This window comes from Capricornis sumatraensis, chromosome 4 (assembly GCF_032405125.1).
Source record: "Capricornis sumatraensis isolate serow.1 chromosome 4, serow.2, whole genome shotgun sequence".
Lineage (NCBI taxonomy): Eukaryota > Metazoa > Chordata > Mammalia > Artiodactyla > Bovidae > Capricornis > Capricornis sumatraensis.
In genome coordinates, this window is record NC_091072.1 from 45670704 (window position 1) to 45742792 (window position 72089).

The following is a 72089-nucleotide window of genomic DNA, read 5'->3' on the forward strand; positions in this document are numbered from 1 at the left end:
TGAGGCACTCTGTACTCCAGGGAATCTGGTGGGACAGGTCTTTAGATGGTTGGATGTTTTTAGGAACAGATTTTATGATCTCAACCCTTGCATCTCCTCATATCTAGAGAAGCACTAAATCCCTTCATGGTGATATTAGATCCTCATGACTGACAAAAAGCCTTTGTAAAAGGAGTGCTTCATGCTATTGAACTCCCCCTTCACCAAAACCTTATATATTGTCTTTCCCCCACTACCAATTTGGAGCAGTCTCTCAGAGCTATCTGAGATGCTGCCTCCTGGGCTGCAGTCCTCAGTTCAGTTCAGTCGCTCAGGCGTGTCCGACTCTTTGCGACCCCATGAATCGCAGCACGCCAGGCCTCCCTGTCCATCACCAACTCCCAGTCTTTATTGAGACGCATGTCTATCGAGTCAGTGATGCCATCCAGCCAAGTCATTCTCTGTGGTCCCCTTCTTCTCCTGCTCCCAATCCCTCCCAGCATCAAAGTCTTTTCCAGTGAGTCAACTCTTCACATGAGGTGGCCAAAGTACTAGAGTTTCAGCTTTAGCATCATTCCTTCCAAAGAAATCTCAGGGCTGATCTCCTTCAGAACGGACTGGTTGGATCTCCTTGCAATCCAAGGGACTCTCAAGAGTCTTCTCCAACACCACAGTTCAAAAGCATCAATTCTTCGGCGCTCTGCCTTCTTCACAGTCCAACTCTCACATCCATACATGACCACAGGAAAAACCATAGCCTTGACTAGGCGGACCTTTGTTGGCAAAGTAATGTCTCTGCTTTTCAATATACTATCTAGATTGGTCATAATTTTTTTTCCAAGGAGTAAGCATCTTTTAATATCATGGCTGCAGTCACCATCTGCAGTGATTTTGGAGCCCCCCAAAATGAAGTCTGACACTGTTTCCATTATTTCCCCATCTATTTCCCATGAAGTGATGGGACCAGATGTCATGATCTTCGTTTTCTGAATGTTGAGCTTTAAGCCAACTTTTTCACTCTCCACTTTCACTTTCATCAAGAGGCTTTTTAGTTCCTCTTCACTTTCTGCCATAAGGGTGGTGTCATCTGCATATCTGAGGTTATTGATATTTCTCCCGGCAATCTTGATTCCAGCTTGTGCTTCTTCCAGCCCAGCGTTTCTCATGATGTACTGTGCATATAAGTTAAATAAGCATGGTGACAATATACAGACTTGGCGTACTCCTTTTCCTATTTGGAACCAGTCTGTTGTTCCATGTCCAGTTCTAACTATTGCTTCCTGGCCTGCATACAGGTTTCTCAAGAGGCAGGTCAGGTCGTCTGATATTCCCATCTCTTTCAGAATTTTTCACAGTTTCTTGTGATCCACACAGTCAAAGGCTTTGGTATAGTCAATAAAGCAGAAATAGATGTTTTTCTGGAACTCTCTTGCTTTTTCCATGATCCAGCGGATGTTGGCAATTTGATCTCTGGTTCCTCTGCCTTTTCTAAAACCAGCTTGAACATCTGGAAGTTCATGGTTATGTATTGCTGAAGCCTGGCTTGGAGAATTTTGAGCATTACTTTACTAGTATGTGAGACGAGTGCAATTGTGCAGTAGTTTGAGCATTCTTTGGCATTGCCTTTCTTTCGAATTGGAATGAAAACTGACCTTTTCCAGTCCTGTGGCCACTGCTGAGTTTTCCAAATGTTCTGGCATATTGAGTTTAGCACTTTCACAGCATCATCTTTCAGGATTTGAAACAGCTCAACTGGAATTCCATCACCTCCACTAGCTTTGCTCTTAGTGATGCTTTCTAAGGTCCACTTGACTTCACATTCCAGGATGTCTGGCTCTAGATGAGTGATCACACCATCGTGATTATCTTGGTTGTGAAGATCTTTTTTGTACAGTTCTTCTGTGTATTCTTGCCACCTCTTCTTAATATCTTCTGCCTCTGTTAGGTCCAGACCATTTCTGTCCTTTATCGAGCCCATCTTTGCATGAAATGTTCCCTTGGTGTCTCTAATTTTCTTGAAGAGATCTCTAGTCTTTCCCATTCTGTTGTTTCCCTCTATTTCTTTGCATTGATTGCTGAGGAAGGCTTTATTAACTCTTCTTTGCTATTCTTTGGAACGCTGCATTCAGATGCTTGTATCTTTCCTTTTCTCCTTTGCTTTTCGCTTCTCTTATTTTCACAGCTATTTGTAAGGCCTCCCCAGACAGCCATTTTGCTTTTTTGCATTTCTTTTCCATGGGGATGGTCTTGATCCCTGTCTCCTGTACAGTGTCATGAACCTCAGTCCATAGTTCATCAGGCACTCTGTCTATCAGATCTAGGCCCTTAAATCTATTTCTCACTTCCACTGTATAATCATAAGGGATTTGATTTAGGTCATACCTGAATGGTCTAGCGGTCTTCCCTACTTTCTTCAATTTGAGTCTGAATTTGGTAATAAGGAGTTGATGATCTGAGCCACAGTCAGCTCCTGGTCTTGTTTTTGTTAACTGTATAAAGCTTCTCCATCTTTGGCTGCAAAGAATATAATCAATATGATTTCAGTGTTGACCATCTGGTGATGTCCATGTGTAGAGTCTTCTCTTGTATTGTTGGAAGGGGGTGTTTGCTATGACCAGTGCATTTTCTTGGCAAAACTCCATTAGTCTTTGCCCTACTTCATTCCATATTCCAAGGCCAAATTTGCCTGTTATCTAGGTGTTTCTTGACTTCCTACTTTTGCATTCCAGTCCCCTATAATTAAAAGCACATCTTTTTTGGGTGTTAGTTCTAAAAAGTCTTGGAGGTCTTCATAGAACCATTCAACTTCAGCTTTTTCAGCATTACTGGTTGGGGCATAGACTTGGATTACCATGATATTGAATGGTTTGCCTTGGAAATGAACAGAGATCATTCTGTTGTTTTTGAGATTGCATCCAAGGACTGCATTTCAGACTCTTTTGTTGACCATGATGGCTACTCCATTTCTTCTAAGGGATTCCTGCCCACAGTAGTAGATATAATGCTCATCTGAGTTAAATTCACCCATTCCAGTCCATTTTAGTTCGCTGATTTCTAGAATGTCGACGTTCATTCTTGCCCTCTCTTGTTTGACCACTTCCAATTTGCCTTGATTCATGGACCTGACATTCCCAGTTCCTATGCAATATTGCTCTTTACAGCATCGAACCTTGCTTCTATCACCAGTCACATCCACAACTGGGTATTGTTTTTGCTTTGGCTCCAACCCTTCATTCTTTCTGGAGTTATTTCTCCACTGATCTCCAGTAGCATATTGGGCACCTACTGACCTGGGGAGTTCCTCTTTCAGTATCCTATCATTTTGCCTTTTCATATTGTTCATCAGGTTCTCAAGGCAAGGATACTGAAGTGGTTTGCCATTCCCTTCTCCAGTGGACCACATTGTGTCAGTCCTCTCCACCATACCCATCCATCTTGGGTGGCCCCACAGGGCATGGCTTAGTTTCATTGAGTTAGACAAGTCTGTGGTCCTAGTGTGATTAGACTGACTAGTTTTCTGTGATTGTGGTTTCAGTGTGTCTGCTCTCTTGCAACACATACCATCTTACTTGGGTTTCTCTTACCTTGGACATGGGGTATCTCTTACCTTGGACATGGGGTATCTCATCACAGCTGCTCCAACAAAGCTCAGCTGCTGCTCCTTACCTTGGACAGGGGTATCTCCTCACTGCTGCCCCTCCTGACCTTGAATGTGGAATAGCTCCTCTAGGCCCTCTGGTGCCCACGCAGCTACTGCTCCTTGGACATGGGGTCACTCCTCCTGGCCACCGCCCCTGGCCTTGGGCAGGGGTAGCTCCTCTCGGCTGCTCCTGCGCTGTTGCAGCCTGGCACTCTTGGCGTAGCTCCTCTAGGCCGCCACCCCTCGGGCATGGGGTCGTCCCGACTTCTGCCCCTGACCTCGGATGTGGGGTGGCTCCTCTCGTCTGCTCTCTGTGCATCGTCGCAGCCACCCGCGCTCTGCACATCGTCACAGCCTCCTGCGCTTGGCATAGTTTTTGTGTAGCAGAGTTTTATTAAAGTGAAAAGGGGACAGAAAAATTCTGACATAGACATCAGAAGGGGACTGGAAGGTGCTCCTCTCAAGTTGTACATCTTTTTTTAGTCGACATCGTGAAAGCCAGCTTTAGCATGCCCCACAGTGGAGGGTAGTACGAAGGGTGTCTGGTGTGCTGGAGATGCTCTGTGTCTTCATCTGGACAATGCATACTATCCAGGTAGTGAATACTTGAGATTTGTACATTTTATTGTGTGTATACACATGTGCACGCATGCTAAGTCACTTCAGTTGTGTCCAGTTCTTTGAAACCCCATGGACTGCAGCCTACCAGGCTCCTCTGTTCATTGGATTCTCCAGGCAAGCATACTGGAAAGGATTGCCAGGCCTCCTCAAGGAGATCTTCCTGACCCAAGGATCGAACCCACATCTCTCATGTCTCCTGTATTGGCAGGTGGGTTCTTTACCACTAGCAACACTTGAGAAGCCCTTATTGTGTGGATATTATACCTCAATATAAAGTAAAATGCAAAAACGCTCATGAGAATTAAAAAGATAAAAGCACTTATAACTATGTTCCAGAGGAAAATCCACAGACATACCAGCAATTCACTGGCTGGAAAGGAAGCATCTTCTTGTCCTCACAGAGAGAAAAAGAGACCCCATTAGTATACCTTGGCAAGACTGGCAAACTAATGGCAAGACACCACTAGTAAACATAGACAAGATGTGGTGACTTTTCACTAGGCCACTCTCAATCTTCCAACATGAGACTTAATTCAATCTTATCACCAATGGTTGATACATCTCACGAGAGAGTATTACTTCTAAAAAGACTAGTCACACAGCCCTAACTATGGCCCTGTTACTCAGAGATTATTATTCCACTGGATGGCTCCAGATGAATGTTTTAAGCTGTGTTCAGTACCACCTGAACACAATAATCAGACAGGATTGCACCAAAGAAAAGACTATTACTTTTATTTGGGGGAAAAATACACAGTCATATAATTTCCTGTGTCTCTGAAATTTTAAATATGTTCAATATGACAGGAAGATCTCTGTGATCCAGCTAAATGACACATTTTAATAGGAAAGCTGCTCTCACCATGGCACTCATAAAGTAACAACTCCAAAGTAAAACTTTAAAGGGGTTTGACCGATGATGGCTCAACACATCCACAGTTTTATTTCTTCCTCATCTGGCAGTACAGAACAATAGAAAATATCAGACCGAGTACCTAGAAAATAGAATGACAGGAGGAACATGGAATTTAAGGATACACTAGAGATATTATAAATAAAAAGAACATGATTTATGAAAAAATTCTGGCTATTGACAATTCTAATATTATTAATCTAAGTCATCTCTCTTACTGGGAGTCTAACATTGAGAAAGCTTCTGAGTATTTTTTGTCTTAATCAGGGTTTTCAGCTGGCAGTCTGCCTCGATCTGGCCCTATTTGACCGTGCAGTAGCGCTGCCTCTGGAGCAACCCAACCTTCTGAAACACGCACACCCTTCTGTAGGTCATGGCCCTGGAACTCCAGGGAACTCAGGCCTCCGGGGCTAGAGACACAGACTGCTTCTATCATCTGGTTTAGATCATCCACGGAAAAATCAAGGAGTCTAGAATTTCTCTTTCCATATTTTTAGGCATCTCCAAGAAGAATGGGGAAAAAAGTAACTTTTTTTCTTAAAAAGCTTCTAAATCTAAGGGGAATAGCAACATCCAGGAATTTCCTTTAAAGTGAGAATGCACAGCTGGAAATCTGGGGCATAATTTCCATCTCATTAAGTGGTTCCCCCTAGAATAAGGGACCTCAAAACAGTGCCTAATTGTCTCTGAAATTGGTGAGTGGGATACTGTGGTTTTGATGCAGAAATGACAGAGAGGACCTGTGTGTACTGTGGAAGGAAAGTTTTGGCTCCACCAGCCTCCTCCAAGAAGAGGCAGAGAGAGGATGAGACATCATTTATGCCGAGTCATCCCCAGTGCTCCCACTGTACTAAGGTATCCTGCTCACTATTCCGTTCCTGAAAATGCCCTCCAAATGAGAACTTATGCGCAATATTTTTTTTCCTACCAAAATATATATATATATATATATATATATATATATATATATATATATATCTCAACATCAATTCTCTGGGAGGATAATAACTTTCATTTAGAAAGTTCTAAAAGTCATTCTTTTAGAATGACTTGAGAAAATGTTACAACTTAGTCTTTTGCTTTGCTCCCAAGACTTAAATCTGGGAGACCAGTACCAGCAAAGAAAAAAAAAAAAAAAAATGTCCAAAACAGTGGGATGAGGCAACTATTGCTTTTTGCTGTTGCAAACTTGAAATAGAAGCCCACCATGCATCAGCAAACTAGACAGTTAATATCACACTTTCCTGCATTTCACTGCCTCTGAAAAGAAAACGTATCATTGTTCACAAAAATAGGCAATAATTAGGAGATTCATCCTACAGTAATATACGCTAAGACTCAGGATAATCTTGCTAAGTAATGTACACAAGCTCCCATATTCTGAAGCCATCTAAAAAATGTAAGATTACTTTTTTCTCTTATTTAACTGCTCCATTCCTGGAACTTTCTGTTAGTATAACTTTTAGCCTACAAGTGGTGACTATCAGTGTCAATGGATTTTTTCTTTTCTTTTTTCTTTTCTTAATTAAAGTGAAGAGAGAAAGTACTGATCTTTTTTGTGTGTGCTTGTAAGTTGCTATAGTCAAATAAGGAGAGATATCATAGTTTGGCTGTTTAACTCAATGATGAGAATCCCAATGTCTATAGATAAAAAATAAATCATTTGGGGAACTTCCCTGGTGGTCCAGTGGCTAAGCCTTGGGGCTCCCAAAGTAGGTGGCCCAGGTTCAATCCCTGCTCAGGAAACTAGATCACACATGCAGCAACTAAGACCTGCTAAAGTCGAAGAAATTAATTTTAAAAAATACAAAGAAGAGAAACAAAGGAACTTTTACAATGGGCAGAATAGAGAGAAATAGACTTATTGCCCAGCATCATTTGATTTTGGTCATATAGTGGATGTAAAGAAAGACAGCTACATCTACCAACCAAGAATGTTTCATATCTGGATCTATTCATCTGGGCTAGAGGCAAGTCTGGAGGAGGGTATGGCAACTCACTCCAGTATCTTGCCTGGAGAATCCCATGGACAGAGGAGCCTGACAGGACACAGTCCATAGAGTCACAAAGAGTCTTACACAACTGAAGTGACTTAGCGTGCACAAGGAGGTCAGGCTTAACAGCCCAATTTGCTGCTCATAGTTCAACCCTGTCTCTTATGCTTTGGCTGGGAAAGTCCACCAGTAACCTAAATGAAAATCTAGGATACTAAATTGCTTCAATCTCGGCTAAAATTCCTCTCAGACAGTGATGTGGCACAAGAGAGGTAAAAGTTACCAGAAAACCCAAGGAGAACACTGGGCAGCATTTGTGAGAGTGAAGCAGAAGTTACTTCACTGAGCAAACCAGCCTACAGAGGTGTTAACTAGGGAGACGCCTTACACCAGTAGGATTCTTGCCAAGGCCCTGATGTGGGTTGTGAGTGAATTTGACTCATTTGATATCTAAATTAGCAAGATCCAATTATTGATTCCAAAACACTTCCCTGAAACAGTTTTATTTCATCTTTTTGCAAAGAATTTCAGGTCACATTAAAAAAAAAAATTCCTTCAGTTTCTGCAAAAGTCCTACTAGGTGGGCCCATCAGGATAAAAACCTATACAGAATTCTTTTTTTCAAAGTCAATAATCAAATTGATGAGAGCAAATGCAGACATCTCAAGCAAAGCTTCCTCAAAAACTTCTCCAACTGAGTTCATAGTTCTTACAGTGAGAAAATCAAAGTCAACTGTCTAATTTTTAGAACTTGTTAGATTTCTCTATAACAGAATACCAGGAAAATAGCTCTCCACACTTCTGAGCTCGGATATTTTCTGTTTCAAAATCAGGAAGAGAGATTAAAAAATTGCAAAGTTTGTATTTTCATTTTGTTTGCTGCTGTTTCTTCAAATGGAAAAACATTAAATCTGTGCTAGTTTTCAATGAGAAAAGAATAGCTGGGACTAAGAACTGTGTGGAAACTAATTCCATTTTCTCCCTCAGGAGAGAAATCGTTCAGAAATAATAGCTTCAGCCCTGCTGAATTCCTAAGACCATAATCCCCTCCCCAGACCCAAGGACGATAGATGCAGCTGCTGGGCCATAGGCACTTGTACCCAGTGCTTTTCTGGAGCACCTGGTTTGTATCTGGCTCTTCATACATTTGTTAGAAAAATTAATGAGCAAACAAGGGAATAAACAAAGAATGAATAATGCAAGATAATACTGTACCTCAATAGCCTCCAGTCCAAATGCTAGTGCCATAACTATGAAAAGGCGTTTTGAAAACATGTGGCTTATCGAGGCAAAGCTTGACTGTTAAAAACAAAATATAAAAAATTACTGTTTGACAAATTTTGACCTTGTTTTAATATGTACAGATTTTTATTCATTGGGTTGACTTTTTTATGTGACTATCAAGGAATATACTCAACAAAAAGGAATTGGATTATCCCTATTATTCCAGCTCCTTACCCGTGCCCTTCAAAGGTTGTAACTGTTGTGGTTGGTTCATACATTAGGAAGCATTTGAGGAACAAAGTTTTTGCTTCAACTTCCTAATTGCTGAATCTAGGACTATTTAGCTATAAATATTCATTTTACCCTAACTTCTGGTTGTTCATTTTAGAGCTGTTATCACCTTGACTGTGTATCTTTTTGGTTTGTAACCTGCAGCAGAGAGTTCCCTAGTTGAGGTTTCAGCTAATTATAGTATAGATTTTCACTTTTAAAACAAGCTCTTTTTCCAAAATCCCTTAATATGTCTCAGGGTTATTTTTACCTTAAAAAAGGAAAAAAAAAATCATTATATCTACCGTTATATTCTTACCTTAGACAAAAAAACAGAATTTAGAAAATTGTCTCTCTGCCACATTTTTAAACATTTATTCAAAGCAGCATGAAATATCAAGCTCAAATTATTTTAGTATACTTCGAAGTCAGGTTGATTCCTGTAACTCCACTCTTCTTTTTCAAGATTGCTTTGGCTACTCAGGGTCTTTTGTATTTCCATACAAATTGTGAACTTTATGTTCTAGATATGTGAAAAATACCATTGGGAGCTTGATAGGGATTGCATTGTAAAGCAATTATCCTACAGTTAAAAATAAATTCATTAAAAAAATTTTAGGCCAGACCTAAAAATTTCAGCAATTGTAAATTATGTGGATAATTTTTAAATGGAAAAATAATATGCAATATAATAGTGGTATTGTCTGTATTGCCAGAAAATATATTATTTCTATGATAGTCTTTTAAGTGCAAAGGGTTAACAAAATATTGCTGTTTGTTAAATAAAAGTTCTGCAAGTGGTTGAGTAAAACAGTTTTTTCCCCTGCGTTCCTGAATGTAATAGGTTTCTCCATTCTCATCTGATTCAAAACAGTAAACTTTAGAGGAAATTATTATATCATTCAAGATAAACTATGAGATTAATGATATCTACTGAGTCACATTCATTATATTTTAGGTGTTTTCTCCCTCCTTTCCCTCTAGATAATCAGGTTATTCTGGCAAAAAGGAAGGGGAAAAATGTGAATTATGGACATTCCAGATTTCTTATTTTTCCAGACTTCTTTCAAATGACACAAGGCAGACAAAAGTATTTTATGACTTTATGATCTTCCTTTTGGGAAACTGGTGCAACCATAAGCCTATCTTCAGCTGAATTATGTGTGAATTTGGAGGGAATATCTATTATCTTTCAGGATAATACTAGGGCTTTTCAAAATCTATTCTCAGGAAAGATATCTTTGAGTTGAATCTTTAATAGGACACAGATAGCAATTTGCAATATAATTTACTAATTCCCTCAATAACCTAAGAGGAATCTGCATTTGTTAACATCATATTTATTCCCTCTTTTCCTTGTGGAGATTGTGTCACTAAAATTATGTAGAGAGAAGGAGAACAGAGAGGAGTATAAAAATTAATAATAAAGCATTTTAGTCAGATCACTTTGGTAGCTCTGTAATCTGATGGATAATTTCTCCCCCAATATGTTACTTAAATACTTGGAACAGCAATTTCTCTTCAGAACAGTCTCCTTAACTTTGATAAAATTATTGGGTTGGCCAAAAAGTTCATCTGGGTTTTTTCATAACATCTTGCAGATGTTACAGAAGAACTTGAATGAACATTTTGGCCAATCCATTAGTAAAAGGGCTGTGATAGTCAACAGGTGAGATGTTTCCCCTGAGATACTTTTTATTTCCTAATATATAATTAACCTCAGTAGCCAGTACTCAACCAATGCTAGATTGAAAATAAATCTTTAGGTATTATAGAAATTAACCCATTGAAATATAATATGTCTCATGTATCTCTTTCCCAACTAGACTATAGTCTCCTAGAGGGTCTAAAAGCATGTCTAAGTCTAGCAAAGTTCTATCTGACACATGGCGGTGGTGGTTTAGTCACTAAGTCCTGTACGACTCTTGCGACCCCACAGACCATAGCCTGCCAGGCTCCTCTGTCCATGGGATTTTCTAGGCAAGAATACTGGAGTGGGTTGTCATTCCCTTCTCCAGGGGGTCTTCCCAACCCAGGAATTGAACCTGGGTCTCCTGCACTGCAGGCAGATTCTTTACCAACCTAGCTATGAGGGAAGCCTATATGACATATAGTAGGCACCAAATAATAACAAATAAGTGAAACATTAATATCAGCTGTCATTTTTGTACACATCCATCCAAAGTTTCTTCTAGGAAGAAGGAATAAATTATGTAAAACTCTATGGTAAGGGGTAGATATCACGTCTTCCATGAAGCTGTATCTTGAACCCCAAAGACTGAGTTAGATGGGGTTAGATATCTTGTGCCTGTCCCTATCCAAGAAATACAAGTAGTTCATTGAGTTAAAGTTGCCTAATTATTTTTCTCTCTTCCCTATGAGACCATTCATTTCATGAGTGCAGACACTGCAGTATATTCAGGAATGGATATCCAGCTGCTGATAAAAGGCCAGCACGTAGGAAGTGGCCAGGAAATATTTGATGAATTAAGCAATAATAAGGAATATGACATCCACGTGTTAACACCTGCAAGTAACATAAATATGTCGTCTATAATACATGAAAGACAAACCCAAGTTTTCATTGACTTTAAAGGTGTGAAGCAACTTCTCCACTGGAACAATAATCAGACAAACTGGTAGGTACATTTAACAGATCTGAAGAGCTGAAATCTCTAAAGTCCAAGTTATTTTTCTACATTAAATACAATTCCTTGAGAAAGGCAAACTTTGATTAGAAAAAGAAAGCTTTACTTTGAAAATTAAAGTAAAAATATACATTTCTAAAGCATATGTTAAAATAGAAAAAAAAAATAGTGGAGAAAAGATGATTAAAGTCACCAAAGAGAGGACAAAATAAATTTTATCTGTTAGTTTGTACTTTGCCTCCCCTTGCAGCAGAATGATTCTTTGATCTAGTAAGGTTGAGTTTAAATGATGCCAAAGTCATAGAAGAAATAAAATACTTTTATTCTTTTATATCTGCTTTTATCTTTAAAAAAGGATTTATTTTTTATTTACCAGGGAAATTCCTGGGACTTTTATATCAAGATTCCCATTGAAATTGCTGAAATTTAATATTTTGTAGAGACATTGTGAATAAAATAACAGAACCACTTATTGTGTCAAATTTTATTTGTTCTTACCTGTTTGTAAATAGTTTTTCCACTGTACTTTATACAAGAATCTGATTCCCTTGGACATTCACATGTCTTGTAGTAGTGCTGAAAATTACTTCCCCAATCAGAAGCTCCATTGACCAAACCACAACATTTTAACTGTTTGATGAAAAGTAGATGTGAAAAACAGTCACTAGAGAGGATAAAAACACTGTCGATACATTGAATCACATTCTTTTGAAATTACTATAAAGATGCTTCTTATACGAGAATATTATGTGAGTAACCTCACTTACCTCCTTGAATGTAGAAACAAGAATGAAAAAATATTCCATTTTGGACTTCACATCAATGGAGGAAAAATAAAGTTTCAGGCATAAAAGTCTGAAGAATTTGGAATAAATATTAAGCACTCACCTTCTATTTTTTAATAACAAAAGAGAGGCAGAATCATATTTATGTTTCTTATATCTTAGGAAATAAGCTTCTAGAGAGCTCATGAGAAAGTCACAGTTTCTTTAAAGTACCTTTACCTTAAAAAATATGAGAGGTTTATAAGGTGAAATTTCTATCTCATGACCTTTGGTCACTTTTGGAGGAAAGGGAGAGAAGAGTGAGAGGCATCTCAAAACCCAAAGAAGATGCTCAGTTGGCCTTCCATGAGACTGAATTTTACTTAGACATCTGTAAAACAGCAAAAGGGGGAAATGAAGAATGAAATTCTTAGAATAATGTCAAGAAGGTTAAGGCTTAAAATAAACCAAACATTTGATTGTTGTTCAGTCGCTCAGTCATGTTCAACTCTTTGTGACACCATGGGCTACAGCACAACAGGCTTCCCTATTCTTCACCAACTCCTGGAGCTTGCCCAAACTCAAGTCCATTTAGTCAGTGATGCCACCCAACCATCTCATCCTGTCATCCTCTTCTCCTCCTGCCTTCAAACTTTCCAAGAATCAGGGTCTTTTCCAATGAGATAGCCACCTTCATATCAGGTGGCTAAAGTATTGGAGCTTCAGCTTCAGCATCAGTCCTTCCAGTGAATATTCAGTGTTGATTTCCTTTAGGACTGACTGGTTTGATCTCCTTGCAGTCCAATGGACTCTCAAGAGTCTTCTCCAACACCACAGTTCAAAAGCATCAATTCTTCTGCATTCAGCTATTTTTATAGTCCAACTCTCACATCCGTACATGAACACTGGAAAAACCATGGCCTTGCCTAGACAGACATTTGTTGTCAAAGTAATGTCTCTGCTTTTTAATATGCTGTCTTATTTGGTCATGACTTTCCTTCCAAGGAGTAAGCATCCTTTAATTTCATGGCTGCATTCACTATCTGCAGTGATTTTGGATCCCAAAAAAATAGTTTCCCACTGTTTCCATTGTTTCCCCATCTATTTGCCATGAAGTGATGCGACCAGATGCCATCTTTGTTTTTTGAATGTTCTGTTTTAAAACAACTTTTTCACTCTCCTCTTTCACTTTCATCAAAAGGCTCTTTAGTTCCTGTTCACTTCCTGCCATAAGGGTGGTGTCATCTGCATATCTAAGGTTATTGATAACTTTTTCTGGCAATCTTGATTCCAGCTTATGCTTCATCCAACCCAGCATTTCTCATGATGAACTCTGTATCGAGGTTAAATAAGCAGGGTGGCAATATACAGCCTTGATGTACTCCTTTCCCAATTTTGAAACAGTCTGTTGTTCCATGTCCAGTTCTAACTATTGCTTCTTGACCATACAGGTTTCTCTGGAGACAGGAAAGGTGGTCTGGTACTCCCGGCTCTTGAAGAATTTTCCACAGTTTGTTACAGCCTTGATGTACTCCTTTCCCAATTTTGAAACAGTCTGTTGTTCCATGTCCAGTTCTAACTATTGCTTCTTGACCATACAGGTTTCTCTGGAGACAGGAAAGGTGGTCTGGTACTCCCGGCTCTTGAAGAATTTTCCACAGTTTGTTGTGATCCACACAGTCAAAGGCTTTAGCATAGTAAATGAAGCAGAATAAGACGTTTTTCTGGGATTCTCTTGCTTTTTCTATGATCCAACAGATGTTGGCAATTTAATCTCTGGTTCCTCTTCCTTTTCTAAATTCAGCTTGAACATCTGGGAGTTCTTGGTTCATGTACTGTTGAAGCCTAGCTTAGAGAATTTTGAGCGTTACTTTGCCAGCATGTGAAATGAATATAATTGTATGGTAGTTTGGCCATTCTTTGACACTGCCTTTCTTTGGGATTGGAATGAAAACTGACCTTTTCCAGTCCTGTGGCCATTGCTGAGTTTTCCAAATTTGCTGGCATGTTGAGTGCAGCACTTTACCAGCATCATCTTTTAGGATTTGAAATAGTTCAGCTGGAATTCCATCACCTCCACTAGCTTTGTTTGAAGTGTTGCTTTCTATGGCAATTAAACATGGGCAAACACTAAGGGAAGTTGTGGTCATGTTTGGGAAAAGAAAACAAGAAAGCAATAAGCCCAATGACTCAGAGTAATGGGTCATAGTATTATTAGATGAAAGTGAGAGGCAATTCTCTCTCATCTTGTCACATTTGCTCTAAATAGAGACAAAACTTTTCATGCAGAAAAGAAGAAAAAATTGCTTAAGAAAATAGAACCAACACTTGGTGGTTTTCTTAGGCTCAGATGCATTGCCATACAAGGATATTAAGAGGACTTTCACTTACTGAGTGACCTGTTACTCACGTTCCTTAAACCTCTCTACACCACAATTTCTTCATCTGTAAAATACAGATAATGATAGTTTTTCATGATAGTATCATTCCTTCATAGATTTGTTGTAAAGATAAATTAGAAAATCCATGTGAAGATATGAAGTGTTTAGCCCAATGCCTGGGCTAGAAAGTACTCAATATATGTTGTCATCATTGTTGATTCTATTTTGTGGTGGTTGTTGTTATTGTTGTTGTTATTGCTCTCATGTGGACAGGATCTGTTCAACACTAATATGAATATTTTAGATAACATTATGGAAAATGCCTTTTCAACTCTATAGTTGATATAGAGGTGGGAATGATGATTAATACACTTGAATACAAATTGGAGTTCCAAAGGTATTTCACACAGTGGCCTTCAGCAGGTCCAACTGTGGCAGATATAAAGCCTTGTGATTTGGCTCAAAGATTCACTTGCACAAATATATGACTCATTAGATATTTACATGACAAAGAGTTGGAGATTTCAGATGGTTTCAAGGTCAGTCAATATTAGCAAAGAGAGTAATCTTGAAACAACTTCTTTTCTTGCTTCCACAGTAGACACAATCAATTGCTCACTCTTTCTAATTAAATAAACTTGAATGACTGATACAGACACAGCAGATCAAAAAGAATATAAATCCCACTATATACACTCACAGATCAATCCATTTTTGGAATACAGTATCCCTTAGGACAGCATAGAGATACACAGGAGACAGAGCAGGAGGTAGAAAGGCTAAACTTGGTTTGGAATCTAGTCACCAGATCAGGTGTGGGAGCAGCTGGGGAAGAAGTTGGTTGGGATGTATTGAAAGTGTGATAGCATTGGATGAACAAGGCACTTCTCAGTGAATGATACAAATAGTCATTTCCAAGAATCCAAGATGGGCACATTCTACTAGTATATTAGCAGAGAATTTATGTGAGAATTCCCTGAAAACCAAAAAGAAAGTCACTTAGTAACTACAAATTATCTCTGTGTGATGAGACCCCAGGTCACCCAGCCAGAGTTTTCTTTTTCCAAAGAAGCATTAGTTAAAAATAGAAAAGAAAGTCCTGGTGGATATATATTATGAAACAAACAAAAACCAGAATAGACAATTCTGTAAAAAAGAACCATAGTCCTGTGAACCCAAGAAGCTTCAGGCACAGAATTCATGCACGGAAATAAGTCAGAATTGTGCCCCACACAGGGAGCTCAGCTCAGTGCTCTGTGATGACCTAGAGGGCTGGGATGAGGGGTGGGAAGGAGGTGCAGGAGGAGAGGTATGCATACAAATAGCTGATTCACTTCATTGTACAATAGAAACTAATACAGCATTGTAAAGCAATTATTTGTCTTTGCTGTTGTTCAGTCATTAAGTCGTGTCCAACTCTTTGCAAGTCCATGGACTGCAGCACCCCAGGCTTCCCTGTCCTTCACTATCTCCCAAACATGAGTTTGCATAATCTCATGTCCACTGAGTCAGTGATGCCATCCACCCATCTCATCCACTGTTGCCCCTTTCTCCTCCTACCCCCAATCTTTCCAAAGACAGTATCTTTTCCAATGAGTCAGCTCTTCACATCAAGTGGCTGAATTATTGAAGCTTCAGTATTAAAATATCTGACAGTAAGTGTATTGTCTTCAGAAGAAAAGTATAAATGTATATATAATTAAAAAAAAAAAAGAATTGTGGTACAACAAACAGAACATTTAGAATCCTGTGGATGACACTAAGACCTTGGATATCAGGGACAACATGCAGCAAGTGTGACTCAGGACCCACCCAGAGACCCCGAGATTACCTGTAGTATATTTTGTCCTAGATTAACAGGGAAAATCAAGGACGCTTGGCCCCTCCCAGCGGAGAAGCTGAGTTGCCTAAATTTTTCCTGCTTTTAAATCTGGATTAATCTGGACTCTAAAGTGGGAATGATCCAGGAGGAGAGGATCAAGGAATGCAGCTCTGGCTGAGCTAGGAGAAACACAGCACAGAGGAAGTGAAACAGGGACTAATGCATATCAGGTTTCAGCTCCTGGAAATGATGCTTTAAGCAGAATTTTTACAAGCTGGAGTCTATCCAAATAGGAACTGGGTTCTGGGGGAAATGTCATCTGATAAATAGTTCAAAAAACCAAGGATGTTAAGATGTTTTGACTTGAAAATCAAAGCTCTTAGAAGTCATACAAGAAGCCAGTTTCAAAGAAAAAGTTCCAATATGTAGAAGTAGATTTTCTTTTTCCTCCGAAACTCCATAAGGAAGAACTAAAACTAAATTATATAAAGTCAAGGGGAGAAAGATTTTGTTTCAAATTAAGAAAGAACACATTAATCATCAGACTTAGATGCAAAGGGAATGGGATGGGATGGGCAAAATGGGCAAACTGTCGGCTCTTCCATATTTAATTAGAAGGTGGGTGAACATAAACATAAAATACTTCCATTAATGATGTGTGTGCTAAGTCACTTCAGTCATGTGCAACTCATCGCGTCCCTATGGACTGTAGCCCAACAGACTCCTCTGTCCATGGGATTCTCCAGGCAAGAAAACTAGGGTGGGTTGCCATTCCCTTCTCCAGGGGATCTTCCCAACCCAGGGATGAAACTCGCATCTCACACCTACATGCATTGACAGGCAGGTTCTTTACCATCTGGGAAGCCCCAGTTAATGATAAGTCAGGTTAAATGTCCTGTAAAATCCTGCTCTACTCTGAGAGTCTGAGGATTTCTATGGCATACGTGAAATAAATGCTACATGTCATTAATATGATGAAAATTCTGAGTAAATAAACTGTAGAGGGGAGAAGTTTCACAGAGCAATATTTCAGTCAAGTCTCAAAGTACAGGTAGTATTTGTAAAGAAAGAACAGACTTTTGGACTCAGTGGGAAAAGGAGAGGGTGGGATGACTTGAGAGAATAGCACTGAAACATATACATTAACATATGTAAAACAGATAGCCAGTGGGAGTTTGGTGTATGACACAAGGCAGTCAATACCAGTGCTCTATGATATTCTGGAGGGATAGAGGGAAGAGGGGGGTTCCAAAGGGAGGGGACACATGTATGCCTATGGCCAATTCACACTGATGCATGGCAAAAACCATCACAATATTGTAATTATCCTCCAATTAAAAATTTTTTTTAAAAAGAAAGCAAGTCAAAAAAAAGAGAAAAGTAGTAAGTACATTCTAAGGATGAGGAATGATGCAAAGGCAGGAAGGCAGAGTTATTTAACACACCCTGAGTAGACACTGGTTGGACCAGAGTGCTTTCTTCATGGAGTAGACTTTAGTAAAGTTAAAATACGAGGTAGGAGCCAGAGAGTAGAATACCTTCAACCTCTGTCCAAATCTTGACTTTACCCTGAAGACAGTGAAGTAGCCAAAGTAAATAAATACATACATACATACATACCTAGAGGGAGGGGGGCTAGTGTACTGATTAAAAAGAATTAGTGAGTCAGACAGATCTGCATTCAAATTCCAACCCCATCACTTGTTAGCTGTCATGCCTCTCTAAGTTGTAATCCCCTCATCTGTCTATTAAAGATAATGCTGCTGCTGCTGTTGCTAAGTCGCTTCAGTCGTGTCCGACTCTGTGCGACCCCACAGACGGCAGCCCGCCAGGTTCCCCCATCCCTGGGATTCTCCAGGCAAGAACACTGGAGTGGGTTGCCATTTCCTTCTCCAATGCATGAAAGTGAAAAGTGAAAGTGAATGTGCTCAGTCGTGTCTGACTCTTAGCGTCCCCATGGACTACAGCCTACCAGGCTCCTCCCTCCATGGGCTTGTCCAAGCAAGAGTACTGGAGTGGGTTGCCATTGTTTTCTCTGGTTAAAGATAATGAGGGTAATGATATTATCCATCTCATAGACTTGTTGTCAGAATTAAGTGAGCTATTGAATGTAAATCTGATACATACTAAGCAACAATAAACAGTAGCTACAATTATTTTTAAAAGAGAAGTGGGACATGGAGGCAGAGAAAGAGAGAAGGGAAATTCCAAGCATTCAAAACACACTATCCTTCTAAATGGTAAATATTAAAGCAATTATTGATTTGGCTCAATCAAGACTTAATCTATCATAAACATATCCTCTTAATATCTGTCCTAAACTGCCTCAGAACTTCATAAGAAGCTGGGGAAAAAATTAGAAATAGTCCCGGCTTCTTCTTATTGCATAGTGACAGAATAATTGGTCAAAATATGCAAAAGGGAGACATTTTTCCAATTCGTAAGGAACACAGCTGTCAAAAATTAAGTAAAAGTAGAACTATCTCCAACTCTCCAAATAATCCTAAGTTCTAATTACCTCTTCTTGAAGTTCAGAAAAGGCTTTCTGGAATACTCTTTCATTTTCATTTGTTGAACTCAAAAGACGTGCATTCATCAGGAGAGTCTTATTCAGAGCTTGTTCAGTCTGAAAATTGAAAAGTGCTGTTAAATGATTCATGTCAGGAGGTAGCATGTCAATTTTATGCACTTTTCCAAAACTGTCAGGTATAATATGTGTACACACCTTAGATTTCCTAGCAGTTGCTAGGATACCTGCCGCCACCTGCAGGAGTAGGATCATAAGCAGTCCTATGAAAAACTGACAAAAAAGAAAAGGAAAATATATTCAATATTATCCCCAGTACATTCCATAACCACCTGGGGACATTTTGGACATGGCGCTTCTTTCTGCAGTAGGGATCCTAATTACAGTAGTATTAACCATGCTCTTCATTTATTCTACTCTTTGCCTCAAAAATCAAAGTTGGAACCATTACTGCTCAGAAACATTTGCTCCAGAGACTAAGGAAAATGACTAAAACTAAAATCGAATCATAGGATTGTAGGCATCAGTATGATGTTGAATGGAGGGAAGTTCAAAAATTCAAATGAAGTTGTTTGAATATGATTTTTTTCTTCATAAAATACAAACTCAAACTTCAAGACAAATTTCAGAACTGACTTCAAAACAATGTCACTACCACTATGAGAATCACCTGGAGTCTTTTTACAAATGTAGTCCTGAAATCTGCCTCAGATATACTGAATTCTAATTTCAGAGGTTCCCACAAATTAGTTTTCATAAAAACAAGCTCCTCAAGTAATTAAAGTCCCCAAATTGAAAATGAGGCCTTATTAATCAAAACCAACCACCAGGGATGATATTAGAGTTCCATTAAAGCTCTTTCATTGAAAAAGCAAGAGAGTTCCAGAAAAACATCTACTTCTGCTTTATTGACTATACCAAAGCCTTTGACTGTGTGGATCACAACAAACTGTAGAAAATTCTTCAAGATATGGGAATACCAGACCACCTAACCTGCCTCCTGAGAAATCTATATGCGGCTCAAGAAGCAACAGTTAGAACTGGACATGGAACTACAGACTGGTTCCAAATCGGGAAGGAGTACACCAAGACTGTAGATTGTCACCCTGTTTATTTAACTTCTATGTAGAGTACATCATGAGAAATGCCAGGCTGGAAGAAGCACAGCTGGAATCAAGATTGCCAGGAGAAATATCAATAACTTTAGATATGCAGATAACACCACCCTTACAGCAGAAAGTGAGGAAGAACTAAAGAGCCTCTTGATGAAAATGAAAGAAGAGAGTGAAAAAGCTGGTTTAAAACTCAACATTCAGAAAACTAAGATCATGGCATCCGGTCCTGTCACTTGATGGCAAATAGATGGGAAACAATGGAAACGGTGAGAGACTTTATTTTGGTTGGGGTGGGGGGGGGGCTCAAAAATCACTGCAGATAGTGACTGCAGCCATGAAATTAAGAGACACTTGCTCCTTGGAAGAAAAACTATGACCAACTTAGACAGCATATTAAAAAACAGAGACATTACTTTGACAACAAAGGTCCATCTAGTCAAAACTATGGCTTTTCCAGTAATCATGCATAGATGTGGATAGTTGGACCATAAGGAAAACTGTTCACCAAAGAATTGATGCTTTTGAACTGTGGTGTTGGAGAAGATTCTTGAGAGTCCCTTGGACTCAAAGGAGATCCAACCAGTCCATCCTAAAGGAAATCAGTCCTGAATGTTCATTGAAAGGACTGATGTTGAAGCTGAAACTATAATGCTTTGGCCACCTGATCTGAAGAGCTGACTCATTTGAAAAGACCCTGATGCTGGGAAAGATTGAGGTCAGGAGAAGGGGATGACAGAAAATGAGATGGCTGGATGGCATTACTGAATCGACAGACATGAGTTTAAGCAAGCTCCAGGAGTTGGTGACAGACAGGGAGGCCTGGCATGGTACAGTCCATGGGGTCACAAATAGTCTGATATGACTGAGTGACTGAGCTGAACTGAACTGAAAGCTCTTTTACCTTGCCTCATAATAAACCATCAGTTAAAAAATATTTGTTCAGGGACTGACACATGCTTCTTTTATTAGAGAAGAAAAAGTTCAGATGAGCTCTGATAAATTTTTGTCAGTTTTCTATCCAATAAATACTTAAATTAAAAAAAATTTTTTTCTATATCCACTTATTATTTTCTACTGTGTATGTGTTCAAAGTAAATTATCTGTTGGGTATCTCAACCCAAATTATCCTTGAAGATTTCTAAAGGACAAATCTGATTATCTCATGTCCTTACAATTTTCTTAGCATGGACTGTGATTTGACACTAGTCCACACTCAGACCCACCTTCCATCACTTACTGAATATAGTCCTTACACACTCTAGCCATACCCCAAAATTTTCAGTTCCCCAAAGATGCTAGCATTGTACTTCCAGGCCCTCTCCCTGGAAAGCTCATCACACTCTTACCCATACAAACACCTTATCCACTTCTGCTTCCAGCTTGAAAGTTCCCTCCTCCATCATTGCTCTTTTCTTCTTGGACCACCTTTGCTGTAGCTAATTGTCTACTTGTTAGTCTTCCTTATGGGTTCCATGATGTGATGGGAACCATTGCCACGATCTTTGTTTTCTGGATGTTGAGCTTTAAGCCAGCGTTTTTACTCTCCTCTCACTTTCATCAAGAGGCTTTTGAGTTCCTCTTCACTTTCTGCCATAAGGGTGGTGTCATCTGCATATCTGAGGTTATTGATATTTCTCCCCACAATCTTGATTGCAGTTTCTGCTTCTTCAAGCCCAGCGTTTCTCATGATGTACTCTGCATATAAGTTAAATAAGCAGGGTGACAATATACAGCCTTGACGTACTCCTTTTCCTATTTGGAACCAGTCTGTTGTTTCATGTCCAGTTCGAACTGTTGCTTCCTGACCTGCATACAGATTTCTCAAGAGGCAGGTCGGCTGGTCTGGTTTTCCCATCTCTTTCCAAATTCTCCATAGTTTATGATCCATATAGTCAAAGGCTTTGGCATAGTCTATAAAGCAGAAGTAGATGTTTTTCTGGAACTCTCTTGCTTTTTCCATGATCCAGTGGATGTTGGCAATTTGATTTCTGGTTTCTCTACTTTTTCTAAAACCAGCTTGAGCATCAGGAAGTTCACGGTTTATGTATTGCTGAAGCCTGGCTTGGAAAATTTTAAGCATTACTATACTAGCGTGTGAGATGAGTGCAATTGTGTGGTAGTCTGAGCATTCTTTGGCATTGCCTTTCTTTGGGATTAGAATGAAAATTGACCTTTTCCAGTCCTGTGGCCACTGCTGAGTTTTCCAAATTTTCTGGCACATTGAATGTTGCACTTTCACAGCATCATCTTTTAAGTTTTGAAATGGCTCAACTGGAATTCCATCACTTCCACTAGCTTTGGTCATAGTGATGCTTACTAAGGCCCACTTGAATTCGCATTCCAGGATGTCTGGTCCTAGGTGAATGATCACACCACTGTGATTATCTGGGTCATAAATATATTTTTTGTACAGTTCTTCTGTGTATTCTTACCATCTCTTCTTAATATCTTCTGCTTCCATTAAGTCCATACCATTTCTGTCCTTTATTGAGCCCATCTTTGCATGAAATGTTCCCTTGGTAGCTCTAATTTTCTTGAAGAGATCCCTAGTCTTTCCCGTAAAATTGTTTTCCTCTCTATCTTTTCACTGGTCACTGAGGAAAGCTTTCTTATCTCTCCTTGCTGTTCTTTGGAACTCTGCATTCAGATGGGTATATGTTTCCTTTTTTCCTTTGCTTTTCACTTCTCTTCTTTACACAACTATTTGTAAGGCCTCCTCAGACAACTATTTTTCCTTATTGCATTTCTTTTTCTTGGGGATGGTCTTGATCACTGCCTCCTCCTGTACAATGAAATTGAGTCCTGTCCATAGTTCATCAGGCACTCTGTCTATCAGATCTAGTCCCTTAAATCTATTTCTCACTTCCACTGTATATAATCATAAATAATTTGACTTAGGTCATGCCTGAATGGTCTAGTGGTTTTCCCTACTGTCTTCCATTTAAGTCTGAATTTGGCAATAAAGAGTTCGTGATCTGAGCCACAGTCAGCTCCCAGTTTTGTTTTTGTTTGTTTGTTTGTTTGTTTTGCTGACTGTATAGAGCTTCTCCATCTTTGGCTGCAAAGAATATAATCAATCTGTTGACCGTCTTGTGATGTCCATGTGTAGAGACTTCTATTGTGTTGTTGAAGAGGGTGTTTGCTATGACCCGTGCATTCTCTTGGCAAAATTCTGTTAGCCTTTGCCTTGCTTCATTCTGTACTCCAAGGCCAAATTTGCCTGTTACTCCAGGTGTTTCTTGACTTCCTACTTTTGTATTCCAGTCTCCTATAATAAAAAAGATGTCTTTTTTGGGTGTTAGTACTAAAAGGTCTTGTAGGTCTTCACAGAGCCATTCAACTTCAGCTTCTTCAGTGTTACTGGTTGGGGCATAGACTTGGATTACTTCTCTCAGGGTACCCTATATTTTGAGATAATTATATTAGCTTCCACAACCAAACCCTCTAAATAAAGTGAGAGTTACATCAATCTTCATGAGTCCTTCTTACAGATAATGGGGATGGGAGATAATCTTCCAAAGTCTGAAAGTTGGGTATTGGGATGCATTGGGAAAACTCACCAAAATCATCATGAACTGGTTTTCTTTCATGGCACCACAGCATCCCAGGAAACCCAGAATCATGATGACAGCACCCACAAAAATTAATATATTCACAGCAATAAAAGGGCTAAGGTTAGCATCCCCAGGAGTGAGAATCTGAAAATGAAAAAGAGATTAATGATGGAAAATTCCTTTTCTTGATGTTTGCTATTCAACAAATATCCACTGGGGAACTACTATATGCCAAACCCTGTTCTTAGACACTGAGATGCTATAGTGACATAAACAAGCAAAAATTCCTGCCTTTAAGGAGCTTACCTTCTTTTGAGGTGTTACTTGTCCAATGTTCCAATTTTATGTCTTTTGAAGATTTATATTGGATGTTGGACGGAAGAAATGCAATAGGCTTTTCAAACAAAAATTTTTTTAAGTTTAGAAGGATCAGTAGTTTTATCCATGATGTGATCTTTGATTTGCATATTTTGTGTTTTATACCTAAGTAGAATCATAAATATGTTTTTATGGCAGTTTAGCTAAATTATAAAGCCTAAGTTCCTCTGAACTGAACTGAAGTTCCACAAACTACTGACTCAACAGTATGAACAAATCTCTAAAATATTATGTTGAGCTAAATGTACCATATTCAAAATAGTGACTGCTGTATAATTCCATTTATATAGCAATCCAGAATAGATAAATCTATGCAAAAATAAACAAATGGGATATCATCAAACTTACTAGCCTATGCATAGCAAAGGAAACCATATACAAAACAAAAAGACAACCTACAAAATGGGAGAAAATATTTGCAAAAATGCGACCTAGAGATTAATTTACAAAAGATACAAATAGCTCATGCTATCAACAGCAACAACAACAAAAACAATGCAATCAAAAAATGGGCAGAAGAACTAAGTGGACATTTCCACAAGGACTAAAGATAGCTAACACACATGTGAAAAGGTGCTCAATATAGCTTACTATTAAAGAAATGCAAATCAAAACTATAATGAGATAGCATCTCATATCAATTAGAATGGCCATGATGAAGCCTACAAAGGTGAGGGAGAGGGTGTGGAGAAAAGGGATCCCTCCTACATGGTTGGTGGGGTAAAACTGGTGCAGTCACTATGGAAGCAATATGGAGGTTCCTCAAAAACTAAAAATAGAGTTGCCATGTTACCCAGCAATCCTAGTTCTAGGCATATATCCAGATAAAGCTATAATTCAAAAAAATATGCATCCTTATGTGCAAAGCAACACTATTCGTAATAGCTAAGACATTGAAACAGCCTAAATGTCCATCAATGGATGAATGGATAAAGAAAATATGCTATATATGCTATTTAAAATAGCTAGGACATATAAGCAAGCTAGATGTCCATCGACAGATGAATGGATAAAGAAGTTGTGGTGAATATACAAAATAGAATGTTATTCAGCTATAAAAAGGAATGCATTTGAGTCAGTTCCAATGAGATGGATGGACCTAGAGCTTATTATACAGAGTGAAGTAAGTCAGAAAGAGAAGGACAAATATCATTATTAATGCATATAGAGAAAGTATAGAAAGATGGTACTGATGGTCCTATTTACAGGGCAGCAAAGGAGATGCAAACATAAAAGGCAGACTGTTGGTCACAGTAGACGGGAGAAGGTGGGATGACTGTGGAGAGTAGAAACATATACATTACCATATCTAAAATGTAGAGTCAGTGGGAATTCCTGTATGATACAGGAAACCCAAAGCCAGTGCTCTGTGATCATCTAGAAGGGTGGGATGGAGAGGGAGGTGGGAGGGAGACTTAAGAGAGAGGGAACAGATGTATACCTATGGCTGATTCATGTTGATGTATGGCAGGAATCATCACAATATTGTAAAATAATTATTCTCCAATTAAAAATAAAAAAAATTTAAGAAGATATGCTCTGTTATTCTTACAATGTCTGATATTCAAACATTGTCTGATAGTCATACAATGCTACACACACACACACACTTGCAATATGGAATACTACTCAGCCATTAAAAAGAATAAAGTAATGCCATTTGCAGTAACATCAAAGAACCCAGAGATTATCATAGTAAGAAAAGTAAGTCAGAAAGAGCAAGATAAATACCATATCATATAACTTATATGTGGAATCTAAAATATGACACAAATGAGCTTTTATGAAACAGACTCACAGACTTAGAGAAGAGACTTGTGGTCCCAAGGAGAAGGTGGGGTGGGAGGGGATGGAGTGGGAATTTGAGGTTAACAGATGAAAACTGTTATATACAGAATGAGTAAACAACAAGGCCCTACTGTATAGCACAGGGAACTGTATTCAATATTCGGTGATGAACCATAATGGAAAAGGATATTTTAAATGAATATACATATATATGTACAGTATAATTGAATCACTTTTCTGTACAGCAGAAGTTAACATAACATGGTAAATCAACTATAATTTTATTTAAAAAAAAACTAGATGGGGAATTAAAAAAAGAGTAGGTAAATCTAAGCTATGATGATAGAAATCAGAGCAGTGATGGACTTGGAGCAGAGTATCAAGGAAAGAGGGAACAGATTGCAAAGGGATATGAGGAAACTTTCATGAGTTAATAAAAATTCTTCTCATTTTGATTGTAATAGTGATTACAGAGGTCTATACATTTGCCAAAACAAACCAACCATTTTTTAAACTAAGAAGATAAGTCTAGTTCCTGATATTTCACATCAAGTCTATCTCGTTCCCAGGAGGCATAGTCTATAGAGTCTTCCAGAAACTCTTTATTTTGCCTGACTATTTAGAAATGGGATATTGAGGAAAACACCTTAGGTCTCTTTATGATGGGCTGGACTACCAATCCTGCATAATTTGGTTCTTCTCTCCCCCACGTACATAACCTTCCTCACTATAACCTAGCCTCAATCGATATCTTGCTCTACAGATATGACCAGAAGCAAATCACAATGAAACAATGAAACCTTGTGCCTGTGTGATATATGAGTGCTGTGCACAGCCCATTCATCTCTCAGGAGCTTTATCTACTGGGTTATTTCTAGGCAGACCACTAGTTCTTACACTAGCCAAGAGGCTGCCTTCTGGGATCTGCGGCACAGCATGCAGATGTGTGCCTTTAACAGGAAACACCAAAAAACAAACGAACACTACTACTCATGATCTTTACATTTTTAAAGACTTTTAAAATCAATCCATAGCCTAGACAAAGCCTTTGCTTGACAATCAGAAGGAAGGAATGTGCCGAAGATGTAAGCACACTAAAACAAAATCTATATTCTAGTCAGAGCCTTTATAAATTAGTTTCTAACCATGAAAGTCAACTAACTTTACTGGGCTCCAGTTTCCCACTTATGAAAGGAATTAAGTCAGCCTCTGTGAATACCCAAGGCTTCTTTTGTCTTTAAGAGTTGATGCTTACAGATAATGTTTCAGTTTGCATATTTAGAAAGCTTGGTTAAGTCCTTAAGATTTTTTGCCTCTTTTTCAGGCTTTTCTGGTTTCTTTCTTTCTTTCTTTCTTTCTTTCTTTCTTCCTTTCTTTCTTTCTTTCTTTCTTTCTTTCTTTCTTTCTTTCTTTCTTTCTTTTTTAATTGGTTTGCTTGTTCAGATTGGAGCTAAGAAATCAGTTTTGTTAGTAACCAGGCATGGCATCTGAGTGAAGACAGATAACAACCCAAAAAAGCAGCATCAGGAAACCCACCCACCATCAAACGTTGTTTCATGACATCATAGCCAGTCAGGAAAACCCTAACACATCCAAGACAGTTGAAGCCTCACCAGCGGAGTTATCGGTACTTTGGTCAGACAACCCAGATATAGAAACAGTAGGTCAAATAGCTACCAGTGAGATGTGAACAGCGTGTTGTGGCTGTTGTTTAGTCACTCAGTTGTGTCTGACTCTTTGCGACTCCACAGACTGTAACCTCTCAGGTTCCTCTGCCCATGGGATTTTCTGGGCAGGAATACCAGAATGAGTTGCCATTTCCTTTTCCAAGGGATCTTCCCAACCCAGGGATGGAACTCACATCTCTTGAGTTTCCTGCATTGGCAGGCGGGTTCTTTACCACTGAGCCACCTGGGAGGCCCCTGGAGAGTGTGGCCAGCACTTATTTGGCAGGTAATGAAGCACTTCTATGAGACTGATCTGAGCACAGCAACCCACTACCAATGTGGCCTGAAAACGATGTGCTGGCTACATGATGGTCACTGTTTTAAGACCAGCCCAACAAGTGGCTATTCTTATTTAGAAACAAAATGAACATTTGAGTTCAGGTATTTGTGTCATGGGAGAGATGTGTGTGCACGGTGGCTCAGTCGTGTCCGACTCTTTGCAACCCCGTGGACTATAGCCCACCAGGCTCCTCTGTCCATGGGATTCTCCAGGCAAGAGTACTGGAGTGGGTTGCCTTTTCCTTCTACAGGGGATCTTCCTGACCCAGGGATTGAACCCACATCTCCTGCATTGATTGGTAGGCAGATTCTTACCACTGTGCCACCTGGGAAGCCCTCAGGGGAGAGACAGCAGAGTTTTAAAAGCTGTCTTGGGAACACATGTAAGAATTAAAGATTTTAAAATTTAATAAAAAAAAAAAAAAAAAGCTGTCTTGGAAGAACACTGCCTCTGTGTGTCTTTGGATGAGGGGGGAATTCTATAGAAAAGGACATGACAGAACCTTGAAGAAGAAGGCTCAGGGTCCTCTTTGGATTATAAGGAATCTCCTAGGATGGCTGCACATACACTTTGCTTCATGCAGGACTGAGTTCATCCTGAGGGAGAACAAGGCATCTCTAGGGGACACTTTAGTACCCATGGCTTTGCTGAAAGATGTGCACAAAGACATCCTGGCATCCTTCTTTTCTGTGTTTGCTCTCAGGTCTCCCCCTTCTAAAACTTCTCCTGTTTTTCCAGTAGTAAAATTTGGTCCTCTGCACGGTCTTGATTCTTTGTCACTGACTTTGGATAAATATAAGTCAATTTCTCGTCTGTCAAGCTGGTTAAAGTTGTCCTGGATGATACTGCCTTTTGTTTAGGGAGTAGAGACAGAGTACAAGAGTCAAAATATAACTCAAGATGACGTCTAGCTCTATTAACTCATTCTTATCCCCAGATTTGGAGTAACTCTCTCAAGGACAGCTCTTTAATACATTCAATGTGTGTAATTTCTGAGACTAAACACCAAGTTTGTTTACCAGAAGCAGTGGGGGGAAATACAGCATTTCCACATCTACCAGAAACACAATAAAATTTTTAAATGAAATACAGGTTGCACACACATCTTTAAAAAAGGCCAAAGTGAAGTGAAGTCGCTCAGTCGTGTCCGACTCTTTGTGACCCCATGGACTGTAGCCTACAAGGCTCCTCCCTCCATGGGATTCTCCAGGCAAGAGTACTGGACTGGGTTGCCATTTCCTTCTCCAGGGGATCTTCCCAACCCAGGGATCGAATCTGGGTCAGGGATCGAACCCGGTCAGAAATTGAACCTGTGTCTCCCGCATTCCAGGCAGACGCTTTAACCTCTGAGCCACCAGGAAAAGCACCCTCTAAATCAATGGCTATTAATCTCTATGCTTATTTATGAGTTCCCAAGTCAGACATCAGTTTCTCAATGATTCTATACATCTTTGAATACTGTTCTTGGCTCAAATTTCAGAATCCAAGGACATCCAGAAGTCACAGTTATATTTATCAGTATAAAACAACAAAGTCCAGATGGAGTAGAATGTTACCAACTCATTGTCACACCTGTCTCCGACTCAGTGTCCTCACCATGGCGAGGCTCAGAATGAAGATGTGCTTAATCACCACTGTGGTTTTCTGGGTTCTCTAATGGTAGAAAGCAAATTTTAAAGGAAAGAAAAGGAAAAGAAAGAAAGAGGGAGGAAAGAAAAGGAGGGAAAGAAAGAAGGAAAAACAAGAGAGAACCAGTGAGAGAAAGAGAGAAGGTGAGGAAAGAAAAAAAAAAAGAAAGGTCCAGAAAACCCACCCATTTTAGGAAAAAGAATAAAAAGAGATGTCAACTTGCTTTTTCTTTCAACTAGGTTATTATGTCTAATAGCATATAATTGCACGACGGTCAAATAAGTTTTAATAGATAATGCATTACCTGAATTTTTGTTTTAAGAATATCTTAATACTTATTAGATAGGAACTGATAGTCCTCTTAAAGAGGAAACTTTACCTGGGCAAACACTTTGAAATGGCCCTAGAAGTAGAATATGTGAGCCTGAACAGTGGTGAGAATCCAGATAAGAAGAGCACAAGGTAACTGCCCTGCAAGAGGTAAGAATCATAATCTCAAGGGCGGGACATCCCTGAGAAGAAGGGAGACAGGAGAAAGGGAGCAGGGAAGTCAGGAAATGGTGCCAGGCACCTGTGCTGACTAAAATTGACAGAACAACCCCACATACACACACCCTCCCCCCCCACACACTCTTTCCACACTGTGACACTGTGGTACGGAACAGAAACCACGTGTATGGAAATAAAGACTAGAGCCAGAATTAACTGTATGAACTAAACTTCCTCCAGACCTGCAGAAATCCTGATAAGTGCTTTGGCAGCCATGGAATGGCATGTGGTGGGAGAAATGGGATCCTTCTAATCTTATCTTGATGTCAGGAAGTTGGACATCACCAGTCAACTGCTGAGTTACAAGGCTATGACCAGCCTTTTACTGTTACAAAGGATTACCCTCAACACCAGCTGCCCCAAGTCATTACAACTCTCTTTGAATTTTGCTGTTAAAACAGTTAAAAAAAGAAATAAAACAGATTCAAGTAATTCTTCTCCAAGAAAACATCTTACCATCTTTCCTTTTGGAGCACCACCTCACCCTGGGAATCAGCCAAATTAATTGTCAATGTCTTGTACAAAAATTTCTCTTGGTTGGAGAGGCAAAGCAGTCTATATCCTGTAGATAATTTCAGGCTATCTTTTATTTATTTATTTATTTATTTATTTATTTATTTTGGTGGAGAAAGTCTTAGAATGAACTTCTTTTTTTTTAATCAGGCTATACTTTAACAAATAATGAAGCAGGCTTATTTCTGCTTTGGCCCCTTCTCACCTCTACTTTCAATGCAATCTTCCTATTTGGGGAGTAACATCTTCATTCTCCAGAAGGACTCGTTAATGCCTAACACAGTGCCAGGCACACAGTGAGTAATCTTGATTAACTAAATTATAAAATCACTTAGCACAAATAATTATGTGAGGCAGTTAGGAAAATGCTATAAAAACATTTTATTATTACTATCATTACTTTCATCGCTATAAGAGAAATAAACTACTTTGTCAGTGGAATAACATATTTATTTACCTCTTGACCAATTTTCCCTGCTCGTATTGAAATAGCTACAGAAAGGATAATGGCACCACATAGCTGCAGAAAAAAGGAAAAAAAATGTTAGACTGTGCCTAAGATAAACTAAAACTCTAATTCCATACAACCCTAGCCATCTGGTTATAATGGTTTATCATTAATTCTACCATTATAACCTAAAAGACATAAATGAGGAATACTTGTGTATAGATGATTGCTTGAATATTCCACTGTAGTTGGAAAGTTTGGTAAGAATAATCTGTTCCCCATCCACAGTCATTCATAGGTCTAGAACAAGAAGTCATCTTCACTATGGGGGACAGGAAAGATGGTTTTCCATATTTCAACTCTGTTTTTGCTAGATTTTAGCATGCAAAGGGCTTCCAGGTGGCATAGTGGTAAAAAAAATCCACCTGTCAATGCAGGAGACACAAGAGACCTAGGTTCAATCCCTGGGTCGGGAAGATGCCCTGGAGTAGGAAATGGTAACCCGCTCCAGTATTCTTGCCTGGAAAATTCCCTGGACAGAGGAGCCTGGTGGGCTAGAGTCCATGGGGTCACAGAAAGTCAGACACGACTGAGCACACACATGCACAATCACACAACATACAAAAATTATGTCATAACAATTTTAAGAAAAAATATCCTTATGAGGCCTCTGGGCTTATCTCTCAGAAGCTGTCTTAGACCTAAAAGGAAAGGTGTAACTGATAATCTGATTCAAGTCAGATATACAGGCAATAGTAGAATATTTGACAAAATTTGCAGCTAAGCAACAATGGTTTATAACACTTTTTGTGCCCAAACAAACTCTTTAAAATAAGCTCTTTAAGGTAGTAAAGCTTACCCAGAGAAGAGGAACGATGAGGAACAGTATTTAAAGTCTTAAGTTCCTGTAATGACTGTACCAGATTATTTAATTTGGACCAAGGCCAACACATAAAATGTGAAACACATTTTACTTTAGTGTAAGAAAAAACCTTGTTTTTTAGGTTTGGGTTTTTTGTTTTGTTTGTTTATGATGTAGATGTTATAGCCTTAAAAAAAAATCAAAGACAAAGATGTTGAGAACAAGCTTGGTAATCGACAGACACAGCAGTAGACCTTAGAGGAGTTTCCAGACTATTCTGGCCTCAGGGTGCTCTGACAGAGAAATGCCTGAGTCCTCCAAACCCCCAAATGATGAGCTGGTAGCATCATTGCTTTCATGCATGCTTGGGCTGTATGCTCCAAACCCCCAAAGAGCTGTTTCACTTAATGGCTTTTCATTACATTTGGTGTGGAAGCAGACTCAGTGCTTTGTGAAAGCAATAGTAAGTGCAATGAGTGACTAAACCTATGCTCCCTAATAAATCTCAGAAACCATCTAAATTCAAACATTTCATTTCAATAAAGAAACTGGAATCTCCCAAGAGATAACTGTCACATGGCGAAAATCCAGTACCACTCCAAATTTAGCCTTGACCTTACTTCAACACAATAAACACAATGGGAAACCAAAGCTTTCTACCAGAGAACTCTTTGCCAAAGCACCAAATAACCTATACAATTTAATTATCTTATAGGTGCACACACACACACACACACACACACACTGTAAAACACAAAACATTGAAAAAACAGCTTTAGAGTCTGAAAACCCTTCTTACTTCTTTTCCTTCTTTCTGCTAAATCCTAATTTTATTTGCAGATGGAGATCAATACTCATTTTAGCGGTTCTTGTTAATAAATAAATCTGTAAGAATTTATGTCAAATGATAATGAGACCCTCTGGGATTTTTAGTAATTTTATAACAGTTGGATTTTTATTTGTTATTTCAATTTGTTGACTGACATTTTTCTTTCTTTCTCTTTTTCTCCCTTTCACAAGTAGATTTACATTAATTGTCTTAATAGTCACTCTGACTTTCAGCTTTAACTGAAAATAACATTAATTATATGAATAGTTATTATGATTATATTTATTTGAGTTTTTAATGAAATTATGCATGAGACAATTTTAAGAACTACATAATTTATTAATTAAATTAATTAAATGTAACTTTTATATCAAGAATGATCAATCTAGAGTCATGATTGATACTAACTTGTTTTATCCCAATTGTAACACTGACCTTCATAATAGTTCTTGGAGCCCTTTCTCCAGTTTGACTTTAAGCATTCACTCTTGATCTTTTTATAATGCCTTAAATAATTTGGAGTATGACTTAAAAAATAAGCATCCAAGTCTGTCCTCCTCTCTGTTGTTAGGATTGTAAAAGGAAATGAGGTGATACGTTGGACCCCCACAGTGGATACTAAGGAACTTACTAGGGTTCTTCACCCACTTCACCCCCCTTTCTGGTTTCTCTTTGAAGAAAGTCATTTTTGTTGCCACTCAGCTCTCCTGAGACATCTTTCTTTTTATGAAATTAGGATGCAGTTGGCCTGAACCAGCATTCTACAAAATTAGGTAATTGACACTTGCTTACGAGTATGCTATGGACTGAGTTATGTGCCCCCTAACTTTCTATGTTGAAACTCTAATCCCCAAAGTGACTATATTTGGGGTATGTACCCAAAGTGGAGTGAGCACCTCCCTCTAGCCCCACAGATTCCTTGTCCCATGAGGTTGGAAAAGGATAAGAGTAGGGCTAAAATACTATCACATCAGATTCCAGTATTTTTAAATTAAAAAGCAATTTGATTGTTGGAACTGGAAAAATAGCATTAATTGAATTATTATTGTGTGTCAGTCCTTAGTCACAAGCTTTCATAAAGTAGATTAGTTAATCTTCACCATTGATCCTACCACATAAAATTACCATCACTGAACAAGTGCAGAGACTGAGGCAAAGAAAAGTCAAGGAGCATAGGTCTTTACAACTGTTGCTCTTACACAAGATATCTCATCTAGAGATTGTAGGTCCCACCACTATGCTAATGGGAAGAACAAGGTCTTTTCAGGGAAGTTAGAAACATCTAACTGAAATCCATAACATCAGAAAGACTTCATTATCAGGAAAACAGGCCACAAAGTAACGTAGATTCAGGATTTGCATCTCAGTCTGTTAGTTTCTTCAAAATCCACTTGCTTTCCATTCTTCTAATTTATAATAAAAGAATTTCTGACTTATCATAATTCTTGCCATCTTATTTCTTCTTCTGTTTCAAAATCCAACGTTGGAATTTACTTCTCACTAAAGTAACGTTCAAAATTCTCCAAGCTAGGCTTCAGCAATACATGAACTGTGAATTTCCTGATGTTTAAGCTGTTTTTTGAAAAGGCAGAGGAACCAGAGATAAATTGCCAAAATCCACTGGATCATGGAAAAAGCAAGAGAGTTCCAGAAAAACATCTATTTCTGCTTTATTGACTCTGCCAAAGCCTTTGACTGTGTGGATCACAAGAAACTGGAAAATTCTGAAAGAGATGGGAATACCAGACCACCTAACCTGCCTCTTGAGAAATCTGTATGCAGGTCAGGAAGCAACAGTTAGAACTGGACATGGAACAACAGACTGGTTCCAAATAGGAAAAGGAGTACATCAAGGCTGTATATTGTCACCCTGCTTATTTAACTTCTATGCAGAGTACATCATGAGAAACGCTGGACTGGAAGAAACACAAGCTGGAATCAAGATTGTGGGGAGAAATATCAATAACCTCAGATATGCAGATGACACCACCCTTATGGCAGAAAGTGAAGAGGAACTAAAAAGCCTCTTGATGAAAGTAAAAGAGGAGAGTGAAAAAGTCGGCTTAAAGCTCAACATTCAGAAAACGAAGATCATGACATCCGGTCCCATCACTCCATGGGAAATAGATGGAGAAACAGTGGAAACAGTGTCAGAATTTATTTTTTTGGGCTCCAAAATCACTGCAGATGGTGACTGCAGCCATGAAATTAGAAGACCCTTACTCCTTGGAAGAAAAGTTATGACCAACCTAGATAGTGCATTGAAAAGCAGAGAAAAGGTCCATCTAGTCAAGGCTATAGTTTTTCCTGTGGTCATGTATGGATGTGAGAGTTGGACTGTGAAGAAGGCTGAGTGCTGAAGAATTGATGCTTTTGAACTGTGATGTTAGAGAAGACTCTTGAGAGTCCCTTGGACTGCAAGGAGATCCAACCAGTCCATTCTGAAGGAGATCAGCCCTGGGATTTCTTTGGAAGGAATGATGTTAAAGCTGAAACTCCAGTACTTTGGCCACCTCACGCGAAGAGTTGACTCATTGGAAAAGACTCGGATGCTGGGAGGGATTGGGGGCAGGAGAAGAAGGGGATGACAGAGGGTGAAATGGCTGGATGGCATCACTGACTCGATGGACGCGAGTCTGAGTGAACTCTGGGAGTTGGTGATGGACAGGGAGGCCTGGCGTGCTGCGATTCATGGGGTCGCAAAGAGTCAGACATGACTGAGCGACTGAACTGAACTGAATGCAGAGTGGCTTCATATTGCTATCTCATAAAACTGCCTATACAATGATGGCTGAAATACCTGTTTCTTAAACATTTATTCAGCATTATTCTGAGTTCCTTGTATGTATGAACCCATCTAAACTTCACAACAGCCCATAAAGTTAAAACTATTACTAGTCCCATTTTATAGATAAGGAAATGTAAAGCTCAAAGAGGTTAACCAATTTCCCTAGAGTCACACAACTGATGATGAAACAATTGAGGTTCAGCTCTTGACCTCTGGGCTCCAGGAATTTTGTCATTGTTATAGTTCCAAACTAACTGCATAGTGGTAGGAAACCATTATATTTACAAAGTTCACACATTTTCCTCATGGTCAAGTTTTAACGTGGGGGACTTCATCAATCAGAATGGAATATAATCATGCCTTATTTTTCAGGGATCTCATCTCATAGTTATGTCTACTCTGTTTTGCTTTTGTTTAGTTACTAGTCATGACCGACTCTTTGAGATCCCATGGCCTATAGCCCACCAGACTCCTCTGTCTATGGGATTTCCCAGGCAAGAATACTGGAGTGGGTTACCATTTCCTTTTCCAGGGGATCTTCCCAACACAAGGATCAAACCTGCATCTCCTGCATTGGCAGGCAGATTCTTTACCACTGAGCCACCAAAAGCCCCTACTCTGCTATAACTGTTTTAATTGCTCTCGGCACATCCAATCTAGAGGCCCAGGTACCATATAAAATGCAATGATGACATTGAAATGTTGGTTTCTGAACTCTCTCAATTCCTGACATCCTTCTGCTCTCTTCAAAACTTTTCATGTGTCAACTTCCTTCAGCTGCTAACACATTTGGTTTTATAACCTGGCTCCTCCTTCTCGCCTTCTCCCATTTGGGTTAAGTAAATTTACTTCACTCTGCTTTCTTTCATGAAAAACCTGCCTTTCCACAATTTCTGCCTCTGGCAATGATTTCACTGTATCTGTGTGCTACAGGCCTGTGTTCCATGCTTGTTGTCATTATCATTGTTTAGTCACTAAGTTGTGTCCAACTCTTCTGTGACCTTGTAGACTGCAACCTGCCAGGTTTCTTCTGCACCAGACCCCTAAGATACTCCAAGCATCCAAAACACTCCTAAGCCAGACCTAAGAGGACCATAAGAAAATGTGGGCAGTTTATCTGTTTCAACACAATAGGAGAAATAGGTTTTACACCTATCATTTACCTATTCTCTACCATACCTCTCATTCACTCTAATTTGCATCAAACTCTAGCATGAGTGATTAAAAATTATTTTTAGTTTCACTTATTTTTCTTAAATTGCTTATTCTAACCAATAGAAATGACTGCCCACTTATGTGACATGTCTCAAGTTCTCTCACAAAAGAAAGTGGTATGTTAGCTTAAATGACCATATGCATATGTTGGAGCTATTTCAACATATGGCCCTGCTTTACAAAGGCTTAGCTTCTCGAAAGTTACACCAGAAAGAATGCATTTGAAAACACAAGGTCATGGATATCTACAAGAAAACCACATCAGTGGGACTGTAAAATATTTGCTTAAGTAAACATTAGAAATGTGACAAATTGCTAATTTCCTATGAAGGATCGTAAAACTCCAGCTGAGAACTCTGGGTTGGGAGTACAAGGGAGAATAGAATAGGAATAGTTTCCTAACCTCACAGACTCCTCCTGCTCTAACTTTTGAATGAAAATATTGATGTCCTCTGTTGGCTGAGAAGTTATTATCAGCCTTTATGACTGTTGGGAAGATCCCCTGGAGAAGAAAAAGTCTACCCACTCCAGTATTCTGGCCTGAAGAATTCCATGGACAACAGTCCATGGGGTCATGAAGAGTCGGGCATGACTGAGTAACTTTCACTTTCACTTTTCATGACTGTTGTTCTTACTCAAGATACCTAAAGACTGTAAATCCCACCACTATGCTGACGGGAAGAACAAGGCCTTTTAAGGGAAGTTAGAAACATCTAACTGAAATCCATCCCATCAGAAAGACTTGATTATCAGGAAAGCAGAGACAGAGGTAAATATAAAATAATCACAGCTTTCCAGGAAAGCAGTGACAATGTTCGGGTACAGCATGTGCAGATGTCTACAGCTCACCTTGTACGCTCATTGTAAATTTATAATCCTGAACTGTAACATACCCATTTCCTAGACTGTCCTTTTCATTTCAGTTAAAAATTCAGATCTCTTTCAAATTCCTAATAAGCAATTTAATGAAACACTGACCTCTTATGTATTTACACTAGTCATCAAAATTTTGCATGCTGTTTTTATACAACAGGGATATATTTTGACTATTTTATAATTTGAGGATTGTTACTAGTTCGAAGACTCTGAAACATGTTATTAAAATAGAAACATATTTATTAGCATATTTCTATTTCAGTTTGTTTAAATGGCTGGTATATATTGTGTATCATAAAAAGACAATGACTGCAGCTTTTTAAAAACAGGTATCAGGACTTCTTAGAGAAATAGCCGATTCCAGGTCTGAGGCAGGAAACAAGAAAGTGAGCCTGGAACATCTTATCATCCTAAATAGTGAAGAAGTTATCAGAGTTATTAGGGCCATGCAGAAAGGACTCAGGAGCCAAACTGAAGATGCTCCCATTGCCAAAAATTGAATAAATTACACATCAGTGAGGATAAGAATGGTGATAGTATTTAACTCTATTATTTTTTAAGGATATTTAGAAAACTACTTGCTTATTACTGCTGTATGATAACAGAAAATTAACTCTTCATTTTGAAATCTGTTGAGTAAAGAGTAAAAACATTTCTACTTCTATCTTAAAAAATAAAAACTGGGCACTAATGTTAACCAATTAGTAAATACTAAATCTCTTCTTGTTGAAAGTATTCCAGCTAACAAATGAAGGGAATGATAAATATAGGATATCACCACTCCGAGACGCTTAATGAACTAACAGGTTTAGGTTCTTAAGCACCAATAGCTACTAACATCTCAAAAAGAGAGATGGTCAGAGAGTATATACCTTTTGATGAAAGAATAAAATATTACTTATAAATTAGTTATCCCCTATATATCCCAAATAATAACTTGAATCTCATCAAATTGCCAAATGCAACTACAAGTTAAAGATAATATAAAAGACAAGGGAACATGTTAAACTATACCATGGATGTGCAAACAGCAAAATCCAGATCATGGAAAATATAAGACAAACCAAACATGCAACTATATAAAGTTTCTGGGGGAAGAGTGGGGAGATGAACCTAGATGGAGAACCTAAAAATGAAAACTGACATAAAAGATATATAAACTCATCGCAGTGTTTGGACTTTGTTTGTATGCAGATTCAAAGAGGAACATTTGTGAGGCAACTGGAAATTTGAATCTTGAATAGATACTTGATAAGCAATTTAAAAATTGTTGTTAATTTAGTGTGATGGTTGCATTTTTTTAAGAGATTCTTTATCTTTTAAATTTATACATTAAAGTATTTACAGATGAAATGGCATATCCAGGATTTGCTTCAAAATAATATGCGGGGGGGGGGGGGGAAGTATATGAGGATATTGATGGGGAAAGACTGGCCAAGGATTCATGGCTCCTGGGCTTGGCTGATGGGACTGATTACCCTTTTATATTTTGTGAATGTTTGAGATTCTCCATAATAAAAACTTAAAAGCAAAGCCAACCAAAACACATAGGCATTTCTTTGTTTATATTCTATTCTCAATGTTTAATCAATTTTAAATATTTCAAAGGGAAGAAATTGATCAGAACAAACTTCTAAAATCTGGCATTGTATTCATGTGCCTCATTTAATATTTGCAAAAGCAGCCCATTTTTCTAAAGAAAAGAGGAAGCACAAAGAACAAAATTTCTTTATTTTATTTATCTATATTCTGTCTTATTTACTTTAACAATATATCGGTTGTACTCATTAGGACTACTGACACTGAAAGTCATTCTTGGCAGTAAGACTGTATGCATCTACTTAAGTTTAATTAAGAATATCGTTATTTTAATAGGAAATAGAAATTTACCAACATGTAGATACCAGCTGCCTATTTACCAGGTGAAAAAAAAAATGAACTTTCTTTTGCTTATATTGTATAAGTCATTTTTCAATATAGTACACAAAATAATTTTTTTATTTAAGCATTTTGGGCTATTTCTACTGACTTACTTTTAAACAATCTTTAATGGCACCACTTATATTACAAATGACAACATCAATTTTCCAACATCCCAATCCATATCTCATTTTTCCATTTTTCAGTGTTAGATGCTGCTTATCAATCTGTTATTTCTTATGTCAGTAGACTTTCAAGAGAAATGTAAGAGTTGGTTAAAACACAAACTTTACTGATTAAAAGATGAGGTGATAATACATCAAAATACTAGCTTTAAATTTCTGATTCAAAAGCAGTGGCTTAGTTTAATCTTTCCATGATTAAATAATTTTATTGTTTCTCTCCCAAGTTTAGAATGACCATTGTTTCTTCTTTGGACCTTTGAAAGTGATCCTCTTCTGATGTCTTTACACGCTACCATTCATCTGTTTCTAACCCAGGTGTCAAGATTAGAATTATGGAATTGGGCTCCAGGTGGAATCAGATCAGATTTTTCAGAGAGTCCTTAAACTAAGGACGACTGTGTGATATACAACTAAGAACTGTCCTCTAGTTAAGGGATATTTTTTTCCTCTGTGATTGTTTTACAACAATATCAAAACATTTTTGAAATATTTATCCCCACAGAACCTGAGGTGCCCTTTTTAGGGTCATTGTCTCATTTTCAATTACTGAAATAACCAAAGAAAGAACAAACAGGTTCTAACAAGTTAATGGAAAATATATTCTCCTCCTCCTCCTATTTCTCTAGTGCAGTCTGTTCTCATTTATGCTATTTGTATCAAGATCCCCTTTCTTGCATAAAATTGATAATTACAAGAAAAACACTTACCCAGAACACAAAGTTGAAGATAAACATAGAACATTTTATACAGATGTTTACACCTGCCATGTTGGAAAAGGCTCAGGAATCCTGATACTGTGAGTTTAACTGTTTCTTCTAGGATTGTTCTGTGATGGCTCTGGAGTAATTTGCCTGCAGAGATTTCTGCACTCACAGCTTCAAAGCAAAAATAAAAAGCAAAGAAGTGGAGGGGGGAGAGTGATAATCTGGTTATTGAAGTGGATAAAAAGAATTAACCCACACATTTAAATATCACAAAGACTATCTCTAGGCAGGTGTGTTCTTTTGCTTGCCATGGCTCCTGGGGTATTGGGTCAGAATATTTATGATCCTTTCTCCAAAACTGCCTCCCCTAAAGTAACTACTAGGTTAAGGGAGAAGGGCTGGAGCAGGGAGAGAAGGACACAGCCATGATACAACGTTGTTGGATTCAGATAACACAACCTGACTTCCGCTACACTTCCCCTTCCAATACAGGGAAATAAGATTGTTTTGCCCTGAGATAAAGAGACATTGTGTGTCACCTCATTTTTGCACTGCCTTTTCTCAAGAGTACAAAATTTGTTCTCGAAGCAAAAAAAAATGCATTTAGAAATCTGCAAAGTCTTCAGGCTTAGCTACAGCAATCCTTTATCCTTAATCCCAGAAGAGTGAGAACAACCATTACCTAGACCTGCATTCCAAAGCTTCAAAATTTAATTCAAAACAATCCCATGAAGCTGCCTTAAATGCATTGCAGCTAAGGGAAGTGGGGAGGGAGAAGTTGCCCTGTCCATCCCAAGACTGCTCAGCTTTTTAATTTTTATTTCTTTATGAAGTAAAAGGGAAAAAGTTCTAAGAGTTACTCTCTGACTGTCACTACTGAAGTCATTTTCCAACATGTAGCCATTCTGATAGCTTAGTTGGCATTGTACTTCTCTTCCTCTGAAAAACTGTATCTAACAACACTTCTCTCCACTAACTCAGTTTCTGTATACCCTGGTCCTCTTGAACAGAAAATTGAGAATAAGAAGGTAGTCATAGTTCAGTGATCATAGATTGTACAATTTGTTTCCAGTACTAATAAAAGGCAGCTGTCACAGGTAAAAGCAAAATTGCCTGCCCTAATCAGGGAGGTGTAGACTGCTTTTGTGTAAACAGTTTGGGTCATGCTAATTTCCACATCCTGTTTCTAAAGGGGAGTTCTTTTTCCCCCTAGTCAAAGAATTCTATACTTCAAAAGATTGTTGGAAAAAATTATTCTTTTAAATCTTTGTGAAGTTCTATACACTAAACAAGCATGGACTTCTTAAAATGTGATGACTTAAAAGAATATTTTTCTAATTTTTCAATGACATATAAAGATGCCTTTAAAAAATCCCATTCCCTAAATATTAAATTTTTAATGTAATAGTGGCAATAATATTTGGAGTTAAGGCCAAATTTAGGGTTACTTAAAAAATAATGAGGGCTTCCCAGATGTGCCAGTAGTAAAGAATCTGCCTCCCAATGCAGGAGATGCATAAGATGTGGGTTCAATCCCTGGGTTGGGGAGATCCCCTGGAGGAGGAAATAGCAACCCACTTCAGTATTTTTGCCTGAGAAATCCCATGGACAGAGGATCCTGGCAGGCTATGGTACATGAGGTTGCACAGAGTAGAACATGACTGAGTGACTGAGCACACACACAAATACTGGCTTAACATTTGAATAATCATGAAATTATTGGTGTCCTGAGCGGTTTCCTCCTAGAAAATAAAAATAATTTCACAAACTTCTACTGAGATACTAATGTATACAAAACCATCCATGGCTAAAAGAAGAGAGCTGCTGACTGAATGAAAAACAAATAGATTTATAATCCTAGAAATGATTATCTATCGTTTAGAGGTAAAATCAAAAAAATGTGTAGATTAAAATGCTGTTTTGTTGACAAGAATGTATTGAGAGTACCTATCAAATTTTGAAATAGATTTTTCTGTAGATGCTGAATCTCCTTTAATATGTATATGTATATATAGTCTTTGGTTAAATTATTATTGAACCCTGAAACAAAAAGAAAATGTATGTGTGTGTTTACAGGAAAATTACTCTGTGTAATAGAATCCTCAGTCCAATTCAACATCTATATGAAATAGCTCACTGTTTCTATCTTAATAGATTTTATAATTACCGGCATTTGCCCAGGCCAAATGCTACACAGTCATTTTGTATTCCTCTTTTTTGCCTCATATCCAAGCATTTCTCATGGTCTGCTGAGCTCCTAAATTGCCTTCAAACCTGTTTCTTACTTCTCATCCTTTGCCACTGTCATTCAACTCTTTATTGTCTCTTACTTGAGACATTTCAATAAAATCATAATTTGTTTTCCTACCAGTCTCATCCCTCTCCTATCTGTCTTAGCATGCCAGAATTTTCTCTCTTGTCTTTCCATAATCCCCTTTGTAAAATACTTATTGCCATGTACTTCCCCTGATTAAAAACCATTCTAAGGATGGCTTCCTGTTACCTACAGGATAAATTTCAGACTTCACAGAATGAGACTTAAAACATCTCCCAAAACTTTCTCCTGCTCCTCTCTCCCTAGGTAACCACAACTCTTAGACTCCATAACCTCAGAATTATTTCACAGGCCTAGAATATACCTGGGGATGTTATGCCTCTGTGCATGTTGTTCCTTCTGCCTGGAATATTCTTTCCTACCTCCTCTACTTGGTGAGGGCTTCCCTGATGGCTCACATAGTAAAGAATCTGCCTGCAATGCAAGAAATTCAGGTTGGATCCCTGGATCAGGAAGATGCCCTGGAGGAGGCATGGTAACCCACTGCAGTATTCTTGCCTGGAGAATCCCCATGGACAGAGGAGAAGAGTGGGCTACAGTCCATGGGGTCACAAAAGAGTCAGACAGACTGAAGCAGCAGCATGCAGCACACCCTGCTTGGTGAGTTATTGCAACACCTCTTGGTGCTCAGCTCAGCTGGCATTTCACCTGTGGAAACCTGCTCTTCTTTATCCACTGCCCCTACTCTGGGAAGACCTCCTTGCTTCTCAGTTGTTATGCCACTGAAATATGAACAAATCTTTAGTCTAAAATCACTGTCCTTTATAGCATTGATTTTTATGCATGAAAGGCCAAGATCCTGACTTATTTATTTATCTCTATGCCCACAGCAACTAGCATGGGAAAAAAAGGGATGTGTGATTACAGCCAAGACTTCTAGAAAGTTCAACTGGGACTCCTTCATAAATTTCAAAGGAACTACCAAGATGTTTCCTCTCCCCACAATAAAAGTAAATTGCCAAGTAAATTATTTCCTTTATTTCAGGACTTGTCAGCATCTTAACTTGCTAATGTTCAAGTAGGTGATACAGTGTGTATGTGTGTGGTGGGGGTAGGTGGGTGTGTGGGGGTGTGTGTGGCTGTGCTCAGTTGCTCAATTGTGTCCCACTCTTTTCATCCCCCATCTCTGTCCATGGGATTTCCCAGGCAAGAAACTGGAGAGGGTTGCCATTCTCTTCTCCAGGGGATCTTCCCCACCCAGGGATTGAACCCTTAGTCTCTGTCATCTCCAGCACTGGCAGGTGGATTCTTTACCACTAAGCCACCTGGGGAGCCCCACAAAGTGTATACATAGCAATTCCCAAATGAATGTGATCTCAGAACATATTTTTGAAAGACATATACACGGATCTATGTAGAAACAATGATCTAGATAAATCCTCACATGAGAAAAGGGAATCGCAGAGAGACTGAGTAGCCCAAGCTCACAACACTGGCAGAGCTCTTTCTAGAAATGAGTTCTCATGATGATCAGATCAGTATTCTGCCCACTTGCATAAACCATCTCTTGGGTTACATAGAGTGATTATGAGTCAATTAGCACCTTAGATCTGGAGAAATTGTCATATAATATAGTTAAGGGTGACAAACAGCAGGTGCAGGAGTGGGGTGGAGAGTGTCACTAGTAACTCTTAGACCCAGGGAAAGGCCAGGTCTGAAAGGAGAAACAATGAAGAGTGGGATATCACAAGAAATGACAGCTGTAGAGCAGAAGGAAAAGTCTCAGTAAATTTAGATAAAGTTTTCCTAATGCTCTAATCCTGTCAAGTATTATCTCATACAGTGACTGCATAGAGTAAAGCAGGATGAGGGTTGAAATCTGAATAATCATGAAGACTCTCCACAAAGCAGTTGTATTAAACTAGGTTTTCATAGCAGTATGGGAACCCTGGCACAGAAAAAAGAGAGATTCCCTGTGTTCAAAGCAGAGGAAAGGGCATGAATAGAACAGTCAGATACCCTATACAGCATTTCCTCTAGGTCATCAAGCAAATTAGGCCATTTGGGGTATAAACCAGAAAACAGACATTGATAAGAGGTCCATAATTTTATCACTATGTTTCCTCTACAACATATGCCTAATAATTCATTCAACCAATGTTTTGAATGTCTTCTATGTCCCATGCATGATACTAGGAGCTGGAAGGACTGCAGCTTACTAAAAAAGATAAAAATCCCTGCCTTCATGGAAGATTATATAGATATATGTGTGTATATAGATACACATATACACACATATGTATATAATCTAGTATTATGTATAATATATATATTAGTATATATATTCATATATATACTGAGTAATTAGATATTTTGAGTAACCAGATATTTTGGTAACAATAGTTTAAAAAGGAAGATTTTTCCTCATTACTATGTGAACAAATACAGATGCTTTTTGTAATTATTTTTTAATTAACATATTCAGATAACTTACTATTTAGTCGACTATTCTTTCAGCAAATATCTATTGAATATCCACTATATTCTGAGACCTGGGGTATGGCACTGAACAACACAAAAATGCTCCGATCTCTTGAATTTTACACCACCAGAGAGGAAGACAACTTCCTGTTTCTATTCTTGCTTCAAAAATCTAGTTAACCAATACATCTGTCAGTGGAAAGTGTGAAAGAGTTAGTTGCTCAGTCATATCTGATTCTTTGGGACTCCATGGACTGTAGCCCACAAGGCTCCTCTGTCCATGGGATTTTCCAGGCAAAAACACTGGAGCTGGTTGCCATTTCCTACTCCAGAGAATCTTTGTGACTCGGTGATCAAACCTGGGTTTCCTGCATTACTGGAAGATTCTTTACCATCTGATCTACCAGGGAAGCCCCTGTTAGTGCAGTGGGTACTGAAAAACCAAACCACATGTTTTAGAGAAAAGATTACATTTTTTTTTTCATCTTATATAGCCTCCCATTATCACCATCACTCTATACTAGAGGGCATATTTGGCATTATGAGTCTTCAGTTCATTTTTCAAAGGCTGATAACAGTAGCAAGAAAAATGATCCTGAATTTTCTCTTCCTTATGACTATGCTTAGGTGTGAACGTGCAAGTGCATGAGGTGATGAGTCATGCGTTCTAAAAGGAGTGAAGAGAAAATTTTGGTATCCTTTAGCACTTCATTTGTTAAACCTTTTTTCTTATCTTTGGAAAATCAAGATTGCTCATTTATGGGTTTTATAAGAGCAGAAGCTTGGCTCTTGTCCTCTGATCCAATTCCAGCATTCTAGAGACCAACATTCCTCTTATGCTTTCATTTGAACGCAGTGCTCTGTGCTTCCTATCCTGTGTGCTTATGGACCCTGGCTTATAAAAACATTCTGCATATTCTCACCAGGAACAAGAAGCATCTGGTATGAGAATGATCCCTCTTCTCCTTTGTAGGACATTCTGAAACCAACATATCTACTTGCAGTATTAGTTCTAGCTCAAAAAAAAAATTAATGTGAGTGAAACTGTCAATGTGAAGTAGCAATATGGTTTATGAAGAATGGGTACTAATATTCTTCCTCTTTTATGGGTATTTTTATTCTAAAATATCCTGGATTTTCACCTGGACATAAAATTAATGACCAATAAAGGTCACATAAAGAAAAATATGAAAGTATATATTAGAATACAGACTTTGGATCCCCAAAATCTATTGTGTTTTTAAGTAAAGATTGAAGCAAAATGGTATGGTAATTAAAAATCTGTTTTCTGAGCATGATGGATTAGAGATACCTATGATTTCTTATTCACACAGGATGAGATGATTGGATAGCATCACCAACTTGATGGACGTGAGTTTGGGCAAACTCCAGGAGAGAGTGAAAGACGGGGAAGCCTGGCGTGCTGCAGTCAGTGGGGTCGTGGACATGACTTAGCAACTGAACAACAACAACAATGAATTCTTATTAGTCCTCACTGCAGTGTTTGTATTCCTTTTGTATTTGTAAAAATTACAGCGCATTGAGAAAAAGGCCAGCTACTGGGTGGGCTTAGGGTCTGGTCCTTGGCCTGGCAGCTCTCTAAATTCAGCTTTGCCAGCCTTTCCTTAAGTGATCTGCTTCTTAGAACAGATTCCCTTTAAAGTATCTCACAGGAGCCAGAATGTCAATTTATTAGTTCATCATAAGAAATAGCCCCCCATCAAGCCATCTAGCAAGAGATACAGGATGATCATAAAATCCTCTCCCATAAAGAAACAGACTTACAGATATAGAGAACAAACTGGTAGTTACCAGTGGGGAGAGGGAAGGGGAAGGGGCAGTATAAGGGTAGGGGATTAAGTAAAAACTACCATACATAAAATAAATAAGCTAAAAGGATATATATACAGCATAAAAATTATAGCCAATAGTTTATAATAACTATAAATGAAATATGACTTTTAAAAATTGTGAATCGCTATATTCTACACCTTAAACATATAATATTGTGCATCAACTATTGTTTGCTGTTTCGTTGGTAAGTCGTGTCTGCCTCTTCTGTGATGCCATGGACTGTAACCTGCCAGGCTCCTCTGTCCATGGGATTTCCCAGACAAGAATACTGGGGTGGTTTGCCATTTCCTTCAGAAAGCAACAGAGAAGCCAGAGCACACACAGGGGTTTTCATGGTGGAAGGAGGGAACAATAAATTCAGTAAAGCAGGCAGTAGACATATTGCCAAGATTTGGTAGGCTGATGGTGAGTCTAGAACCATCCCAGGAATCCAAAAACTAAATCCACCAAAAGACCCTCTTCTTCCACAATATGACAGTAATGCACCACCGTATTCTTTCTCCTCCAGGTGGCTTGCCCTGTACTCGCTTCAGTTCATGCCCTGTCTTGTGATCACAGCCTATCCCTAGATAAGAAGATATGAAAATTGACTAGGTATCCATTTACCAAACTGCCTTCTCAGGTCATGCTAGTGGTAAAGAACCTGCCTGCCAATGTAGGAGACATGAGACTTGGTTTTGATCCCTGGATGGAAAAGATCCCCTGGAGGAGAAAATGGCAACCCACTACAATATTCTGCCCTGGAGAATCACATGGACAAAAGAGCCTGGTGGACATAGGAGCCTGGTGGGCTACAATCCATAGAGTAGCAAAAAGTTGGATATGACTGAAGCAAATTAGCATTCACTCACTCACTCAATTATAATTCAGTCCTGCTTCCAAGATTGCCTTTTCATTGCATTTTAGATAATTCAAAAATTCTTCATTTAAACATGACTGCTTTCTTGGTCCATTTCTATAGATTTTACTAGCTGATTTCTCAGAGGTCATTCTTCTCTCCAAACTGGGATGTGGGCCCTTGTACGGATGACACTCAAAAAGAGAATGAAGAATGCAAAACACAGCTACGTAATCACCAGCCCAGGATCACTGCATATTCCATTTTTGTGCTGAATATTTGCCTGGTTGTTTGCTTTTTAAATGTACAGTTTAAATGCCAACGTATTTTCCCATGAGTTCTTCCTGAATCAGCCTTTGTGTGGACAGTTCACAGGTACACATTAGCTGCCAGTATAATTAGGCTCTTGGAGTAACAGTGGTTAAGAGGGAAGTTACTAGAGGCCACCAACACAGAATTTGAAAAGAAAAAATATATATCATGGGGGGGATAAAAAAAAAGAATAGGCTGTCTGATACAAGCATATTTAATGTTTGTATCAGACACAAGATTCTCAAACTAAAGAAGCCAAGAAAATGTGACAGCCTTCTTCCATGACTAGTCAGAAATAAACATAGACATTTTACTTCATTAGGACCTCACAAGTGACTAATTCCAAATTATGGTGGAGCCTGGTGGGCTGCCATCTGCGGGGTTGCACAGAGTCGGACACAACTGAAGCGACTTAGCAGCAGCAGCAGCATTCAACCTCACACAGTGGGAATGAATTGCATGTCTATTCTGCTTCCCAGGAGACAGTACATAACAGGAAATAACTATAAGAAATCGCTTATCAGAGAATCTCAAACTTCCATTTCACATCTTTATAAGAGGCAACAGCATGTATCCCTTATAAGCTCAGGTAGAAAAGAACTCAGACTCTGGTTTGAATTTTTTAAACCATGGAAAGTCCTATTTAGACTTTCCTTGTACACTTGGAAAGCCTTTCTTAATGTAACAAGGCAAACAAAATAGATATCCCAGGAATTCTATGGCCTAACACCTAGAAACAAGAGGGCCTGCCTACATTTTCCTTACTCTTGGCCCATATGAATGGATCACCCTAATTTCAATCCATATCAAATAAAAGCACACTATTCAAATGCAATCTTTAAGGATACAATAACCAAAGGAAATCTTTCCAGAAACGAGCATGGACTATGCCATTTCTCCTAGAAATCTCCTCTAGCTCCTTTTTTCATTTATACTCAAGCTGTACTGCGTCCTTCCTTGAACTTCCAAGTAATTCTTATTTATTAACAACGTGATTGATTCAAAAAATGCTTTAGTCATAGGCCAACCATGTGAGGAGGTCAAAACTTTTTAAAATAAGCTACTCTTGGGGTCATGTAAGTGCCTGTGGGTAAAACAAAATCAAGGGATTGTTTCACTTTACGTGAAGCCATCATGCTTGTGCTCAGTCTCTAGGTTGTGTCTGATTTTCTGTAGCCCGCCAGGCTCCTCTGTCCATGGATTTCTCCAGGTAGAATACCGGAGTGGGTAGCCATTCCCTTCTCCAAGGGATCTTCCTGACCCAGGGGTCAAACCTGCATCTCCTGCATTGCAGGCAGACTCTTTATCACTGAGGCACCAGGGAGGCCCTACATGGAGTCATATTGACTCCTAATTCTACGTACATTAATCACTAAACTTCCAGAAACTATTCCAAAGGAAAGGGTATCGATTGTGTTTAATTGTGGAAAGGACCCAAACCTTCTCTGCATGCTCTACTTGAAGCTTCAGAGAGCCAGAGAATTACTGTAAGTGTTCTGCTCTCTTTCCTCTTAACTCTTCATGCTTTCTTGGATGCATAAGTGTGAAGAGGTATTGTTAAGCCAAAAACCCTGGCCTAGCTAAGGCCCATCTGAAAGGAATGTGCAAATCTGGGAACATATTCCAGTATTTCTAGCTACCAGTACAGGACCTGATGTATAAGCAGTATCAGCCAGAAATATCAAGTTTCTCAAGAACCACTGAGTCTCAGCCAATCCCCTAAAGAGCTTTCAAGAAATAGTTCATAAAGCAATTCTCTGTGCAGTCACCCCCAGGCTTTGAACCCTCTAATGGATTCCCATCACAACTAAGATGAAATCCAAAGCCACACAAGATGGGCCCTTGGCTGCCTCGCTGACCTCATTTCCTCCTCCCTTTCTCCCTCACTCAGGCTGCTCCAGCCACAGTGGACTCCGTGCTGCTCCTTGGACTTGCCAAATGTGCCCCCAGCTGGGCGCCTTCCCATTTCCTCTCCCCTCCGGGGAATCCTCTTCATCTGCAGAGTGAGATGGCTCATCCTCTCTACTCATTGGATTACATATTTCTTTGTCCGATTGAAATTTTCCTCTCTGGAATGGAAACTTCAGAATATTGGGAACATTTTCTGTATGTATTGTTTATTACCTGTCCCTGGGGCTCAGGATACAGTTCAGTTCAGTTCAGTCTCTCAGTTGTATCCGACTCTGCAACCCCATGGACTGCAGCACGCCAGGCTTCACTGTAATCACCAACTCCCGAAGCTTGCTCAAACTCATGTCCATTGAGTCGGTGATGCCATCCAATCATCTCATCCTCTGTGGTCCTTTCTCCTCCCACCTTCAATCTTTTCCAGCATTAGGGTCTTTCCAAATGAGTCAGTTCTTCACATAGGGCTTCCCTTGTGGCTTAGCTAGTAAAAAATCCACCCTCAGTGTGGGAGACCTGGATTCGATCCCTGATCTGATCCCCTGGAGAAGGGAAAGGCTACCCACTCTGGTATTCTGGTTTGGAGAATTCCATGAACAGTATAGTTCATGGGATCACAAAGAGCTGGACATGACTGAGCAACTTTCACTTTCAGAATATTGTAGGTGTTCTGTAAATATTTATTGAGTGAATGACTAAACAGTAAGTTACTTGAATACACTAACTTATTTTTTAATAATAACAAAGAGCATCTGTTGTATTCACCATTACCTTCCTATTGCCTAGCACAGTGACTGGCACAATTTAAAACCCATATGTGCCAGGATACAATGCTGCAAAAGGAAAATGAGGCTGCTCTTATGAACCTTATATTCCACCAACCTGAGGCTGCAAAAAAAATACACAAATACACCCAGGGATCAAACCAGTGTCTCCTGCATAGGCAGGAGGATTCTTTATGGCTGAACCACCAAAAAAGTCCCCTTTAAAGAGGTAGTTCAGGTAAAATGGGGTCACTAGAGTGGACTCTAATCCAATATGATTAATGTCCTTGTAAGAAGAGGAAATTAAGACACATACATGGAGGAAAGACCACATGAAGATGCAAAGAGAAGACCACCTACAAGCCAAGGAGAGAAGCCTCACTGGGTCTCCCACATTGCAGGCAGACGCTTTAACCTCTGAGCCATGAGGGAAGCCCCTCAGAAGAAATCAACATACCAATATCTTGATTTAAGACTTCTATCCTATAGAATTGTAAGATTAATATCTCCTAAATCACTTGGTCTGTAGTACTTTGGCATCATAGCCCTAGCCAATTAACACGGCACATTTTAAGCAGTTAAAGTGACATGATACAGTGATCCAGGAAGAAGATGATGGTGGTTGAACATGCAGAGGAAGAGAAGCAATTGGATTCAAGATACGCTTTAGAGCTAAAATCGATGTTGAAGGTGAGAGAAAGAGAGGATCCTGGATGCCACTCAAATCCTACTGTGAACAACATGCTACTAGCAATGTCACCAAGATGGAGAAAACCCCTGACCCCACCTGTTCCCCTATTAACAGCATCTTGCCTTAGTGTGGTACATTTATTACAGTTGATGTGTTAACTATTAACACATTATTAATAACTAAAGCCCATAGTTCACATTAAGGTTCACTCTTTGTGTATACATTCTATGGATATTGGTGAAAGTATGACATATACCCAACCCACCGTTCAAGTATCAAGCACAATAGTTTCATGGCCCTAAAATCCCCTGTACTCCACTAACCCATCCTCTTTCCCTCCCCCACTCCAACTCCTGGCAACCACTGATTATTTTACTCTATGTATAGTCTTGCCATTTTCAAAATGCTGCAGAGTTTGATCCTGTGGCATAATAAGAAATATACGCTTAGCTTTTGTCTCAGTTCCTGGCAGACAGCTTCCAAAACCCCTAGAACTTTCAGAAGAATAACAATGTCTTTTGTATGCTAATAAAATGACTGGTGACTGGGAGGCCCTAAATAACTTCAGGATGGTAGCTGGTTGCCTGAGAGACTAAGGCATGATTGCAAATTTCAGCCCTACCCCTGACCTCTAGGAGGGAAGAGAGGTTGGACATTGAATTGATCATCAATAGCTAAGGATTTAACCCATCATGTATATCTTATGAAACCTGCGTAAAAACCCCAAACTAATGATATTGAGAGAGCTTCTAAGCTGGTGAACACATCGAGGGGCTGGGCGGGTGGCATGACTAGAGCAGGCCTGGAAGCTCTGTGCACAGCAATCCCCTAGTACCTTCTACTGTATATCTCTCCCATTTGGTTGCTCCTGGGTTGTATCCTTTATAACAAACCAGCTATTTTAAGGAAAATGCCTTCCTAAGTTCTGTGAGTCACATAAGCAAATTATAAAACCTGAAGAAGGCATATGGGGACTTCTGAACCCAGTCCCTCAGAAGTGACCAGCGTTTGAAGTAGGGGGTGCGGCACACTGAGAGTGAGTCCTTAAACCCCGGAGTTTGTGCTAACTTTGAGTAGTTAATGTCAGAACTGAACAGAGTTGTGGGATATCTCTTGTGTCTGGAAAGTTGGAGAACTGGTTGGTATGGGGAGGAAAAAAACCCATTATTTGGCAACAGAAGTGTTGTTAATAAAAGCAGTTCAGAGTTCCCTTTTCAGAATGACCTCTTTCATTTAAGATTGTGCATGTGTATTTCCTCCATGACTTTTCATGGCTCAATAATTAATTTCCTTTTAATGGTAACTAATATTCCATTGTATAGATATACCAGCTTATTTATCCATTCACCTATCAAAAGATATTTTGATTGTGTCCAAATTTTGGCAACATGAATAGAGCTGCTATCAACATTTATGTACAAGTGTTCATATGGACAGGAGTTTTCAACTCAATTATACCAAGGAGCATGATTGCTGGATCATATGGTAAGAATATGTTTAGTTTTGAAAGAAACTGGCAACTATCCTCCATAGTAGATCTACCATTTTACATTCTCAGCAGCAATGAATGAGAATTGCTGATTCTCCACATCCTTGCCAGCATTTGGTGGTGTTGGTATTCTGGATTTTGGCCATTCTAATAAGTGTGTTGTAGTATCTCACTGTGTTTTAATGTCCAATTCTTTAACAACATATGAGTCCTTTTTCATACGTTTATTTACCATCTATAGATCTGTTGTGAAGTGTTTTTCAGATCTTTTGTTCAGTTGTTCTTTGGGTTGTTTGTTTTCTTATTGCTAGGGTTTTAGAGACAATCATTTGTCAGATAATGTGTTTCGCAAATACTTTCTCCCATTCTGTGGCTTATGCTTCCATTCCCTTAATCCCATTTTTTTAATGAAACAAGCATCATTGCATGGGAAACTGAGACTCAAAAATGTTATTCTTAATTCTTTCTTCCAATTTACTGACACATTTTGTTAATTCCATCTCTGAAAACTTCTAGCTTCAAGTCCACTGCCGAAACCATATTGTACTTTATTAAATTACTACATTAACTGTCTCCTGGGATCTTAACATTTCAGTCTGTCACGAACTGTGACGGTTCTGATGTTTTACCCTACTTTCAAACTAACAAACTAGCCTATTGCAATTGACAGCAACAAGACTCTTGAATCAGAGACAAATGTCTTTATAACTCACGGCACAGCAACCTCTATGAGCCTCTTTTTCATTGGTTCTTTTGTTTGTTTGTTTGTTTGTTTTTTAAGAGTCAGTAAAGTTTATTCTTGGAATAAACATATTAACTTTGATAACACATTTGCAAATTAACAGAAATTCTTCAAAGTTTTTTTTTTCTTTTTCTTTTTTTTTTGGTATTTATTTATTTATTTATTTATTTATAATTAATTTTTTTATTTAATTTTAAAATCTTTAATTCTTACATGTGTTCCCAAACATGAACCCCCCTCCCACCTCCCTCCCCATAACATCTCTGTGCGCATCACTGTTTATAATAGCCAGGACATGGAAACAACCTAGATGTCCATCAGCAGATGAATGGATAAGAAAGCTTTGGTACATGTACACAATGGAGTATTACTCAGCCGTTAAAAAGAATTCATTTGAATCAGTTCTGATGAGATGGATGAAACTGGAGCCGATTATACAGAGTGAAGTAAGCCAGAAAGAAAAACACCAATACAGTATACTAACACATATATATGGAATTTAGAAAGATAGCAATGACGACCCTGTATGCAAGGGTTATACAGCGGTGTATAACGGACTTTTGGACTCATTGGTTCTTTTGGATCCCCAAATCCCAAAGGAGAAACGCCCAGCAGTCTAGGTGGATGTTGAGGATAATTAGTTTATATCACATTGAGAGACTCAGGTTAGGAAACGCCAATTTCTTAAAATCTTCCTTTTTGAAATCCCTCCGCCACAAGGGAAATGCACTATCTATTTCCAAGGACATTCTTGAAAACCTATCCAAAATAAAAGTTTTCAATGTCTGCTCAGAAGATATGCAGCAGTGTGAGAGACCCATGGAGAATTTTCCCTCGACGTAATCTTCATCTCTCTACTTTATGGTGGACAGTCAGAACAAGTAATCAATTAAAAACTCCTTATGTTTAACAAAAACCTTTGATAATTCTGTTTCCTAAACAAAATATAAATTCCTCATATTTGAGGCCTTTCAACACCTTGAAGAGCACCAGTCTCCTAATCTCCCCTTTTAACCTTAATTCCTAAGACTTCCCAATGTATACCATCCATGCCAATCAATAAGGACTTTTTCTGACTTTATCAGCTCTATATATCCTTTATTCCTTCCATTCTTCCTGCCTCAGATATTCTCCCTATATCAATAATCACTGATAGAGTCAGATCTGTTCAACTCTTAACTCATGACATGTTTTTAAAATAGATCTCGTCCTGTGAGGATGTGGAGTAAAGGGAACCCTCTTGTACTGTTGGTAATGTAAACTGATCCACTCACTATAGACAACAGTATGGATATTTCTTTAAAAACTAGGAATAAAACTACCATATGACCCAGCAATCCCACTACTAGGCATATACTTTGAGAAAACCATAATTCAAAAAGGCACAGGTACCCCCAAATTCTCTGCAGCACCATATACAATAGCCAGGACATGGAAGCAACCTAAATGTCCATTGACAGATGAATGAACAAAGAAGTTGTGGTACATATTAATATATACAATGGAATACAACTCAGCCATAAAAAGTAATGAGTTTGAGCCAGTTGAACTGAGTTGGATGAACCTAGAGCCTATTATACAGAGTGAAGTCAGAAAGCAGAAAACAAATATCATATATTAACACATATATATAGAATCTGTCTTCTCTTGTGGCTTAGAGCACAAACAGTCTCCTTGTAATACAGGAGACTTGGATTCAATCGTGGGTCAGGAAGATCCCTTGGAGAAAGGAATGGCAACCCACTCCAGTTTTCTTGCCTGGAAAATTCCATGGACAGAGGATCCTAGTGGGCTAAAGAGTTAGACATGACTGAGTGAATAACACTTTGTGGAATCTAGAAAAATGGTAATGAAGAATCTATTTGCAGGGCAAGAATAGAGACACAAATGTAGAGAACAGACTTGTGGACCCAGCAGGAGAGGGAGAAGGTGGGATAAATTGAAATAGAAGCATTGACATATATACACTACCATGTGTAAACTAGATAGCTAATGGGAAGTTGCCTTAAAAATAGGGAGTTCAGTCGATTTCTCTGTGACAACCTAGAGGGATGGGATGGGATAGGTGGGGGAAGCTTAAGAGGAAGCTGATAACCATATACTTATGGCTGATTCACATTATTATACAGCAGAAACCAACACAACATTGTAAAGCAATTCTCTTCCTTCTCATCTCTTACAGCATTTTCCCCATAACTCAATTTAAGTATTCTCTATTAGTTAGTAGTCTATTTGCATTTTCTTTCTACTAGTGTTTCTTTCTACTAGCTAGGGTTTATATTCTTCAACTTCTTATCTCTCATACTATGATCCATATGTAGTGAATATTGAATGTTAATCAATAAATAGATATTATTATTTTTGCTTTTCCCTAAGTAATGGGCTTCCCCTGTGGCTCAGACGGTAAAGAATACGTTGCAATGCCAAAGACCCAGGCTCAGTTCCTGGGTCAGGAAGACCTCCTGGAGAAGCGAATGGCAACCCTCTCCATTATTCTTGCCTGGAGAATTTCATGGACAGAGAAGCCTGGCAGGCTACAGTTCATGGGGCCTCAAGAGTCAGACACAACTTAGCACCTCAACAATAACAATGAAAGAAAAGGACAAATTATCAAGAATGTCAATGATAGTAAGAATCTACTTTGAAGATACTCCTTGGGAGGTAGCGTTTTAGTTGAGGCGAAGAAATAAAGGAGTCAGTCATACAAAGAGTTGACGGGGGGATTATTCAGGAAAAGGAAAGGTGTTTTACTTCTTTCACAAGATAACTACATATAAAGCGCTCAGCACAAGACTGCATTTTGTAAATTCTCAGTAAATGAACATATTTGTAATTGCTATGACTGTTGAACTTATTCTCTTGGTAGCCAGTCCATAAATACCTGCAGAACACTGACTAATCTTCTAAACCCTAACAGATACTCAAAAAATAAGCACTGGCAGTTACATCTTTAAACAAGAGGGAAATACATAGAAAATTTTACAAACAGAAAATCTCATGAGAAATTCAGCTTCCTTTCTCTCTTTTTTCCTTCATTAATCATTCTCTAGATTTCTATATTATGAAAAACCTCACTAATTAATATAATGATAATTAAGGAATTCACACTTGTTCTGTGAAGCAAATGAATAATGTAATCAAATATAAGGAGGTAGAATGTTTAATTAAGGAAACCTTTTGTTTCTGAGCATTTGCAACCGTATACATTTGCATACAATCAATGTGTTGCTTACAAATGATGGACTTTTTCATTAAAGCAAGATACATTAAGATCTTACTCTCTAACTCTTGACCTTCTTAAACTTATCTTTCTTGTCAAAGTATGCCATAAATAAGGTATATCACTGAGACAGATTCTTTTCTTTGGTTAGTCCAAGTTAAAGTTCTTTGTGTGGCCAGTCCTAAATTGACTTGCTTTCCTTTCATAGATTTTTATAATTCATACTTTGTCATTTTCCAGAAGTTAGTGGATCTAATTAAGTTATACTCTTTTACGGTTAAATGATTTTTTAAATTGTTATAATTTGATAAAGACTGAAAGGGTGTTCAAGATGTAATTTTCCTTCCTTTATTATTCTGCCAAATCTTCTTTCTATAATCCTCAAGACTATTTCCACATCTCTAATTCCATATGCCCAGAGCCCCATAAGGGCCCCATATGGTACTCTACATACCTTAAAAAAATTGTCTTTGTTCTCAGCCTCATGGCAGGAGATGAATTGTTAAGTTTTAGCACCAAGATCCTGAAGTCAGGCCTCTCCTTAGACAAAAGGTTTTAAACTTGACCCTGAATGACTAATGTGTTCTATTAATCTTAAATGATAATATTGATGTCCCATAGGAAGGACAGTTTCAGATCATCTCTAGAGTATGTCTTATTCAGACCGTCATGTAAAGTATTTTAAAATATCCAAGATAAGACAATCATCCAAGACAACTTTTGGTTACTGTTAAAGCATTTTTTTTAAATAATGATGTCATGACACTCATGTAGATATCAAATAAGCCTGCATTTAGATTTTAATTAACCATTAATCAAAGAGTTAAGAGGTTACAAGCAACTTTAAAAAGACTCCAAAGACCATATGTAGGTCAAGAGCACTGAAATGAATGTGCAAATGGAGGCAACGTTAGCTACTTTCACAGTGAAGGACAGGAAGGTAAGAAAAAACAGTTTTGGAGGAAAGATGAGCTTAGTTATGAAAATTTTAAAGTTGAGGCTAAAAACAAAGAGCAGAAAGTTGGATACCAAAGACAACTCAAGAGAAAAGTCAGCAGTGATAGAGATTCATGAATCTCTCATCGTAAGGAGATAATCAAAACCATGAGGAAAAATAAAATGACCCCAGATAAGCAAAAAGTCAAAAGAGAAAAGACAGAGGTAAGAATGTTGGGATACTTTAACACTGAAAAGTATGGACTAGGAAAGAGGACCCTATGAAGGTATGAGGAATAAGGAGAAGTGGGGGATTCAAGAGTGAGAGAGTTGCAAATCCTAGGGAAAGGAATGGTTTCAAGGATGATGCCTGCATGCATGCTTAGTCATTTCAGTCGTGTCCAGCTTTTTGCGACGCTATGGACTATAGCCTGCCAGGCTCCTCTGTCCAAGGGATTCTCCAGGCAAGAATACTGGAATGGGTTGCCATGCCCTCCTCCAGGGGATCTTCTTGACCCAGGATCAAACCCATGTCTCAGTTCTCCCACATTGGCAGGTGGGGTCTTTACCACTAGCACCACCTGGGAAGCCCTTCAAGGATGACAAAATGGCTCATTTCAAATGCCATTTGTAAGACAAATCCTGTGGAGGTCTCAGTCATCACTTTCCTTACCATAGAGGTTTTGGTCGTGAAAAGTGTGGTTAAAGAAGTTACTTGAAAGGTGAATAGGGGACTTCCCTGGTTGTCCAGTGGTTAAGACTCTGTGCTTCCACTGCAGGGGGCATGGGTTTTGACCCCTGGTCAAGGAACTACGATCCCGCATGCTACATGCCACAAGGCTCAGCCAAAATAAAAAATAAATAAAATAATTTTTTTTTAAAGAAAGATGAGTAGGAATACCTGGTTAAAGACACCAGATAGAAAATATTCATGTACTCTTGTTCTTTCTTGAATTCACCAAGAAAACAGTAAAAAAATTTTTGAAACCCGTTAACCTGTGGAGACAAACCCAACAAGCAAGGAGGCAACAAAAAATTTTGGAATCTGGAAAACTGATGGATGAGTGGCAAATGACTACATGATATCAAGAACGCTGAATCTAAAGCAACAGTGAAGACAGTTAAGAAGCCAAACATTTCTTTCCACAGATCCCGTATCCAAGTATTCTGGAAGCAGTGGCACCAGATTCTGATGCTGCTGAAGTTTGTCTCTTCCCAGGTGGTGCTAATGGTAAAGAACACCTGCCAATGCAGGAGACATAACAGACATGGGTTCAATCCCTGGGCCCGCTCTGGAAGATCCCCTGGAAAAGGAAATGGCAACCCACTCCAGTATTCCTGCTTGGAAAACTCCATTGACAGAGAAGCCTGATGGACTACAGTCCAAGGAATTGCGAAGAGTCGGACACAACCGAAGTGACTAGCATGCACAAGGGGTTCAAAAGAGAGGAATCATTTGAGGATTTGTACAGAACAGACTCCAAGATGGCCACCCTCTCCAGTAGAAAGACTTCACCTCTTACAGAAGACTAGAAGTTTATAGTCTGTAGAGGGTGAAAAAGTTCTTGCACTAGAAGATGCCAACACAGTCACTGGAAGTGTACCCATACTGAATTCCAGATGAGTGGGAATTGGGATTTAAAGGAGGACTTTTGAATACCAAATATTGAAATCTTCAGCCTCTTTGACAAGTCTGTCCCCATAAAACTGGCAGCTAGAATTACAATTTCCATGCAGAAGATTAGAAACATCTTTCCCAGAGACTCCAGCCAGCAAAAGGGAAAAGTTTTAAAATATGGACATCAGGAATTCCTGAGGAAACAGGCAGCCACATCTTCACCATTAAGCTTATTGTCCATGATGCAGAATGCACACTACCCTTTCAGATATTTTCATCAGCTTTTAGGTTCTTCAACTTAAACATAAACATATAGTCGAGGATCCCTAAACAACAAAGAAAGCCGCTAACATGAAAGGCAGAAAACAAAACAAACAGCAAATAAATCAACTGTGCAGGGAGGTGAAAACCTCAAAACACTAATATTTATATGTCAGAGAAATAAGACATGTTACCCTTGAAACACGAACAGAAATGCTGCAGATAAGGGAAACAAAGAATAAGAAAGAACTCTTGGAAAAATAGAAATATGTTTGCAGATATGACAAAAGGGAAATCTTAGAAAAGGAAAAACTAAGAAAAATGAGGAAATCTTCTCATAAGTAGACCAAAAGGTAACAAGAAAATAAATTGGAAAATCAACAAGGGGAGTTCAACATTCAAATAATAGAAGTTTCAGAAAGAATGAATAAAGAAAATGGAGGAAAGAAATCATCCAATAACAAATTCAAGAACATGTCCTACATTGAAAGCATCCACAGAGTGTCCCCCCAAAATACAACAGATAAAATATTCCACGTCAAGGCACGTCCTGAGAAATTTCAGGACACTGTTCACAAATATATTCCTTAAAAAAGTAGCTGTAGAGAAAAATTAAAAGAAAATATCAGTAAGGAAGATGAAGAGGGCATATTAGGAGGATGCTGAGCTCACCTCCCCTGAAAATACATTAAAAATATGACCATATGAGGAGCAATTCTCACTGAAAACAATCTAGACACTGGCAGAAACTATTCTACAACCAAGGCTGTAAGGAAAGATCCAAATGGAATTTGATGGGAAGCATGGAGAAGTGACCTAGTCAGGACCCACACACCTAACAGGGGACATGGAAGAGGAGAGAAGTATTGCAATCTCAGATATCCAGATATCCTTCCTTGTGAGTGAGAAGTTTGAGTTACTTTTTCAGTTCAGTTCAGTTGGTCAGTCGTGTCTGACTTTGTGACCCCATAGACTGTGACACGCCAGGCCTCCCTGTGCATTATCAACTCCCGGAGTTAACAGAAACTCATGTCCATTGAGTTGGTTCATCAACCATCACATCCTCTGTAGACCCCTTCTCCTCCCGCCTTCAATCTTTCCCAGCATCACGGTCTTTTCCAAAGAGTCAGTTCTTTGCATCAAGTAGCCAAAGTATTGGAGTTTCAGCTTCAGCATCAGTCCTTCCAATGAATATTCAGGACTGATTTCCTTTGGGATGGACTGGTTGGATCTCTTTGCTGTCCTAGGGACTCTCAAGAGTCTTCTCCAACATCACAGTTCAAAGACATCAATTCTTCAGCACTCAGCTTTCTTTATAGTCCAACTCTCACATCCACACATAACTATTGGAAAAATCATAGTTTTGACTAGAGGGACATTTGTTGGCAAAGTCATGTCTCTGCTTTTTAATATGCTGTCTACGTTGGTCATAACATTTCTTCCAAGGAGTAAGAGTCTTTTAATTTCATGGCTGCAATCACCATCTGCAGTGATTTTGGAGCCCCACATAATAAAGCCTGTCACTGTTTCCATTGTTTCCCCATCTATTTGCCATGAAGTGATGGGACCGGATGCCATGATCCTAGTTTTCTGAATGTTGAGTTTTAAGCCAGCTTTTGCACACTCCTCTTTCACTTTCATCAAAATGCTCTTCAGTTCTTCTCTCTCTGCCATAAGGGTGGTGTTATTTGAATATCTGAGGTTATTGATATTTCTCCAAGCAATCTTGATTCCAACTTGTGCTTCATCTAGCTCAGCATTTCTCATGATGTGCTCCGCATATACATTAAATAAGCAGGGTGACAATATACAGCCTTGACGAATTCCTTTCCTAATTTGGAACCATTCTGTTTGTCCATGCCCAGTTCTAACTGTTGCTTCTTGACATGCATACAGATTTCTCAGAACGCAGATCAGGTGGTCTGGTATTCCCATCTCTTGAAGAATTTTTCACAGTTTGTTGTGATCCACACAGTTGAAGGCTTTGGCATAGTCAATAAAGCAGAAGTAGATGTTTTTCTGGAACTCTCTTGCTTTTTCGATGATCCAGCAGATGTTGGCAATTTGATCCCTGGTTCCTCTGTCTTTTCTAAATCCAACTTGAACTTCTGGAATTCACTGTTCATGTATTGCTGAAGCCTGTCTTGGAGAATTTTGAATATTACTTTCAATTTCAATCTCACAGTAGTTTGAGCATTCTTTGGCATTGCCTTTCTTTGGGATTGGAATGAAAGAAAACTGACCTTTTCCAGTCCTATGGCCACTGTTGAGTTTTTCAAATTCGCCGGCATATTGAGTGTAGCACTTTCACAGCATTATCTTCTAGGATTTGAAATAGCTCAGCTGGAATTCCATCACCTCCACTAGCTTTGTTCATAGTGATGCTTCCTAAGGCCCACTTGACTTTGGACTCCAGGATGTCTGGCTCTAGATGAGTCATCACACCATCATGGTTATCTGGGTCATTAAGATCTTTTTTGTATGGTTCTTCAGTGTATTGTTGCCACCTCTCCTTAATATCTTCTTCTGTTACATCCATACCATTTCTGTCCTTTATTGAGCCCATATTTGAATGAAATGTTCCCTTGGTATCTCTAATATTCTTGAAGAGATCTCTAGTCTTTCCCATTCTGTTGTTTTCCTCTATTTCTTTGCATTGATCACCAAGGAAGGTTTTCTTATCTCTTCTTGCTATTCTTTGGAATTCTGCATTCAAATGAGTATATTTTTCCTTTTCTCCTGTGCCTTTCACTTCTCTTCTTTTCACAGCTATTTTTAAGGCCTCCTCAGACAACCATTTTTCCTTTTTGCATTTCTTTTTTTGGGTGATGGTCTTGATACCTGCCTCCTGTACAGTTTCATGTACCTCAGTGCTTAGTTCTTAGGCACTCTAACAAATCTAATCCCTTGAATCTTTTTCTCACTTCCACTGTATAATCATAAGGGATTGGATTTAAGTCATACCTGAATGGTCTAGTGGTTTTCCTTACTTTCTTCAATTTAAGTCTGAATTTGGCAATAAGGAGTTCATGATCTGAGCCACAGTCAGCTTCTGGTCTTGTTTTTGCTGACTGTATAGAGCTTCTCTATCTTTGCCTGCAAAGAATATAATCAATCTGATTTCGATATTGACCATCTGGTAATGTCCATGTGTAGAGTCTTCTCTTGTGTTGTTGCAAGAGGGTATTTGCTATGACCAGTGTGTTCTCTTAGCAAAGCTCTATTAGCCTTTTCCCTGCTTCGTTCTGTACTCCAAGGCCAAATTTGCCTGTTACTCGAGGTATTTCTTGACTTCCTACTTTTGCATTCCAGTTCCCTATAATGAAAAGGACATCTTTTTTGGGTGTTAGTTCTAGAAGGTCTTGTAGGTCTTCACAGAACTATTAACTTCAGCTTCTTCAGCATTGCTGGTCGGGGCATAGACTTGGATTACCATGATATTGAATGCTTGCCTTGGAAATGAACAGAGATCATCCTGTCATTTTGAGATTGCATCCAAGTACTGCACTTTGGACTCTTGTTGACTATGATGGCTAGTCCATTTCTTCTAAGGCATTCCTGCCCACAGTAGTAAATATAATGGTCATCTGAGTTAAATTCACCCATTCCAGTCCATTTTAGTTTGCTGATTCCTAAAATGTTGATGTTCACTCTTGCCATCTCCTGTTTAACCACTTCCAATTTGCCTTGATTCATGGACTTAACATTCCAGGTTCCTACGCAATATTGCTCTTTACAGCATCAGACTTTACTTCCATCACCAGTCACATCCACAGCTTGGTGTTGTTTTTGCTTTAGCTCATCTCTTCATTCTTTCTGAAGTTATTTCTCCACTGATCTCCAGTAGCATATTGGGCACCTACCGACCCAGGGAGTTCATCTTTCAGTGTCCTATCTTTGCCTGTTCATACTGTTCATGGGTTTCTCAAGGCAAGAATAGTGAAGTGGTTTGCCCTTCCCTTCTCCAGTGGACCACGTTTTGCCAGAACTCTCCACCATGACCCATCCATCTTGGATGGCCCTAGACAGCATGGCTCATAGTTTCATTGAGTTAGACAAGGCTGTGGTCCATGTGATCAAACTGATTAGTTTTCTGTGATTGTGGCTTTCAATCTGTCTGCCCTCTGATGGAGAAGGATAAGAGGCTTAAGGAAGCTTCCTGATGGGAGAGACTGAGGGGAAACTGGGTCTTGTTCTGATGGACAGGGCCATGCTCAGTAAATCTTTAATCCAATTTTCTGTTGATGGGTGGGGTTATGTTCTCTCCCGATTATTTACCTGAGGCCAAACTATGGTGGAGGTAATGAAGATAATAGCGATCTCCTGCAAAAGGTCCCATGCAGACACTGCTACATTCAGTACCCTCACGCCTGCAGCAGGCCACTGCTGACCCACGCCTCCACTGGAGACTCCTGGACACTCACGGGAAAGTGTGGGTTAGTCTCTTGTGGGGTCACTGCTCCTTTCTCCGCAGCCCTGGTGCACATAAGGTTCTATTTGTGCCTTCCAAGAGTCTGTTTCCCCAGTCCTATGTAAGTTCTGGAGGTTCTATGGTGGGGTTAATGGCGGCCAAGAGAGTTTATGTGATACCCAGGTCTGCTGCACCCAGAGCCCCTGCCCCTGCGGCAGTCCACTGCTGACCCATACCTTCTCAGGAGACACCCAAACACAGTTCTGTCTCAGTCTGTGTGGGGTCTCTGGGTCTTGGTGTGCACAAGGTTTTTTTGAGCCCTCTGAGTGTTTCTGGTGGGTATGGGGTTTGATTCTAAATGTGATTTTGCCCCTCCTACCATCTTGCTGGGGCTTCTCCTTTGCCCTTGTATGTGAGGTATCTTCTCAAAGTCACTCCAGCACCACAAAGCCACTTACTAGGTACCCAATTGAAAAATGGGCAAAAGACCTGAATAGGCATTTTTTGGAAGAAGGCATACAGATGGCCCATATTACATGAAAATATGTGCAGCATTGCTAATCATCAGAGAAATGCAAATCAAACAATAAGATATCAGCTTTCACCTGTCAGGATGGCTACTTTCAAAAAGACCACAAATAACAAATGTTAGCAAAAAGGTGGAGAAAAGGGAACCCTGGTACCCATGATGGGAATGCAAACTGGTATAATCCCTGTTAAAAACAGTACGGAAGCACCTCAAAAAACTAAAAATAGAATATGATATGATCTAGCAATTCCACTCTTAAGTGTATCTGAAAAAAAAAAAAAAAACCACTAATTTGAAAAGGTTATTTGCAACCCGATGTTCAAAGCAGCATTATTAACAACATCCGACATATGGAGGCAAACTAAATGTCCAATCAACAGATGAGTGGATAAAGAAAATGTGAGGTATATACATGTATACGTATAATATATGTATTATATACATATAAAATGTATATAATGGAATATTACTCAGCTGTAAAAAAAAAAAAGAGAGAGAATTACATATTGCCATTTACAGCAAAAGAGATGGACCTGGAGTATATTATACTCTGTAAAAATAACCAAGACAAATTCTGTGTTTTGACATGCATGCGGAACCTAAAAATTTTTTTTAACGAATACAATATAACAAAACAGATGCACAGATACAGAGAAGGGAGAGGGAAGTAGGGAGAGTCATATAGGAACAGGGGATTAAGAGGTACAAACCACTGTGTACAAAATGAATGAGATACAAGGATGCACTATACAGCACAGGGAGGATAGCCAATAGTTAATAATAACTTTAAATGGAGTATAATCTATAAAAATATTAAAACACTATGTCATACACTTGAAACTAATATTATAAATCAACTATTGTTTAATAAAGGTAAATAAATAAACAAAATTAAGTCACAAAGAAATCAAGGATTAGAATATCTTTAGATTTCTTAGCAACACAAAAACAATGGCAGAATGGTTTCAAAATTCTGATAGAAAGTGCCTTCTGATTCAAAATTCTATATAGAGACATACTACCAATCAAGTGTAATGAAAGACTGCAGAGATTTTTAAACATGTAAGAAACCAAAATATTTACACACATCCCCTATGTACCCTTTCTCTAGAAGTTACTACAAATATTCTGCCAAAGAGGGTATAGAAACAGGAAACCCACCTCAAGGGCTACGCAGAGGAAATTGTGAGTGATGAGCTAAGATTACAGAAGGACAGGCATGTCACAGCCAGTCAAAACTGGAGCAGGTCAGAAGTTCGAGTAAAGAAGTCTGCAAAAGGTGAAATTGATAAAATCCCTGGTGTGTTTTGAGGGATTAAATCAGTTTATAGAAAAACTAAGCAAATGAAGACAAGACAAATTAACTCCAGGGAATATTTAAAAAGTGTGTGGGAAAGAACATTTAATTATGCGAGTCCCCTGTGAATGACATTTAAAAGTCATAGCCATGTGACACCAAAATTGATCTTTAACTATATAAGGAAGGGAGTTCTTGAAAGTACATGTGTGAAGGACAGAGTTATCAATAAAAGAAACCTCATCTTCATGGAACTGGTCAATAGATAGAGCCTACAATGTAAGAATCAAGGAGTAGTATGCTACTTAAAGATATTGAGTAAAAAATAAAAGAAATAAAAGTCTATTGCCCATGGGCTGCCAGAGAGGCAAAGTCTGGGGTTTTGTTATAAGCTTTGGAAAACTATCTGACCCCTTAAGCTGAAATTTTAATCAAGTTTTACATTTTGGTAAAAATGTAAACTAAATTTTTAAAAAGTGAATGGGAGTTGAGGACATTGAGATAATTACACATGAGTTTTGGATGAATTCGGTGGAGGAAGAAAAAGTAAGGTAGGTAGGTAAAGAAAGACAAGAGAAGTTTTTTACAAATATGGAGAAGTGAGACTTCCCTGGCTGTCCAGTGGTTAAAACTTTGTCTTCCAGGGCAAGGGGTGTGGGTTAGATCTCTAATCAGGGAACTACAATCCCACATGCCTCAGGGCCAAAAAAAAAAAAAAAAAAAAAACTCAAAGCATAAGATAGAAGCAATATTGTAACAAACTCAATAAAGACTTTAAAATGGTCCACATTAAGAAAAAACCTTTTATTTAAAAAAATAATGAGATTCTTGAGCATTTACATGAGTCACAACGTCAGAGCCAGAAAATGGAAAGAAGTCACAAGTATACATGAGAGAAGAAACAGTAAGGGAACAGGGTCCTCCCCTTGATGGAGTAGGAAGAAATGACTTGGAAAGCACAACTTTGCACAGAAGACGGGACACCTTTTCTGAAATTTGAGGAGGGGTGGGAAAGTGTGTGTGCATACAGACAAAATGAAGTGATCTTGGAAGGGAGAAGCAGGAAAAATACAACAGTCTAACACCAAATTCTCAAAATTCAATGAACTCTGAGATTTGAATTTTCACTACATTTGAGATACTCTTTCTAGTATCCAAAATCAGTCCCCACTATTTTTGTTATTATGTTGTGAAGTCAATGCACTCAGCAATCCCTGACCTTTTCAAGTCACTCATGCAACAGTAAATGTGGGTTTGCATTCATGTATACACACACAGTCATACCTCTTACTGATAGACACCTGCTTCCCAAGAAATTATGCTGATGCCATAGCAAAAAAGGCTTTGGAATTTTCTTGTAATTGAAAGAAATCTATTCCTGTTTGCATCTCTTAAGGATACAGCAGCAGTGGTACCTTGTGGCAGCTACCAGCTTAACTCTACACTTAATTTAGGTATGGCAGTTCAACAACAGGTTCATCAAGTTACATTTCCCGTGCATCTCTAGAGCCATGTTAATTGATCATGCCAACAACAGTGTCAGTGTCCTGTAAGATCACATCTCCCAAATGATAAATCATTAGCCAGGGAGCAATAAGTAATCAATTGTCTCCATCCTATTTGATGGTGCTAAATTTTCAATTTCAGCTTTCTCACATTTATGTGCCTTGAAAATTCCTGGTTGCACTTCAAACACAAATAATTATCATTAATGGAGAATTTATAATGTGTCAAACACTGTTTATTTTTTGTGTATTCATGTCAGCATTTTTACTTTCATTAACTTATGTTATTCTCCTAACAGCCACCTTACAGCAGAAGTAGAATATGTACTGGCCTTGCTTTAAGGAATGTGAAGTGACTGAGCCAGGATTCAAACCCAGGCATGTCTCCCTCCAGAGTCCTAGAACAGCAGGTACTATGCCTCTCTTGCTCCCAGGGCGCAGGGGCAACAGAGTGAGGTTTAGACTAAAACCTTGACACTGGTCCATTGGAAAGAGCCATTTCTCCTTTTTGCTTCACAGCATATTTGATGCAAGCCTTTCATAGAGCTGACATCTGCTGCAAAGCTTATATAAATCCTCCCTCCTATTACAAACATTCTTCCTGAATTCTTTAGGGCTTGGAGATGACTGTGTGTGTGTGTGTGTGTGTGTGTGTGTGTGTACATGTATGCCCATATGCCAGAAACTCTATGTTACTTTTTCAAATTTAGCAATAACATTATGAATTATAGAAGTTGGTGCAAAAGTAACTGCAGTTTTTGCATTGTTGAAATTTGCTGTTTGATACCAGAATACATTCTTAAATAAATGTGGTTATGTTATACACCACTTTAATGTGAATTTCTGGCTTATGTGGTTTGTTTGTTTGTTTGTTTTTTGTTTTTTTGCTAATGACTTATTGCTTTTTTATATTTATTTACGACTATGAAAATGATGTTAGACAAAAAGCAAATCTGAGCAGTTTCCTTACTTGAGTTCAAAATGGATTGTAAAGCACTGGAGACAACTCACAACATCAACAACACCTTCAGCCCAGGAACTTCTAGCAAACATACAGCACAGTGGTGGTTCTAGAAGTTTTGCAAAGGAGACAAGAACCTTGAAGATGAGGAGCACAGTGGCTAGCCATCGGAAGTTGACGACAACGAATTGAGAGCCATCACTGAAGCTGATCCTCTTACAACTACACAAGAAGCTGCTGAAGAGCTCAGCATTAACCATTCTATGGTCATTTGGCATTTGAAGCAAATTGGAAAGGTGAAAAAGCTCAATAAGTGAGTGCCTTGTGACCTGACCAAAAAAAAAAATCATCATCATCATTTGGAAGTGTCATAGTCTTTTATTCTACCCAACAACAAGGAATTATTTCTCAATCAGATTGAGACATGCGACAAAAAGTGGATTTTATACAACAACCAGTAACAGCCAGCTCTGTGGTTGGATGGAGAAGAAGCTCCAAATCACTTCTCAAAGCCAAACTTGCACCAAAAAAGTCACAGTCACTGTTTGCGGGTCTGCTGCCCATCTGATCCAGTACAACTTTCTGAATTCTGGTGAAAGTAATATATCTGAGAAGCATACTCAGTAAATCGAGATGCACCAAAAACTCCAATGCCTGCAGCCGGCATTGATCAAAAGAATGGGCCCAATTCTTCTCTATGACAATGCCCACACAGCCAGCGCTTCAAAGGTTGAACAAATTGGGCTACGAAGTTTTGCCTCATCCGCCATATTCACCTGATCTCTCACCAACTGACTACCACTTCTTCAAGCATCTCAACAACTTTTTGCAGAGAAAATGTTTCCACAACTGCCAGTATGCCCGAAGTGCTTTCTAAGAGTTTGTCAAATCCTGAAGCATGATTTTTACCCTACAAGAATGAACAAACTTATTTCTCATTTGGCAAAAGTGTGTTGACTGAAATGGTTCCTATTTTGATTAATAAAGATGTGTTTGAGCCTAGTTATAATGATTTAAATTTTATAATGATTTAAATTCCAGGGTCTAAAGCCACAATTACTTTTGTACTAACAACTCAATTTGTGATTATCCGTGATGCTCTGTTTTATGGGGGGAAAACTGGGATTCAAAATGGCTAAGTGATGTCTTGTTTAAACAACTCAGAACTGCTGAGCCTAAGAGTTTGGGAGAAAATGCAACACAGAACCACCTTTTGAGCCCAGCTCTGAATACAAAAGCTGGGAATACAACAGAAGGTGCAGCTGTATTCCTCTTATCTGTTCCTGTTATGCAAATGGCCCAAAGGTGATGAAGAGATGTAAATATTTCTCATTAATTTCATTTAAGACCCTTGATAGCATTGATTTAGGAAATTATATATGTATACTATTAAATGGAGACACACAAAGTGAATCCTTAATGCAGGAAATGATAGGGTACACTCAGCTCATTATTTTTTTATGATAGGGGAATAGAACAAGGATGCTCATTTAACATAAATATAAGACTATACAAAAATTACTCCTTCATAAGTCTCATGTTGTACAACACAAGGCTCAACAATCCCTTGGATGCTGAAAACAACTGCTTGGTCCTTCTAAAAGATGAAAGATTTCCCTGAACAACTTCATTTCTTTCCTGATAAAGCAAGAGTTTCTCTGCTTCGCAATATTCAAAGGACAGCCTGTTCTCACCAAGAACCAGGAAACAATGCTCTGCTTTCTATGGAAAACTGGCCTCACAAAATTATCCTGACCTTGAGATTTTTGAAGTAGAATCAATGTGAAAACTGTCCTTGGGCACCTCCTTTCCCAAAAGAAAAGTTTCATGGGAAATTTCCACTACCTGAACTGTTTAATCATGTTTTCTACTTTCATCACATCTTATTCTTGTCTTTTGAAAGAGCCCTTATTTATTTTAGTTGGAGCAGACAGAGGACTGGCATACACAAAGTCACTGTAATAACTCACACCCTCAGGAGTTAGAAAAGGATAATTCAATTCTTTTTAAAAATCACATAAAAGTATATTTATTTTCTTCATATGGTTATCTGGCTGTATACTCCAAATCTAAATATACTAAGAACATTAAAAAATAGAGTATGTTTGTGCATGCTATATGCACCATCTTCAGAAAGCTCTGCCTACTTTAACAGACGTTTCTTTTCCACAAGGAAGATTCTAGAAACTATACAAGCCTATCTTGTTAGAAAATTAAAAATAAATTTGCACACTGATGCCAGCTAAACCCAGAATCAACTTTAAAATACAAAACAGTTCCACATTAGTAATTATACAAAACATCCCATATAGGAGGCTGTCACACCCAAGGGAAACCCTCAAACTTAAAAATCTCATCACTTGTGTGATTTTCAGAGATTTGTACTCTTCTCTCATTTCAAACTACATCATATGTTACAATTTCATCAAAGCAGTTTGTTTCATTTAAAATATCTTCAAGGAGCTTAGCGAGAACAGCTGCAATGCAGGTCCCTCCTCTCACAAGAATACTACTGAGTGTTCCTTTCTGTTTTGTCTTCAAACTAGACTTGATTAATCAGATTTCTGGTAAGTCTGCCCAGACACCTGTCTCCATGTTCAAAGTTAACCGTTGTTTGTCTCACGCGAGTATGAGTGGATAACAACATTAGTGTACTTTTTATAGGGAGAACAAACAAGTTTTAATAATCAGAAAGGAAGGGAGGAAGGACGGGAGGGAAGGAAGACGTGAAGGGAAGAGAGAGGGAGGGGGAAGAGGAAGAACTTTTTATAAGAGAGTGCCCTGGTTGCTTTTTATGGCATAACTAATCACCATACTTAGCTATATTGACATTAGCATTAATCAGTTACCCTGGGACAGGAGTCAGTGTCAAGCCAGGAAGCACCCATTTGCTCCGCGGACTTCAGTATATGAAATATAGTGATGCTATCCTACATACACTGTCTATTGTGACATCATTTGGCCAATGAGCCCACACTCTTCAAGTTGGAATTTGTAAAGTGCCACTGTGAGCCCTCCTCCTGAGCAACCCCGCCCTGTTCCACACTGCCCCACCCCACCCCACCCCATTACACCATTATTTGTATAATCTTACTCCACTATGGTTCCTTTCAAATTGGTTACAATTCAACAAACTATTTTCTGCAAAAAACCAAGACATATGGACAAAAGTAAAAGAATAAATTAAAACATTTTAGCTGTTAAGATGAACATAAATATACTATGCCTCCCTGGTAGCTCAGTCTATAAAGAATCTGCCTGCTATGCAGGGGACCCAGGTTCCATCCCTGAGTCATTAAGATGCCCTGGAGAAGGAAATGGCAAACCTTCGGTATCCTTGCCTGGAGAATCCCTTCAGTCCTTGGGGTTGCAAAGAGTAAGACACAACTGTTTTATTTACACTTTTACTCTAATAAACTAATCAGATGTTTGTCCATACATTATACATAGAATCACCATCAATAAAGCAGAACCGCCAAGACTGAATGCTGAAAATTAAAGGAAATGTTGACACTAAATTTACATACATTTTGGGTGTGTAGCATTAACCTTTTAATTCTTTTTAGTTTCACACATCTGGTCCTCTTTGTTTTCTTGTGAATTTCTGTATATAAAATAATACTAGTTAAGGTCAGAAGCTTGACATTGTCATTTGAATTGTCTAGGAAGCAGCTTTACAAATGTGCTTCTTTATTGGGGCAACATATTCCGAAGAGCGGGGCTTCCCTGATGGCTCAGTGGTAAAGAAACTGTCTGCCAATATCAAAATCAACCTGCAGGAGATACAGATTCGATCCCTGGGTGAGGAAGATCCCCTGGAGAAGGAAATGGCAACCCACTCCAGTATTCTTGCCTGG

The 72089-nt window shown here is 38.7% G+C and overlaps 1 protein-coding gene across 1 annotated transcript; it reads right to left on the minus strand.

Annotated features, from left to right (window-relative positions):
- Nucleotides 1–5181: 5181 nt before the first annotated feature.
- Nucleotides 5182–40206, minus strand: TSPAN8 (tetraspanin 8). Its single transcript, XM_068972240.1, has 8 exons — nucleotides 40147–40206; nucleotides 30774–30836; nucleotides 23459–23596; nucleotides 18982–19056; nucleotides 18775–18882; nucleotides 11788–11919; nucleotides 8363–8446; nucleotides 5182–5235 (listed from the first exon to the last, which is right to left on the minus strand). The coding sequence occupies exons 1-8, from the start codon at nucleotides 40204–40206 to the stop codon at nucleotides 5182–5184; spliced, it is 714 nt and encodes a 237-aa protein (XP_068828341.1).
- Nucleotides 40207–72089: the final 31883 nt, after the last annotated feature.

Excerpts from the sequence above, each read along its gene's own strand:
- TSPAN8 (XM_068972240.1), bottom strand. The coding sequence starts at position 40,206 with ATGGCAGGTGTAAACATCTGTATAAAATGTTCTATGTTTATCTTCAAC. Across the intron at positions 23,597-30,773 it reads CAGGGAAAATTGGTCAAGAG|ATTCTCACTCCTGGGGATGC; the intron begins GTAAATAAATAT and ends TTTCATTTTCAG. Across the intron at positions 8,447-11,787 it reads GAAAAACTATTTACAAACAG|TCAAGCTTTGCCTCGATAAG; the intron begins GTAAGAACAAAT and ends TGTTTTTAACAG.